The 72,089-nt window shown below is 34.5% G+C and overlaps 3 protein-coding genes across 6 annotated transcripts; 2 read left to right on the top strand and 1 right to left on the bottom strand.

Moving 5' to 3' along the window:
• Positions 1-2,241: 2,241 nt before the first annotated feature.
• Positions 2,242-8,716, top strand: LOC128206582 (uncharacterized). 4 transcript variants are annotated; one of them, XM_052909160.1, is made up of 4 exons: positions 2,242-2,457; positions 4,936-5,037; positions 7,676-7,803; positions 8,347-8,716. In XM_052909160.1, the coding sequence occupies exons 2-4, from the start codon at positions 4,959-4,961 to the stop codon at positions 8,464-8,466; spliced, it is 327 nt and encodes a 108-aa protein (XP_052765120.1). In that variant the 5' UTR covers positions 2,242-2,457; positions 4,936-4,958; the 3' UTR covers positions 8,467-8,716. The 4 variants fall into 4 exon arrangements, with proteins under 4 accessions (XP_052765120.1, XP_052765117.1, XP_052765119.1 ...); XM_052909157.1 differs by having other exon boundaries at positions 2,243-2,457; positions 4,909-5,037; XM_052909159.1 differs by lacking the exon at positions 2,242-2,457 and adding an exon at positions 4,595-4,747 and having other exon boundaries at positions 4,909-5,037.
• A 5,029-nt stretch (positions 8,717-13,745) lies between these two features.
• On the top strand, positions 13,746-30,332 carry LOC128204955 (dentin sialophosphoprotein-like). The gene is made up of 3 exons (XM_052906353.1): positions 13,746-13,866; positions 21,015-21,138; positions 29,945-30,332. The coding sequence occupies exons 1-3, from the start codon at positions 13,746-13,748 to the stop codon at positions 30,330-30,332; spliced, it is 633 nt and encodes a 210-aa protein (XP_052762313.1).
• A 7,622-nt stretch (positions 30,333-37,954) lies between these two features.
• On the bottom strand, positions 37,955-65,515 carry LOC128204954 (cadherin-23-like). Its single transcript, XM_052906352.1, has 17 exons — positions 65,461-65,515; positions 62,457-62,633; positions 52,932-53,007; positions 51,164-51,330; positions 50,085-50,255; positions 49,637-49,761; positions 48,908-49,082; positions 47,915-48,073; positions 47,320-47,454; positions 46,949-47,071; positions 46,136-46,321; positions 45,401-45,588; positions 45,024-45,149; positions 44,655-44,775; positions 43,601-43,921; positions 42,863-43,043; positions 37,955-38,117 (listed from the first exon to the last, which is right to left on the bottom strand). Exons 1-17 carry the CDS (start codon positions 65,513-65,515, stop codon positions 37,955-37,957), a joined length of 2,649 nt encoding a protein of 882 aa, XP_052762312.1.
• Positions 65,516-72,089: the final 6,574 nt, after the last annotated feature.

The raw sequence follows: 72,089 nt of genomic DNA, 5'->3' as shown, positions 1-72,089 counted from the left end.
GCTGTCCGGAACACAGACGATACGTATGTGCATGTCGTTTACCTACATGCACAATAAGTATTTCACAACAGTTCTAGCAGCTTGAAATCACTGACAATATCATTGAAAACTGCAAATTAAATATATCAGCGAAGCAAACAAATTATCCGGACACCCGGAGTTCGTTATTTGACCGCCAGTCGCTCAGTTCGATCACTCTCAACCCCACAAATTCAAAAGATTCCGCATTATTTTCGACAACTGTGACAGTGACAACTATACATACGCATATGTTAATGTTAAATGTTTGTAAATCGTGTTTTAATTGAATTGGATTCTACGTATAACAGTGTATTGTGATTTAGCCCCATTTCATTTCGGAATGTACTTCAAATATTTCAGTAAGTAATTCAATTATGAGGTCATAATACGATGTACTCATCAGCGTGGTTAAGTCAAAGGTATTGGTGCAAAATGCTGAAACCCTCGTTGAAATCATGATTCTTGAAAAGATGACTTTCGGTGCTAGCTTGATGAAATCAATTCGATGTATCACTCAAACAAACAATTATCCTTTTTGTATTAAACTTATAAACAGACGATATGAGAACATTGTCGATTATCGTCGGTATCGGTATGTATTTTCATTGCATTTCTTTATTTTCATGGTGTACACACAATGTTATCCGTTTGGTACGATGCAGACTCGGATTTCACGAGGCGCAAGTCGAGTGAAATCCAAATCTGCAAAATTCCACGAGAGTCGAAAACGACATTCCGGATCAAAACGCAGTACTAATAATCCTTTTAGTATATACATTACCGGTTAGATCACTTAACAGCCACATGTTTTCATAATATATGTCATTTTAACGACGCACGATTTTGTTTGATGACGTCATTTTAACATCTCACAACGATACTTGTTATGACGTGACGTCACAAAAGTGAAATACGGCCGATAGGTATTGCTTGTGGATTTATGATGGGTATATAATAAAAATGCAAACTGTGAGGGTTTATTATGAATATCTTGATTTCAAATCGGAGTACATTCAAGACATCGACTTATTTCAATTACCTGAATTGTATCAAAAGTGCTATTTTTGTCTCAGATGTTATCTTCAAATGGACGTCTTTAATAGCTGTCGTTTACTTTCCCATTTTTATGATATTAACAATTCAGCACGTGCCTTGTGACTCTTTTAGATTTATTTTTCAATTTGCGACTACTGGGCTTGTCTATGTAGTGTTCATTGTATTATTAAGTGATGAAAGACATTTTAATAGTAAGGAAAATAGAAGAAAGATTTAGCAATGATACACTGAAAAATACAAGGACAATCCCAGTAATCATAACATAATCACTAGTAATGCTCACAAAAATATGAACTATGTTTGAACATAGAAATAAGTTTGATTCCTGTCCACATTTATTTGGTTGCAAAGGAGAGGACTGTACGTGTAGTAAAATACCCCAAACAAAAATGATTACAGAGCTATTAGATATAAGGGGGTTATGTTATTTCACGTGCGGCAAACTTCAGATGAAATAAATATCACAAATACTGACTGTATTATATATGTGCTTTCGTTCACGTATTCTATTGTTGAGCAGAGAGTAATATCATTTCAAATGAACCAAAAGTATAGGATCACCGTCCAGCCGGCATCGGCATGAATCATAATGGTGAATGGGATCGTCTGTGCGGCCAATGATATACAACTGGTGAATTATTTGGCAGGCCTATGTAGCCTTTATGCTTATTTTTAGTATTATCCAATGTTAGGTATGAATAATTAATCATTTAAAAAGGTGTACTAGCCTAAAGACAACTCATTGACACATTATCAACGTTGTATCTTATTCGATCCGCTGTTGAGTGCGCGCTGCGTAGAAGGCACGGGATTTCCCGTGTGTATACGTCGATTGTAAATTGTAAGCTGGAGCCTCGATGGATCTTAATGGAGTCATTACATAGTATCAGCGCTTTGGAAATACCTAATTGTCATTTAGCACAGCATTGAAATTTCACAATTGTGTATATCAAATCATCTATTTAAGGTAGAATTTCCATTGTTGGCAACGCAATTTATTTTTCATTCAAACACGAGAATCGATAAAATTACAAGATAATACATCTTTTAGGCACAGCAGACATTTAAACTCACAGTCAAACTTCAATTATAACAAAATCGATACTAATAAATATTTTGAATGAGATTTATATTTATTTCAAAAGCAGAAGCCCTCTACCAATACGTTTTAACAATCACTTGAAACTTGAAACTTTGAGTGAATTGATCTTTAGCGTACCAATTACCGAAATTGTATTGAAACTATTTTCTGAAAATTGTGTGACCCAGCAAAATCACTATATTTTAAATGAGAACGGAATTATCGAAAGTGTAACAATATCATTCGCTGACAACGATTTTGTGATAACACATACAATTTTAAACAAAAAGGAATCGCTGGTAAGTTATAGAATATCAAGCTTATTTAGGCATATTTATGTGTTCAATTGTGGATTAACTGTTTATTCAACATAAAATTTAATGTATTAGTACATATTTGTTTTAATTAATTTAAACATTAGAAAGCGCGTCATGTTGACTTATTTCGTAAAAACATCGTCATCTATCATAGTGTGCCCGATTGTTACATATGCCGGGTAATCGATAGTGACAGTGAATGAATGCCCTGAGAGTAAAATTAATAAAACTGAATAAAACTCACATATTCTAGTTCAACAGTTCAACTGTTTACTTGTTTTTAAATGCCGGACGTTTACTTTCGTTTTAAACAATTCATAATGACGTCACACAAGGTCGCGTGAATGATTTATATTCATATTCCATTAATATTTTGTATTATGCATGTATACTTGGTATTATTTTGTCTAGTTGCTTACGTGTTTCTGGGTTCGATGAAATTAAAATGTTAACATATTTGGCTGTCTTTAATTGCAAATAGTGTTAAGGTATATTATAAAAGCCTTGTTACTTGTGGAAGAATCAGAAGCGCACTCGACCTTCGATCTCGTTCAATACGGATTCTTCCACAAGCAACTCGAAGTGATACAACACCATGGATTAACCGCCTGACATAATATTCCCTATCTATAATAACAAAAGTTTATGTTATTAAAAACGCATACGATACACATGTCTACATTTACTACACCTTATTATTTTGAAAACATATTTGCTTGCGTTTTGATGATATTCGAATTGCGTTCCGATCTATGCGAAAAGTGGGTATATATTTGTACCATTCCATTGTCTGAAAATGAATAAATTTTGAAAATATTCTAGTTGGATTAGATTCAAAATTATAACGCATTTCATACACTTCAAAATCATCGTTTGATATTAGTGGTATGATTTTTTTTCAAAATTGCCCACTGTGTGTCAAACCTGTTGTCGCTTTAACAATGTACGAAAAGCTTACAGAAACAAATGTCGAATTATGCTCTTTTTGAAATGATATTTAGTTTATCATTATTGTAAAACTTGGCTTCCATATTCAGTGCAGTAAAGCAAACAAAGCTTTTTTTTTCAAACACCAACAAGTAATCGTACACAATGTCAGTTATCGATAACAATATTCTGCCAAATGCTTTGAATTTATTATGCAAATCATGTCCGATTATTGTCGAGACGATGGAATGGTATTTTTATGTTGCAAAAATAACTCATAATTAATTATTAATCAGTCGCATATTATAATATTAGCCTCTAATGACACAAGTTATAAATTATGTACGATAGGCTTACGTTTTGCTACAGGCGTTCTAATACGTAACGACTCCTCTCAACAAAATTTAAGCGTATAATTGATTTCGTATGGCCTAGGCCGAGTATGTCATGTATAAAAGGTCAGTCGATTACTTTTCGTAGACAACCGGCTATTGGTATCTTATTGTTAAATCATTGCATCCGTGTTAAAACTACTATGTTATTAAGTACGCAGTATCTACCAGAATAGCAGGTAGGAACTAAATTGATATTTTTTGTTCATTTAAGTACTGTTTAACTTGGTGTTATTTAATTGCATGAATAACGTAACATTTGAGTAAGTATATTAAAGCAGAAGTGTTTTGAACAAGACTTTGTTGCAATGTGGAAAAATGAGATGAACTCGAGACTTATAAATGACTAAATTATTTTTGTGATGTTGGGACACTGGAGTACTTTGTTAATGACTCAAACGTTATGCGCTATGGAACTACCAGGAGTTCTTAAATAGCCGATTTCACAGCAATTTTTCACAAAATTGACGTATATCGTACCATATTTGCGGATATATTTTCCAGTTTTGGCAAAAACGTTTATTTTTTGTCAAATGGTAGATACGATTGGTTTCACGATAATGCAGCATACAAAATTACATTCAGACTTCAAATATCACCAAATCCATACTGATAAATAACCAATATGTGGGTCTGATATTTTAAACGTGATCTATATTTCTTTTATGTACAAGAAGGCACTACCAATACGTTTTAACAATCATCTGAAACATGAAACTTCAGCATGATAATTATCGAAATTATAGAAATTGTATGTATATCACCTTTTGAAAGCTATTTGAACAAATTTGGCAGATTATTTGATAACAAACCTCAGCGCAATAACGATCCGTATCAGCAATCACTTGAAACTTAAGACTTTGTTTGCCAAAAGTTAAAATGATCTAAGCGTGAATAATTTAAAACTAGAACGAAGACATTGGAGTTTAGTGAAATATCTTTATCTTATTCGGGTATATTTATATTTAACATTTATTGTATAATGTCTATTTATACGTTTTTTTTAGTGTTTATAAGTTGAAGCGCTTAATGTTTGCTCATTGATGTAGAAAATCGTCATTTATCACAGTGTGAACGTTGTATACATGTGCACTAAATTTCTGATCAATTTCAGCTAGTAAAAACAACGCTTTCCTTACAGACTGTAAATTGTGTCGTGCCAACATGGATTCGAGGGTTTTATTCCTTGCTGGACTCTTATTAACAGGGTGTGTGCCTTCCTGTTATGCCCGATATTCCGATGGTATGATATTTTTATTTAGCAACGCTCGATACTCAGTTCTAATGTTAAAGGTGAGTTCTTCGCTTTAAGTAACGATCGTTGCACCGAAGGTCAGATTATTGTTTTCAGTAAAGCCATATGCCTATATACTACTTACTAGTTGTCCAAATCAAGCTCGGATCAGCCGGTATAAATTTATATTTAGTACGATCCTTCGAAGCTACTATCTTTCTACTACGTTATGGTATTCTTTTAATATCACTCCCTGTGTAGATGGTTCATACCACTTCTTTTCAGTAACGCTTGCTTTTTTATTTTATGTTAGTTATTTTGTAATGATAATGTTGGATGTTTCGACGATACGAACTATTTTAATCACTTACGCCCGTGTTTTGACACTGCTGTCTACTCTGCAACGTTGGGTTTCATGAATTTGCAAAACTTCTGCTTCGATGCTACTTCTATGCTATGACCTTTTTAAGATTTGATGCTAAAGGGATAGGAGTATGATTGGTTTTTAAAAACAACATGATCCGATAATTTTTACTTTGTTTTTTGAAACGTTTGTCGATTCAAAGTTGTGAAATATTGTTTAAATAACACTGAGTGGTTCGACGGCATGTACGGGTTTCAGTAACGCTGGGTGTTGACGGTATGTACGGGTTTCAGTAACTCTGGTTGTTGAAGGCATGTACGCTTTGCAGTAATGCTGGGTGTTGACGGTATGTACGGGTTTCAGTAACGCTGGGTGTTGACGGTATGTACGGGTTTCAGTAACGCTGGGTGTTTACGGCTTGTACGGGTTTCAGTAACACTGGGTGTTAACGGCATGTACGGGTTTCCGTAACGCTGGGTTTTGACGGTATGTACGGGTTTCAGTAACGCTGGGTGTTGACGGTATGTACGGGTTTCAGTAACGCTGGGTGTTGGCGGCATGAACGGGTTTCAGTAACGCTGGGCGTTGACGGCATGTACGGGTTTCAGTAACGCTGGGTGTTTACGGCTTGTACGGGTTTCAGTAACGCTGGGTGTTGGCGGCATGTCCGGATTTCAGTAACGCTGGGTGTTGACGGTTGGTTTGTACGAGTTTCAGTAACTCTGGGTGTTGACGGTATGTACGGGTTTCAGTAACTCTGGATGTTGAAGGCATGTACGCTTTGCAGTAACGCTGGGTGTTGGCGACATGTACACTTTGCAGTAACGCTGGGTGTTGACGACATGTACACTTTGCAGTAACGCTGGGTGTTGACGACATGTACACTTTGCAGTAACGCTGGATGCTGACGACATGTACACTTTGCAGTAACGCTGGATGCTGACGACATGTACGGGTTTCAGTAATGCTGGGTGTTGACGACATGTACGGGTTTCATTAACGCTGGGTGTTGACGACATGTACACTTTGCAGTAACGCTGGGTGTTGACGACATGTACACTTTGCAGTAACGCTGGATGTTGACGACATGTACACTTTGCAGTAACGCTGGATGCTGACGACATGTACGGGTTTCAGTAATGCTGGGTGTTGACGACATGTACGGGTTTCAGTAACGGTTGGTGTTAACGACATGTACACTTTGCAGTAACGCTGGATGTTGCGCAAAAACGTCCTTTTTCTAATATTTCCCGACGATAGCTAATATATATTTGCAGCGCTCGTTGCCATGACACTATGTCTTTTCTTCTAAACATTCATTTTAGGTTTCGCACTTCGCCTGATATCTGGATAATATGTCAAATGTTTTTAGGAAAACTGGGTTCTCCTCTGGTATGTACTATATTGTCGTTAAGCTATGTGATTCGAAAATGCATATATAATGGTGTCAATTATGCTGGTATCATCGACGGTATATACTGTGATTTCAGGCCATTAGACAGTTTGTACTTAGTTTTAGTAACGCTGGGTGATCTAACAGGACGTACTTAATTGTAAATAAGTCGGCGCTCATACGGTGGGTAAAGTTTGTCTGCAAAGACTAACAGTAATTTAAGTCATGAGACGTATGACACACTAGGTATGGTACGGAATTATAGATACACACGTATTTGTACGCATCATATACTCGTTAATACCTAGGTTAAGACAGACTATGTCAACATTCGTGAAATTTAATATCGTTTTAGCCGGTGCTATGAGGAAAATAAAACGGTGTTCATCGTTTTTGATTTTGCGTTAAAGTTTTCCAGAAACCGCAGAAACTGCTGGCGTTAAAAATACCTCTTATTTAAGGAACAATTACGGATTCCCTTTCTGATTCCGTTTACATTTACGAATAAGAAATAAATATATAAATATTTGTTTTCCATTCCAGTTGAATAATCTTTACCTTTTAAACTATATGTACAATCTCGAGGGATGAATGCGCAAAGGTTCTAAGTGACATCAAATAAAGGAGAAGATAAAACCTTTTCGCTTTCATCCCTCGATGTAATTTAGATGCGAATGGACACTTTTAGAATATTTGTTGAAGCTGATTTTACAATCATCTCTCACCAATTTAAATGATTGAGTGTAGACAAAATTTATGCTAAAAAAACGAAATAGGATCCAAATATTGGCTGTATTTCGCTGCATTTTTTATGTATTTATTGACGTAGATACTACATAATTTCAAAAAAGCAACTCTATCTATGGTCAATACAACCAAATCATTTTTAGATGACTCTTGGTTCAGCTGGAAGAATATTGTCTTTGGCGGCGTGGTTGGGGCATGTGCCGTTGTGGCTGCCCCTATTGCGTTTGGGGCTGGTGGAATTGGAGCCGCTGGTGTTACGGCCGGATCATTGGTAGGTAAAATGATCAATTCAGGTAAAGTCGTTAACCTTGTGTTAAAATAATACTTATAAAATTTATGTTTACATAACGATCTATACATGAAGTCAATACGATGTTTAATGTCAATCATCATATTTTTTTTTTTTTTTGTATCTCATTTAATAAAGTAACAACACAGAGAGCCTATCGCCGAAACCCGAAGTACACAACCCTGTTAACTTAAGAAAACAATCATCGTTGGAAACCACGTTACGCATTGCAATTGTCCTTTCTATTAACTCATTATCATAACAACTGTAGGAACATTTCAGCACAGGCATCAAAAGTATACTAGCTGTGCGTTCGAAGAACTATCTCATCGCCATCATCAACGTTTAAGTTTGGAATATAACTAATCGTCGATAAATTATGAAACTCAATAAGAGTAAAATCGGGTATCGTGTATCCGTCGCTGAATGAACTGTGGTTTATAAAAAAATATCAAATATCTTAAACTTAAAATATAAACTCAATCATCATTAGATATTCTTTAGTATAACATGTTTTGTCTCTAGGGATCAGCAGTTGCTTCCGGGAGCGCAGGTACGACCGGTCTCGGAATCGGGGCTAAAGTGGCACTGTTTGTCGGAGGGTTTGCGGCTGGGTCGGCGTCCAGTAATAAATTTGACGACTAACCATAAAATACTTAATTAAAGCAGTTGGATTCTATTTTACTAACCGAATATACCAGTTGGTTAATTTGAGGGAACCTTAACAAAAAGTTGATTATTTCAATAATTCGAACGTACCAACAAATTGACAAAAGCAAAAACTTGCTTTATAATCACAAACTGTTGATTTAGCAACAATTATAATCACATTAAAAGTGTATTATCGCAATTAACATTTTTCAACATTGAACTAAAATAAATCTTATTATTACAACGAACGTTTGTTTTCACTCGGACATGCAGACGATATACGTGTATGTTTTTGCTTCACCGTATTATCTGAAAACGTATTGACTTGCATTTTGAAAGTATTATAATTGCGAAGCGATTCATGCGAAACGCAGGTATTTGTACCGCTCAATCGACTGAAAATAAATGGATCTATATATTTGAATAAAGAGACCCGAGACCCATTTAATATTGGCAGTGTAATTGATTTAAAATTACCAATGTGTGTCACACCTGTTCTCGCTTTAACACTATACAATGAATAGCATACAGCTCATATTTCTTCATAAGATCTTTCTAGAATCGAATTCAGTTTACCAAGGATGAAAAATTAGCCTTCAATTTCATTACAATGAAACGAACAAAGCTGCCTTTTCTTTCAAACAAACAAACAGATATCGTAAAACTGTTAGTTATCTACAAAAAAATCGGCAAAATGCTTTAAACTTATTATGCTAATCATATCCGATGGAAATCGAACCGTGTTGTTTAATTGCTCATGGTTGCAAAAACTCATAATGATTATAAGTCAGTCACAGATTATTTTTATACCTCTAACGACGCATTTCAGGAGAGTTATAGACAATGATATCTAGGCTTATGTTTCATAATAAGCATTTAATACGTAAACATTTCCCTCAACTGAATTTTAGCATATGCTTGATTTGAAATGGCCTATACAGATTAAGAAAATGTATGAAAGGCCAGTCGCATTCATTTAGTAGACAACTTATTATTTTTGATTGTATAGTGACATAATTAGATCCGTGTTAAAACATACACTTCTGACAGTATCTACCAGAATAACAGGTAGGAAATAGATTGTTTACTTTTGTTGATTTAAATACTGTGCTACTTATTATTATTATGATGATGATGATGATGATGGTGTTGGTGGTGATGATGATGATGATGATGATGATGATGATGGTGGTGATGATGATGATGATGATAATGATGATGGTGTTGGTGGTGATGATGATGATGATGATGATGATGATGATGGTGGTGATGATGATGATGATGATGATGATGATGGTGTTGGTGGTGGTGATGATGATGATAATGATGATGGTGGCAATAATAATAAAAATAATAATAATAATAATAATAATAATAATAATAATAATAATAATAATAATAATAATAACTATAATATTATTAATAATAATTATAATAATGATGAAGATGATGATGATTTTTCTCATGAACGTAAATTACTTACTTCTGCAAATACATTTCTTGCAATATTACACCACTCTTTAAAACATTGTCCAAACATTCATATACATCACTATACTTTATGACGGAAAGTATTCTATCATAGTATAATTATGATAATGATATGATTGAGTTAACTAGAGTTGAGTAATTACATTTGTTTTAGAAGAGCAATTTCATAAATATCTTTCTATTATCATAACTATGAAAAAGTAAGAAATAGACTTCAGTAAGGACTAAAGAAATTTGATGAATAACGTCACAGACGACAATTTCTCTAAAAAGTCTCGTATAACATGACAAGCTAAGCTCGCTTTTTTGTATTGGTATCATGAGAGTAATGCTTGCTTCTTTAACATTATTCAAAACAAAATACATGTAAGTCAGGAATTATCTTCACGAAATTCACAATAAATTATTGTTCATTATTCAAAACCAAACTTAAGTTTAAAAAAAGCCGTTTAAGCATTAAAAGCTTAAGAAAAAAAATATTGGGGCTTGGTCATTGAGTGGAGGCCAACGTGTCGAAAACATGAATGGAGAGCAACGGGGAGCTAGCTATCAATATATCTAAACACGAGAACCCAACATGATACCAAAGTTTGAGGCATAAACCAATATTAAGTTGTTTGTTTAAACATAATGAATGTTGTAAGTTGGTTGGAACTATAATGCAAATTTAGTACTTTAAAGTAATTAATGCATTAACCAAACACCTAATGCATTGCATAGCTTTCTCTAAGAGAACTTTCGAGGGTAGCAGTTGGTGTCACACAGGTGTTGCAGACATTTTGTTCTTTTGCTAAACGCAGCCTCTGGTTCGGATCTGCTGGCATCAATGCTGAGTCGATCGAGGCTGGGACTTAGGTTTGTACATTTGCATAAATGTTGTACCATGTTTTGTTTCGCTTTGCTGTTTTTCCAATGGGTGAGGTTAAAAATACTTGTTTCATTTTAACAACGATTCAAAAGATAAACGACCTATGAACTAGGTCTGCAGAAAACAATTTTTTTAGCGGTCTTAAGAGGAACCATCATATTAAACGTGTAAATACTTTGAGTGTTGGATCATGAAATAGGTTAAAAGGTCATACACGAGTGAAATAGTATTTAAAATAAGAGACAAAAACTTCAACCTATTGTTTCTAAATAAGTCCAAATATTTGTTTGTGAACTTACATTGAATGATTTCAGGGACAAGCCGTGGTCTCTAGAAGCATTGCGCTTGAGCAGAGCGCAGTACAAGCGGGGTTGGCTGTCGGGACAAAGACTGTCTTTTTATGGGTGGATCTGCTGCTTAAGGTTATGAGGGCAATTCATTGAACTATTATACATGTGAATGAATACAGGACGGTCATTTCCAAGTGCAAGCTGTTACGCAGTATTGTTTGTCTTGATTAAGGTTTATACAATGCATCTTAAATGCAGATAGTATTTGTTATCTATATGTTAAAATACAAACAACGCATAATGTTTGTATATCTTTAAATGCCATTGATGTAATATAAAATTGTGTTGATACCTTGATTGTTGTTTATCTTTAATTGAAAAGTAAAATGAAATGTAAAAACATATAAAGCAAATAGTTGATATATTTCATTGTTATATGTATAAATCTGCTAGCCTATACAATACTTTTAAACATTTCCCCGCACAAAAGAAAACGATAAAATATGGTAAATCTTGACAAATTGTTTGATCGTCATAAATATAGTTCAACTATGTCATCGATCCAAGGTTTATAGCGAAATCATTGTAGCCCGTTGAAATTACAATCTACGGGACACAATTTGTAAGTAGAAAATACAATAGCCTTATCATATTTCTCCCCCTTGCCTTTTTAAAGATGCAGGAAATCTCAAGCTTGATTGATTGTTGTGCATACTTAAGCTGTTTGACTTTGTTTTAGACGACTTGATTGAACTCACATACGTTTTTGTTAGTAACATGCATGGATAACAGAAGTCACAGTAGGAGAACGAAGAGAGAAGGAGGGTTTGGTTACATAAATCAGACTCTCAGATATTATGTAAACATTGGCAATGTTGGTAAATTAAATACCTAGATACATAGATAAATGGTAATCTGGACATATCAACCCACACTCGGTTAGGATTTATTCTATCAATAACCTGGAATAACTCAAAAAGCAACAATGGCGCCCAGCGAGGTGGTTTCAACTTACCGAACATCTACATTTCTTACAAAATAAACAGATGTGAACAAACACTGTTTGTATGAATGAAAACAAATATAAGGTTTCAGATGCACGCTTTAAGGGGGTTGAAATATACACAGTCAAAGTTAGAAAAGAGACGTAATAAAGGTGGTAATAAGACAGCACACAGTAGATATTTATAAAAAAATATCGTCAGTGGCAATCGCCTTAGGACACACTTGTTAGTTTTTGATATTTTTAATCATTCAATAAGAAAGATTAAAATCTCATTCAAATATTATGTTTTATCCTAATTATTAGAAAACAGAGGGCAGAAATACTTGCCCCATTGTCTGCGTTACCGGTGACTTCGGCGTCCGGTTAGAGTTGAAGGGGAAGTTGGTATTTATTACAATCACACAATGTGGTTAGATAATTAAGTATCTTTCTAAATACGGCCCTGGTTTCTCCTCATATTGTGTTCGGTTTAAATTTAAGAGCAAGTTTGGAATTTCACTTATAATTTCTATACCCTTTTTTCAAAGTACTTCATGTTTCAAAGTTATGTTCATGTCCATCTTACAATTAGGATGCAAAACTCCACTTAATCATCAATATCATGACCCATGATCGACTAAAAAGTTTATTTAAAGTTTTAGGGCAACTTGGGCTTGGATTTGAAACCCGTTCATCCAAAGTACTTCATTCTTCACACTGTCGCTAACGGCAATTATCAAAATAGGTTGCATAACTCCATATAATACTAAATTCAAATTATGGGCATTAATTAGATCATTTTGAAATTTGTATTTTGTATTGTTTTAACGAGAATATATATCATCAAAACTGCATACGACTATGAGACAAAGCGGCGTATAGTCAAGCGGGCTGACCTAATCAAGCTCTCCATATTATCCTAAACTTAAAGTATGGGCCTTAATTGGATATATTTTTGGATTTGTTTTATTGTTTTTGACAGGCATATCGAACATATTCAATGGATTCGGTCATAAGACAAAGCGGCGTATAGTAAAGCTAGTTGTCCTACTTCAGCTCGTGTTTTAATCGATGTGAGTTATATCAATCATTACACAGCTACTGTTTGTAAATACAACCCAATTTGTAAGGCAAATATAATTGTGGACGTTGTGCTTGAAAGAAACACACATACTGCGGACCTTATGCCTGAAAGGCACATACTTTTAAAGACATTATGCCATGTCAATGCTTGAATCAGTCAATGAGAGACGAAAATAACTTTGGATGTTTTGAAAGAAAATAATCCATTTTTTTATGTTATGAAACACATAATTGTATAGACCTCTGTTAAATTTCATTACCTTGGCAAAAGCCGGTCTGGTGTCCGAAATGATGAAGCGAGTGTAATGGATCGTCAACACAAGAATGTATCTTAATATATTGAGTGAGGGGGGTAGGGTAGACCTCCTCGATCTCCAGCACCAGAACATATATAATTGAATAAGGTGGCAGAGCAGACCTCATCGAACGCCAGGAGCAGGATGCATAAACTGGGTCAGGGGGAGCAGAGCAGACCTCATCGAACGCCAGGAGCAGGATGCATAAACTGGGTCAGGGGGGGGGGGCGGAGCAGACTTCATCGAACGCCAGGAGCAGGATGCATAAACTGGGTCAGGGGGCAGGGCAGACCTCATCGAACGCCAGCAACAGGAAGCATAAACTGGGTCAGGGGGCAGAGCAGACCTCATCGAACGCCAGCAACAGGATGCATATATTTGGTGAGTAGGGAAGGTTAGAACTCACAGATCTCAAGCACCAAATTCATAAGTTGGTTTAGAGGTGTAGGGTAGAACTCACAGATCGCCAGCACCAGAATAAATATACAAATGGGTTAGAGGAATGGGCAAACCTCACCGAATACCAGCACCATAATACATAAATTGGTGAGGGGGTCAAGGCAAACCTGACCGAATACCAGCACCTGAAAATATAAATTTGTAAAGGGTCAGGGTATAAATCACCAAAAGTCATCACCAAAATACATAAATTAAATGAGGGGGAGGGCATACCTCAAATCAATGCCAGCACCATATTACATAGAGTTGGCGAGAGGGGCAGGGCAAACCTTGCCATTTGCCAGCAACAATGTACATATATTAAATGAGTATCTGTATCAGACACACCAATAAAAATATGGTAGTGGAGGCAAAGCAGAGCTCATCGATCGCCAGCCCAGAATGTATAAATTTGGTGTGGGGGCAGGGTAGACTTCATCGATCGCCGGCAGCAGAATACTTAAATTCGGGGAGGTGGCAGGGCAGACTTCCCCGATAGCCGGCACAAGAACACATATATATGAAAAAAGAGTCATGTTTGCAAAGCATTTAAGTTAAACCCATTCAGCGTGTAGAAGCAATAATTACCTACTGCCCACTTTATTATTTGGATCATAATACCTCCAGTTAATTCATTTTTCGTAGGGGTGACACAATTATATATATAGTATTTTTAACCAATAACCAAAACTTAGTAGGACATAGTAAAGCCGTAGGTCTTTCAAACTATATTAACTGTCAATTAGTACATGGGATAATGTTATTAAGATATTAAAATTGATTAAACTTAACAATATGTTTTAAAAATAGCGGCGTTTAGGGCTGGAGCTCATTTATACCAATCAACTAATTCACTCCTTTTTTATTAAGAATGAAAAAAATAATATTTATTTCAATCGTCAAGGAACATCTTGATATTTCATCTTGATTTTATGAATATAAAATGTTTCTAAAAATTACCGATATGTAATCTATGACTATTTATTTTCATATATTTTAGACATGAATACTATCTTACAATTTTTAAATCGCACATTGCCAGTGCTCAAAATATAATAACATAATTTCTCTTTCTTTTTTTCCTATGAACAGAAATAATATAAATTCCGCATGTTTTAACAAATATTTAACAAACTTGACATAACATTTTATGAGATATAAATACTCTTTTTTGGTAATCAAACAATGCTTTCGCTATATATAAGTAGTAAAAAATAAAACAACAACTGTTGAACGTACGAGTAACTTTATTAACCTTAAAGGGGTGCACTGTAACTAATATAGGCTGTTTTATTATTCCTTCTGTCATTCAATGACGGTTATAAGACAGTAATAAGATATTCCATTCTCTTAATTTTAGGCGTCCTTCCCCATTAACACATTCCTTTGTTATATTTTCAGTCTCAAGTTGGTGTCTGAGAAACAAAAACAGACCAAAAAGTTCCAACATTGAGCCTTAAAAAATCAGCTTGGTGTAATTTGATAGTATTCTTCAGTGTTTGATAGTGGTTCTATCATGCAACAGTCATAATATGAAGTGTCTCATAGATTCTCTCTTAATTCCAGCAATATTCAAGAACTGTGTAATGCAAAGATGATTATGTTTTGAGTGATTATGGAGTGAAAATGTTTCCATATTAAATGTTGTCTTTTTATGTGTAAAACCTCACATGTTATGAATGGTTACAAATACATGTATGCACATTTTGATTCCAAATATATGCACATTTTGATTCCAAAAATTAACCACTCAAGTATTTTAAATTTGGTCTGAAACAGAAATGTTGTCCTTTTGTTTGTTTCTAAACAATAAGTGGTATTATTCGTGTTTATAGTTATCATGTCAATCCAAAAAACAGTTAATATGGTAACCAGAGTCTAGTGTTTTTAGGAAACTGTCACTGTTGTCTAAAAATCTTAGTATTTTCAATGTGACACTTTTTGAGCTTTTCGGCTTCAGTCAATAAAATGTTTTTGTCATTTTTTATTCATTTGGTCATACTGTGTATAAAATTATATCTATGATTTAACCTTTTTAACATTTGCTGACAATGTCATACTTATATTAAACTATTCAGAATTACTAGATGGATATAAAGTCATCTTTTTAACAAATGTCAGGCAAATAAATGCAAATATACTTACATTTTTCTCCTATTTAACAAAAAGCGATGTTTCTTAGCATATTTTATTTATGTTGAATGGTTACCATGGCAACTTTTGTTTTGTTTGCCTTTAATGACAGACAGACAGACAGACAGTTTATTTACTTGCAAATAGTACATCGTCACAACACATACATTCCCAAATACAATTTGTCAACGTGTATGAGCAATGATAATAAACGGTAATAAATTCAAATTACAACATACAAATATGTAGAAAAACACACACAAAAAGCATGGCTTATAAATATAATTAAGTATTGACATTTAGTAAGTTTGATCTTATTTTAAGAGAGTCTTTAACAAAAATACATAGTTTTATAAGTTCCGTTCTGTTAGTTGAATTTATTAACTGGCTATATTAAAATACTAACGGCTTTACAAAATAGTATTTTTACATATATTTCATTCTGAGAGCATCAAAATAAGAGCAGATGCATATAAAGTGAAATTCATTTTCGATATCCAAAGAATTATAGCATTGACAATATTTTTCAGCTCTATGTATGTTATTTCTGGCATATCTACCAGTTTGAATACGAAGTCGATGAACAGATAGACGTAATCGGCTTAAGTAAAATCTTAAACTTCCTGGTAAAATATCTAAGTAAGCTTCATATGCTAAACATGATTTAACTTTTCTATATATATCCAATACGCTTCTATTTTCAACTGTTCTAAACCAATCTTGTTTAAAAGTGTCGTATAATCTGCACTTGAACGCTTCAATGAATACATTTACATCAATATTTAGAACATTATCAAAGACGTGGCTAAAGCCAAAATCATCTAAGATATTTTTAACATTATAAACCTAATTGCGACAACTTTTAGTGCAAAAATTCACAGCTCGGTTATATACTGTTTTGATAATAATAATATAAGTGGTAACAATCTTGAACCAATATTTTAGTATATGTATGTATCTAAGCAAATACAAAGGATATCAGCTTAATTCCCCATATACACATGCATTGCAAGTATAAGTTCTAACTCTCAATAATCGTTTACAAAGTTGTAAGTGAATTCTCTCTATTTCTTTAGATTAAGTAAATCCCCAGACATCTGCTGAGTTGTTTATGATGGAGCCAACAAAGGCGTCAAAAAGTTGACACATAATCCTGGGTTTACAATCAAAATCATTACACTTGTGATATAAAACATTCACTGCCTTAAGGGCTTTTTCAATCAAATGTTCCTGGTTCAAACTAAAATTACCAGTATAATTAAATACAACAGCTAAATAATTAAAATCGTTAACCACTTGTATATCCTGACCATTAGAAGTCCATCGTCCGTTAGGCAAAAGCCCGCCTCTTTTTCGAAACACCATAATTTGTGTTTTATCAGTATATACCTGTAAATACAACCCTAGATCTTCTACAAATAAAGAAAATAATAAAGGAGACATAAATTCTCCTTGGCACTAGCCAACAGCGTAAGAAAAGAAATCAAAATAAGAAGACACTGATTTTACACAAGATTTGACTTTTTGATACATGTCGCGAACATTCTTAGTGTTTTCCTTTGTATTCCACATTTGTACATCTTTAATCATAGTGCATTTCTATAAATATTATCAAAACACTTTATTATATCGAGAAAAATAATATATATATTTTTTTCTCAAACAGATAATTCTGAATTAATGAATCAAGTACGAAAATAGCATCAGTTGTAGATCGCCCTTTTCGAAACCCGAATTGAGCATCCGAAATAATGTTATGTTCGTCACATAATTTATCTATACGTTTATTAATAACAGAGTTAAATATTTTTGATAAACAACTAACTAATGTTATTCCCCTATAGTTATTTACATCAGATTCAGAACCTTTTTTGTGCAGGGGAATAATAATACCTTCAGTCAATTGCTCTGGGAAAACCCCCGAATCTAATATATTGTTAAACAGGTCACAAATATCCGATGATAATAAATCAACGGTTTCAATGAAGTATTCATTTAATAAAAAGTCATTGTTAATTGCTTCACATCTTTTCAATAATCTAACAGCAACTTTAATTTTTTCAACCGAAATAATTTCATCAGGTTCTGGAAAAACTGTATTTGGTTGATTAAAATCAAATTGTTCATTAAAATCCTCCGCTTCCAAGTTATGATTACCAAAATCATTGTTACTTATATTTTCAAATTATTCGTGGAACTCGTCAAGAGGAATTTTATTGGATTTGTTGTATCGATTTAAGAGCACAAAGTATCCGTCGGTTTTTATCAGATTTGCAATTATTAAAAGTTCGAAGTGCCTCTAAATACAAGCGTCTGGCATTTGAACATTCTTGATCAAACCAATTTTTATCATTAACTGTACAAAAAATACATTATCCTTACAACAACAGTCTTCAGCAAACAAAGGGTGGGCTTTATCTCGTATTGTATCAGTAAACATAGTTAACACAGTATTCACCGAACCCTTGTGCGAGCAATCTGCATATTTAACAATAGTATTAAACACTGGTAATTCTGCTATAATCCCTGAACGGAATTGTTTCCGAAAAGATCATTCCATTTATATTTAATCTCTGAATGAAATTCGGCGTCAGTTTATTATTGTTGCATAACAATGAAATATTTAAAGGGGCATGGTCACTCCATTCACTAAATGATTCAATAATAAACTGATTTATCTTAGTAAAATTACGTTCACTTGTTAATAGATAATCAATCACAGAACAATCGTTATGAGACAAAAAAGTGTACTGATATGTATTACCTATGTATTTTATCTTACTATTTATAAAACTATTAATTGTAAAAAGCAACAGTCCATCAGTGAATGAAGACTGTAAATGTTCTTTGACTTACCGTATTGCTAGCTCATTTTTAAAAATTTAAATATACGGCATTTTTGAAATTTCCTTAAAATAAACATTACATTTTTATCGTGAAAAAATTGCTGAAAACATTGTTTAAGCTCTGATATTAAAAATGTGTATTAAATCTATAGAAAATAAACAAAATATGTTGTTTAATATTATCGACTTCATTCAAATATCCGAGGTTTTGAATTTGACCTATTTTGGCAGAAAAATTAATAAAAATGTAAAATTAAAAGGGCCATAATATTCTGTCAAAAACTGATGGATTTTTAAACGATATGCATATTTGAGTTTGTTATGACGTAACCTTTAAAATGATATAGCACTTGACTATACCCCATGAAATTATTTTTCACGTTGTTCTTTTTACCTTTTATTATATACTTGTACTGGCAATTATACAATACTATTTCGTTATGATTCCTAAAAAACAACAACAGTTGTATAGCATGCTTGGAGTACTATGCTCATATAAGCGTTGAGTTCGAAGTTAATGGTCGCTTACATAAGATAATTATTAAAATCGAGCAAATTTGAAACCTGTAATTTCAATTTTCTCGAATACTGCTTCTAGTCGAAAAATTTGATCACATTTACACACATATGAGTATTGTTGGAAGTTAATGCATTATCTCACTGGAATACAGGCCATAAAGTTCTTTGCTGCGGAGATTTTTCAGCAGACCCTTTTCCCACGCTGGCAACTCCACGAATAGGAAAGGCATCGTTTGTTATTTTTTGATTGAATAAAATGCTTAGTAAATAACACGTAATTCAACGGCGGTTTATTCCCATTGAGAAATTTCACTGAGTAATTTCACTTCGATATACAGATATAGAACTGAGTGTAATATCATATGTATCAGAAATTCATTAATATTCAAAGATATTATAAAAGCATGGCTATCCTCCTTTACAACTGTTACTATAATTGGCATGCTCCTCATATTTGGTTATTTTGAATTGATAGTCAACGCGCTCCTGAGATTTGATTTTGGATTGGCTCCGATATCAATATACATACGCCATGTAAGAGTATATAAAGGGTCTAAATAAATATTTTAAATAATTTTTAAAGTAGTAAAAAGCAACTATACGTACCTGATAAGTATCAGTGTGCTGTAGCGTGGGGTGAAATAGATAAATATATTTTGACTTGAGAAAAAAATACAACTGCTAGGTCGTCCTACAAACCGCTCTCAATAGTACTTCTTTGCGCAGCGTAGCAAAATTGGAATGGTATGTGACATGCTGGAAAACTGTACGATCGCCGACTACGGTGAATATAATGACAGACATTCATTAAACATCAAATGAGTTGTCCCTTTCTGATTAGTGCATTTATAAGTTGCAAAATAACTTGATATTATGGGAAGGGAGAATTAGCATCCTATGCAGACAAACAGCGTGTATAGCCTGTGTTACTACGTGCGCACACTTCTCCCTAATATAGATGCTTATCTTTTGCTCTCTGAATGTCAAGTTAAGACAACTTGCAAACTTTATGCAAATTCGATAGCTCCTTATCTGTAGTTGTTTAAAAATGGACCTAATGATCTTAGAAACAATGACATACGTATATGACCATTTCTGTACATATGTACATAGCTTGATGCAGATGGAACATACGTCAATACCAATGACACCACTTGCTGTTTATCTTGATACTAATATACCTTGGTTTTTATTTGGTAAATTATTTACATTTACATTTAGAACACACCACATTGAAGAACCAATTACGGATTTCGTTTACGATTCTGTTAGCATTAATGTTTAAATTAAAAAAAAAGTTGAATTGTCACATTCTTCCATTCCAAATGAATTATGATTGGCATAACTATGTGTACAATTTGATCAAGATGGATATAGCGATTTTCGTGAAAACTTACTAAGCATATTACACTGGTTTCACTTTGAAAATTAAATTACTACGTTATTTAATTAGGGCCAAGACAGTTTCTGTTAAATAAATCATACATTTGTTCAATATTTTGCTACATGTCACTGCAATTTTAAAATCCATTTAGTGAACACATTATATTACTAACCATCTCGTCTATAGTCATCAAAAGCTTTTTTGTATAGGTGACTCTTGGTTCAGCCTGACTAATCTTGTCGTTGGCGCTGCGACTGGGGTAGGAGCCGTCTTTGCTGCGCCAGTTGTGCTTTCGGCTGCTGGGTTTACTGGTGCTGGGGTTGCGCTTGGATCGTTTGCAGCTGCAGTTCAGGTAAAGGAGTTTACCCCTGTGGTATCGGATACTTATAAGATCTTTAAATGTGGTCATCATAATGTTTGAGGTCATCCATTATACATAACAATTGTATCACATCTAATAAAATTATTACACACGAAACATATCATCAACACCTGCATTTCACACAATTTAAACACTACGAACCACCTCATCATTGGCAATCACGATTGACGTATAAATAACATTAGGATTTTAACTCATCGTAACGGTACTAATCCTACGAAAACCAGAAAATGACACTTCGTCTGCAACTACGGTCCACATCCTATGACACATAGATGAAGCTCATAGTCGGCACGAACAGTCCACAAGTTTTTTTATCAAAACGAACTAACGCATCGTTAATATTCTTTGTTGACTTCCTATGAACACTTGGAATTAACTCATTGTTGCCACTATTGTTTCAATCATACTAGGAAAAATAGTTGAATTACATTGAACACATACTACCTGTATTAAAAACCCAATCTAAGTTTACAGTTTTATTCTGCATGGTAATTTAGTCAAAATAAAGTTCAATATAATATAAGCAAAATATTGCAGTATATTCCCGAAATAATTCTCCAGTTTTAATGGATTTATATATTTTGTTTCTTTTGGTGTGTCATCTTTGGTCAAAAACTAGGTTTCTGTGACTTATCGTTTACGAACAGCCGATGTATTTATAAAATGTTCATTTTTTCCTGACACAAATGGATCAGTTTCTAAAGCAAACGAGCAATTTCGTCTTTATTTCGTGAAAAACATTCTAATAAACGGTCCTTACTTAATGTATTAAAGCATAGATTGCGTCTTGAACATATCACAAATAATAATGTCGTCATACGGGATATGACGTCACAATAATAAAAGAAACAAATGTCGTTAAAAATAGTTATATGTTGTCATGATATCATTTTAGTATAACGTCTTCCAATGAATAAAATAAAAACGATCGGAGGTAAATGTTGTTTTAAAAAAATCAGGGTACTTTATTTCTGAAATGCAGGTGGCACAGAAGTGTTATTGCTTTGTGGTACTCAGCTCATCGCTGATTGGGATTGCCAATCTATGCAAATACATGTAAACATGTACATGCATAATAGAAAAATGAAATTTGTAATCTGAATAACATTAATTGTAAACGTAAATGCATATTTTTCCACAATGTCATCGATTTATTATTCAATACATCAGCATATCTGGTTTGTATCAGGCCTAGAGTATCAGGTTGCTGATGAAAACTTTCAAAAGAAGGTAAAATATTAAATTGGATAGATTTGATGTCCTCCATCCAATGCCAGGGTTAATTTAAGCTACGCGACATTTTAACGCGCATTCCGTATAAATATTTACTTTTTAGCAGGCGATCGTAACATTGTAAGTGCTGCAATATAAGGGTGAAATCTTAAGTCTAGAAGAGCGAAATAGCTAGGTCTCAAAAACGATAAATTGCTAAACTGAGTCCTGAGGCCATTTTCAATAAGCATCTTAGTAGCAATTTTGTGAAGTGGAGAATTGTCTTCGGAATTTTAAGAAAACGACAATGTTTGGATAGCAAAAATATAAATATAAGCAAGAAAATGGTCTAAACCATATATGCATATTAATAAATCTGATGAAATGGAGAGGGTATTAAAAATAACCGATGCCAAAAATACGAAATTCTCATTAAATTGAAAATATTCGCTAAGATGCTTTTTAAATACGGCCCCAGAAAACGATTAAACACAAACTAGTTTATAGTTAAACCTGTGTTACCGGGCGTATGAGGTTGCTTATTTTGGTCATTGCATCCCATATTTGTTATGCCCCATTTCAAAGAGTGGTATATTGCTTTGCACAATTCCTGGACCTATGGTTATCAAAATTGACTTGAAGTTTGGGCCTGACCAGTAGATGACCCCTCTTGATTTTGGGTTTCATCGGGTTAAAGGTCAAGGTCACAGTGACCTTTAACACAAAAAAGTTAACAAAGCTTTCTCCCAGAGATTTCTCAATGTCTGGGCCTATGATCATCAAACTTGACATGGGGGTTGGGCCTGACCAGTAGATGACCCCTTTAAATTTTAGGGGTCATCGGGTCAAAGTTCAAGGGTACAGTGACCTTGAATGCAAAAGGTTGTCTGTGTGATAACTTGACACTGCCTGCACCCATGGCCCAAAAACTTTGAGGTCCATGCATATTTCATTCAATTGTCCAAATTATTCTGACAACATGGCGCTCGGGGGAGCATAATGTTTGACAAACATCTCTTGTTTTATTAGTCATTTCATGTAAGTATATAAAAAACATATTAAATGTTTGTTTGTTCTTATATATTGAGAATCAAATTATTACTGCGATTTACGACACAAGTTATAATGGTACCTCATGTTAAAAAAAGTAAATTGATGATTTATCTTTACTTCAAGGAGGAAAACCATTTTCGATATTTTACATGATACAATGAACGAACGAATTTGGGCTGGTTAAAGTGTGTGGAGCCCGGAAATTGAATGGATATACTTGTGGTATATTTTGTTCTTATGTCTGAAGCGTCAGGACTGGAACGGTATCCGAAAGGAATAGCTCCCAAGCATAAAAAACAGTGGTGTTGGGAATTTCGTCCAATGGGCAATAGGAAAATTGTCAAAAGAAGCTGATGTTACGCAGATTAGAGAGTTGTGTTATTAGTATAGTGTCTTTTTCAAATACTCGTTGGACAGATATAAATTAAACAGATCGCATAAATTGATCGAACAGATCGTCTTAATTTTGTTACCATTTACCATATATATATATATATATATATATATATATATATATATATATATATATATATATATATATATAAACGTGTTTGAAGAAAATTCAACAATGTAATGGACATTCTTTGCACATCATTCTTATCTGAAGACAGATATTTTCGGTTCCAAGTGACACTATATTCCTTAGAAGCCGTACCATAATCGTTTATTTGATTCGCACAAGGGCCAGCATTTTATAAAGTAGATGCATAGTGCACACATTTGAACATGTTTGAGATTGTTTGTAATGTGTTACAAACAGCTACTGCTGTAAAGGTACGAATATTTTGTGTACCTGTTCATGTACAATCAAAGACGAACTTTAAATAAACAGCTTATTATTCAAACGCAACATCAAAACGATAATATATCACCATAAAACAAAACGATCGTTGAACGTTGTTGCATCGAAGACACTTGTAACCACCGTCGATAGACCTTTAAACGCAATTACAATTAAAACAACCGGTAAAACATTCTCTATCCTTCTCAAATACATGTTTAAGATAAAATGACCAGAACACGTGTCTTAAATGAGTTTTGTTGAGCATAAATGAAAAGTAATTGTGAGAAAACGGATTTTAAAAAATATATTTTACTTATTATAAGCTAAACCCTATACGTGTTCACGTAATAGAATTAACTTTGTTTTAGCAATTATTGATCACTTTGGGATAATGTTTGGTTAATGTTTATTAAAAAATGCTTACCCCGAGTAAAACCCTATGGTAACGGAACATTTAAAGGTAGTTAAATCAACACGTATTGCGAACAGTACCGTGTCAGTGATATATTTTAGCATATACTATACTTTGCTTTCGTCTCCGTTGCCTAATGGTTAAGGCGTCCGCCTTCAAGTCGGGAGGTTGTGGGTTTATGGAGTACGCAGTTCTGGTTTAACCCTCGAAAGTCGTACAACGTGTATCGGTTCTTTACATCAAGCACGTAAAAACACCAAGGGGTTTCTCCGAAGAAAGCTAAGGTCTCGAAACCGGACTTTCTCTATCCCACCACTGTCCCTTCTGTGTGCTGTCCCTTCAGCATAAACAAAGGACCCTGTTGGAAATAAGTGCCGTCATTTGTCATTAGTTAACTGTTTTACAAAGATTTAATACTACAATATCATTCCGCATGTCTGTAACATAACATAATATCTTAATTGGTATTAATCCAGCAGGTCATGCGTTTACTTCTCTTTTTTATAAAACAGATTATATGAATAAAGTTATCATTTCCCATTTGAATCATAAAAGGAAAACTAGATAGTTGTTATAGAACTGTAACAAATCATTCTCACAAAGTTTGTCACAAACAGGAACTGTCGTCATGGACATTTTACAATAGTCTAACGTCATCTTTAATCTCAAATAGTGTTGTAACGTCAACATTTAAAAAAAAGAACCGCTAAATTATGTAAAAGTGTTTATGTTTTTAATCTTACTAGATATAATCTCATTTTAAACGCAATTAAATCGAACTGATATAGGTTTGGCCGTTTAGTTATCCCGGATACTCTGCAATGAATGTAACGCGGAAAATGGAGTTGTTTTGTTCAGCTTAAGGTTATCGGGTCAGCAGCTGCGCAGGTGAATCAGAAAGGTCGTCTATATTTATTTTATGTTCTGTTGACGATGCAAGCTTATTGTGTTTATTTCAATATCTTACGCGATTGGAAAATCATCGTTATAATATTTTATAACAAAACAGAACAGAACAGAATGTTTATTATCTTATGCATAAACAGCATATCTATATATTTAGGCATAACGTCAAGAAATGAACAAATAAATAAACACGATAATGAATGCATGTGCAAAGGTAACGAAAACATTCAAGTCAGTGCATGATAGTTAACATACATCAAATAAGCTTAGAGGAATATGTTAAAAAATACAATTTACAGGACTGTGTGTTATTAAGTTATACTATTTATCAAATTAAGACGTTTAATAACACATTTACACAAGAAATAAGATATACTGTTTAGAATCGTCTTATTTCTAGTTGACAGTAAAACAAGATACAGACATACTATCTTCATTAGCCTTTTACAATCATTATACATATAGCCAATAGCCACCAAATGGTACGTGTACAAGTTGGTCATTGGTCAAGGAAAGAGCAAATATAGTTAAAGTGACATTCAAAATCAATGCATTCACATGTATAACAAACATAAATTTTGACTGATCAATCTTAATCGTTTTACTAAATAATGAATTTATGGAAATACTTACTACTGATAACAAGAGTGTAACCGTGAATTGGAAAGCTGAAAGCGCAAAATTAAATGTATGGTGAATTCTAAAAGATTTACTGTGGTCTTTTATAGTCTCATTAGTTAGAAATTCTGTGTTTAACGCTCATGCCTTTCAAATAAAACTCGATATCCTTCATTTGAAACATTGTATTTAACATTTACTCATCCTTTTTGAAATATTAAAACCATATTATTAATTGTGGTAAATCTTATTTGGGAGTAAGAGTGCATCGTTAAGAACTTATTACTGAAAATTCTAGGAAATTCACACGTATTGAGCATAAGTGAGTTGAACCAACTAATGATTCGGGCTCTGTTTTTGAAGGCAATAACATAACAAAGCACATGTTATCATTAAACATCTCAGTTAAACGATTTTTGCAGGGATCGCTGCCGCCTCTTTGTAAAACAAGCAAGGAATGACTATTCTGCCTTTAATAGAAGCTCTTGAGTGAGAGCGGCGTACAAAGCACGAGTTCCACCGAACAACTATGTTTCGCAAACTGAAGTAACCACATAAAGCAACACTTTTCACAAAGTTGTGTGACAGGTGAATTGTTTTCAAATGTAAGTTGAAAATATATAATTTTCGATATGGAACAAACGTTAAATTTCATATTATTCTCTTCGCGGAAGTATTTCAAGTGTTTGCGTGTGTCATGTTTTGTTCTTAAATGTAGTTATAAAGACGTATTATTCACAGGTTTAATTAGTATTAATTATTGAATGTCGCTTATGTTTTATGACATCCTGCGTGCGTATAATGCTTATGTTTTATGACATCCTGCGTGCGTATAATGCTTAGGTTTTATCATTTCTTATGATTGACGTTACGCACAACATGAACAGAGACAAAATTAGGTTTCCACCCTTGATTTATATCATGTACTCGTTTGTATTACTCCAATTAGCTGTATGTTGTAGTTTTAAATTAGGTTGGTAGCTTATTTATACCACATTTATAAAGAAGTTCATCCACTTACTTTTAAATATTTTTTCAATGATAAATTTGAGTGCCGTCGGTCGATGTGACATTTATGGGATTTGTAAAACAATACAGATATAGTAGCTGAAACATCTGTCCCCGGTTTGTACTTGCACGTTTCAACCGACAATCATACCACAATGCTGTCAGCTTAATGCAAGTGTTTAAATTTATTAGCCTACACAAAACATATTTGCCACTGATAATTAATTTTCAAGTCAATGCGTTTCCACAATTAATGAGGGTTTCTACTTCAAAACAAGTATTAGTTTTGTAAAAGTGTACATAACTTTTATATCAGCGATGGTTTGCCAGCTTGTGCAGCTTCCCGTCTCGTATTCAAAGCACGTTGAGTCTAGTTCAGTTAAACAGCCACCAGCCTAGTCACATTGATTGTTGTGAGAGGAATACACATCATGCACAATTATAGTTACTGTTAAAATTAACAGAAGCCTGTTTCGGACAGACGCAACATAATTATTAATTTAGTTGTTTAGTAGCTAGTCGTTTCTCATTATATATGAATAAAAAAGCTGATTGACTAATACATAATAAAACAAAATGTGCTGAAAATAACATTTTCCTGATATTTTGTTTCAAATCCTTCTGAAATATTGGGTACAAAACCACTCCCACTCATTTTCATGTTCGGGAAAAAATAAGAATGATCAATTCCAGATGAAGCACGCCGGATCGCCAGCTGTGTGATTCACATGAATATTGGATTGTAACGAGGCTCAACGTGTTAATAGCACAGGTCGTGCGTTACTGCTCTGTTTATAATCATCTTGACAGCTTAATGGCTCATAGTCTTTAAAATAATTTAAAATTTAGTACGTTACCACCAACAACAAAAAAAAAACATTGATACAAAGAAAATATACGTAGTTAGGCTTGCATAATTGGAGATCCACAATTTAGCATGCCATTTAGTTAAAATAATATCTTTACCATTAGCTATTGCAAAGGGAATTATTAGTTGGTAACACAATAAAAACTCTTTGAAGCTGTAGCTTTCAATTTAACGTTTAAGTGAACAACGTGTTTCACTTATATATGTTCATAAAATATGAGATGCCAATTCAGCACTTCAATGAAAGAATAGCTTTTCACTATACTATTTCATCATCCAGTAGTTTTAAAAGTCGTTTAAAATAAAGTGATCTTCTTTACAAATGGTGTCGACCCCATTGGGATGTATGTTAATTGAGCGTTACTTTCACTTTACCTTTCACAGCGTATATCCGTTAAGATCAAGCAATGATCCATTCCCTTTTCATGTTTCCAATTGCTGGAGTTCATGTACCTTTTAGTTAGATGCAGACAAGTCCTGGCCTGCATATTTGCAAAAGAATGTTTAACTAATATAAGAATGAGGCGTTGTTTATTTGCGAAAGGGTTTTTAAAAGTTATTCATATTGACGCATGAATTTTGGTCACCGTTGTTTTTCAGAAAATCATAGGTGTTGTTACTCCCTCGTGTATTTCCCCCTTTTTTAAAAACCAAACCCCATAAGATAAGTTATATTAGCTCAACACATCAGTTTATATCAATGTAGATCCAAAACCAAATGTTTTTGTTCTTAACCACTATCACAGCAATAGTTTCACTTATTATTTTTTAAGATTATACTAAATTACCACTAAACAATCAGTAGCTAGAGAAGTCCAGCGAACACCATATCTGTTACAGTTTCGGATGTTTATAATGTGTAGTAGAAATGATAGAATTAATATCTACATTGTATGGCAAATAAAATGTATGGCATATAAGGTGTGTTAAAATTTGTTTTCTTTTTGTGTACATAATACAAAATACAAATTCGAAACAACCTATTGCGCTACTACACAATTGCATACTCAAATACTACACCAGACACCCTGCCTGGTTCGAAATTGACATGGATATTATACCATCTTTGTATGGATAACTCGTGCACGAAAGAGACTCAGATTGTAAAATAAGGCCACTGGATCCATCTGAAAGCCAGCCACAGCTGCACATCTGCATTCCTTGTATTCACGCCTCCAAAAGCTGGGCAGGGGTGCAATCGTGAGGCCATAGTCAGTGCATCTTCTAGACGCCTCGGCAAACGTTAACGTGTAAAATCCGTTGACGCCTTCTTTCAATGTTACTGAAAGCAGAGAAAAAGGACGATGTGCTTTATGTTTTGATATGTTTTTGTTTTATTTTATATAAACGGACTACGATATTTATAAGAAACTCATACTGTAGAACTTCATTTAAAAAAGCAACACGAAATGCCTGATCACATGTACAAAGGAAAGTGTCTGTAAGTGTATGTATTAATTATCGTGATTGTTTAACTATTATGTGTGTGCCGTGTAAACAAATCTCCTTTTTGTTTCAATACAGACACACACTTTCAACAAACAGTGGCATTACTTATTACAATTGTACTTTGCGGTGGACAACACCACTTTATAATAAGTAGCTTATATAAAAAGTGTTAAAAAACACGAGCACACGCTCAAAGGGACATATTTAAAGATTTAAAATAACATCAATCATTATTTTTAACGGTAATGTTTATATTTAGTGAATTTGAATCGAGTGGAACATCTAATTTCAGTCGACTTTACTCATCAAGGAAAAAACGGCCTCAGAGTTTTTGCGACTTGATTTCTCGTCAATCATACAATACAATCCTAGCTTTAAATTACGTTTAGAAGATACGCGCGGTTAGAAATGCAATTCTCTCAAGAGTGATTGATCAACTACCAGTGATTGGCAAACAAGCAGTGATAGGTTAACCACCAGGGATAGGTCAACAATTAGTGATAGGTCAACAAGCAGTGATAGGTCAACAATTAGCGATAGGTCAACAAGCAGTGATAGTTCAACATTTAGCGATAGGTCAACAAGCAGTGATAGTTCAACAATTAGCGATAGGTCAACAAGCAGTGATAGTTCAACATTTAGCAATAGGTCAACAAGCAGTTATAGTTCAACATTTAGCGATAGGTCAACAAGCAGTGATAGTTCAACAATTAGCGATAGGTCAACAAGCAGTGATAGTTCAACACCTAGCGATAGGTCAACAAGCAGTTATAGTTCAACATTTAGCGATAGGTCAACAAGCAGTGATAGGTCAACACTTAGCGATGGGTAAACAAGCGTGCATGGGTAAACAAGCAACGAATTATTTACAAGCAGTGATAGGCTTACAAGCACGGATAGGTCAACAAAGAATGATAGGTCTTATGGAACATATCTGTATGACGTAAGCGGGAAATTTGACGTGGTACTTTCCCCGAATTTCATAAAGTTTATTGCAAAACCAAATGCATCTACTGGTTTTGATTTAAATCAAATTCTGAAAATCGGACATGCTGCAATAAATGTTGAATCGTAAAATTAAATATGATTAAATACCTGGGAAGCAAATTATCGGTCCTTGACTCCAGACTCCGTCCGTTCCACAGGTTAAAGTGATGGTTGCAGGTCTTTTTGCAGTGAATCCTTCCTTACATCGCATCTTTAATTTGCCTCCAATTGCATTTACATTACCGAGAATGACGGTGCTGTTCGAAATTGATAAAGGGGAACATTCTCAAAAATGAATGTATCTTTATTGGTTGTTTGGAGAAGAGAAACAATGTAGGAGCACACACTTTCCAATCAAGTCAGCTAAATGTGAAGCATGTTTAAGCGTAAGAATATTGATTCAAGTTGAATTAAATTCTTATTTGTGCACTGGATAACATGCCTTGTACATGTATTATATGCATTTATAGTTAATGTATCAACTCGAAACAAATCAAGCACACGTTTAAATGCGGTAAACTTGAACTCCTAATTTACAAACAAAGTTAATGCATTGCATTTCCACTTGATGTAAGGCGGATTTATTGCTTTGGAGGACCTATGGTATGTGCGCATTACGAACATTATAAATTCTATATTGACGTTCAGTAAACGACTGCTATTTTCACGAAATATCAACATTCTATTATCTGAACAAGCTATATTGCTTATCTTAAATATTATTTCATGCCCTTTTTGACTTTTGTCTTACCTTTAATTTTACATTTGTTCTTCTGAATAATGCATATATGTCCTGGGTTACACGAGTGTGTGCCGCAATCTACATGGTCCTGCAAAATAGATAAATAAGTTCTATGTTATCTCGATATGTTTGTTAAATGTTGCTTAACTTTACTTCCAGAAAATGGACTATTGTTTATTATTAAGGCAAGATATCGTTTCGTCCCATGATGCGGCTGTATCATATTCAAATAAGTATTTATATCTTCTTCATTATTTATTTCCTTCATACCAAATTTTACATAATTTCGAGCGTATCATACCACGTGTATTACCCACGATACGTAATTATAAATTTGTTATTTGTTTTTGATGCCGACCAAGAGAGAATACCTTAGGACGTATGCTCTAAAGTTATTACAAAGGCTGATTTATTTACAAAATTCAAAGCGTTTCATTGTATGCATCCTCATGAGTATATAAGTTCCACATGTTGTTACATTTATCGAGAATTAATGATTTTAAAATTGTACATGTTTGCCAGGGGCCTGACTTCCGTAAACCAATTAAAATTAAAACCATTTGCTTACGTTAATACCCGAAGTGAGAATTGTACATTACTAGTTCATTATTTTGTTTAAACACTTATGTGTTATGTTGAAAATGTTATATTTGAGCGATTTTCAATTTAAAACGAAGACAAAGGAGTATCTAAACAATTGAAATCATAACTGACCTTCATGTCATAAGTTATGACTCATCACTGACAATGTGTCATCGTATTGTAAATAGCGTGTTTTTGATTTTTTCTGAAGGATGAAATAAATTTACGCAATTATAACATTCGGTTTTCATTGACATTAATTTGGCATTACTACAGCTGACTATTGACATGCATGTTAAAGAACAAAGGCATAAACTATGGATCAAGACAGTTGCAGGAAATTACTTTGTTTGGAGGGTCGGGGACGTGGCTCACCCATCAAACATTAGACTGACTTTCAAGAAAACAAAGCCCAAGTATCAATTCTGTCTCAAAACAGTGGCAAAAAACTTTAGTACAACATTAGAAACTGTTTATTTAATTTTAAGCATTATTAAGTTAGTTTAATTATTTTTAATATTAAATGTTTGTTTCTTCCTGAATGATTTTGTTGCAAGCAATTTTTCGATCATTTCTGGCCTAGTTTTGGAAGTAATATATTTTTCTAATTCGAACATTGCAGAATACCGCTTAGTGTTGGTGATTGGTCTGTGTTGTAATTATATGATTCATCTCAGCGTTATATGATAAATATCTAGGGCATGTGTGCCTTGATTACAGACAATTACATGATTTGAACAGAATATCAAATATATATATTTATATACAAACATACCTAATGCAATCTCCTATTTCTTAAGTTATATAGGTTGTAGTTAAACGCTCAACGTTTCATATATGTGTGTGCAATAATATAGATCCAATGCCTTACGACATGGCATACCCCGAGCCAACAAGTATGATCTTAACAATGTTTTGAAATGGCAGTTCACGCTATAACTACAAATAAAAAGCACACTTTAAATTGATAATGAACATTTAGTTGATAGCCATGTTTTTCACTAACTCTAATTTAGTTTAATATAAACCTTAGACAACAACTTTATAAGCAATTATGGTATAGAAAACAATTGTAAAACATCGCTGTGGTTGTCAACCATATTCCACGAGAAACTTTGCTGTATCCGTGTAAGGCCTGACTGCGATAGGAATAAATTTTCTTTTGTACCAAATACAAATATATAGATATATATATCTCTATATATATATATATACTGCGAACCGACCCTGAGTACACGAGTACAAAATAGAATTACCCTGTATCAAAAGAGCATACCAACTGGACATCTTGTCGCTGTGATATCAATATTGATATATTTAAGATAATTGAAAAACCTCAATCTTCGCTTTTCGCCTTTACATAATTTGTATGTATTGTATTTGTTCTATATAAAACACTTATGTACATGTTTGTATTCTGTATTATATATAATAGTTTATACATTTGACCTTTCAGTGGACGCAAGCCAAATGTAGAAGAGAACAAACATTTATTTCATAAAACATAGCAACTTTCTCAAAGGGTAGTCTGCAGTGAATATTTATTTTAAATAAAGCTTATTACCTTTTGCGTTGGTTTTATCTAGTATAATAGACCTCTTGCTTTAGTCGAAACAACGTCAGTACAAGACTCTAGGTCCAATTCGCATAGCTTGAACATTTTGTGGTAGTTCACGGCCGTGCAAGAGGAGCGAAATTTACATTCATCCAAGCATTCGTCGAAGCTTACATCTCCTACCCAAACTGTCGGACTCTTGATATTAATTTTGCCGTTCATTCCTATTCCATTACCTTTATTTATTTCGAATATTTGTCCTTTAATTAAACCAAAATATTGTAAGAGTATTATATGCACAGTTAAAAAAGATATATAAATGCTCATTTCCAAAGAAATACTTGATCGAATCTCAATGTATTTTAAACACATTCCAAGGCTTCCCGTTCCATGAAGCTCTTTAAGGTTTGAACCAAACTGTTCCGTGTATCCTGTGTAGCATACTTTACAAACCTTTTTAATTATATATTAAACATGTATAGTTATGAGTAAACTCGCATCGTGGTTTTGTCAGATATCGCATGCAGCAGAAATATAGGTTTATACTTGCACGCTTTTACAGACACTCATTCAACAGTGTTGTTAGCTTTACGCAAAAGTTCAAACAAATTAGCCCACTCACAAAATATTAACCTTTGATCATTAATTTTAAATTGCATACGTTTCCACTGTTAATGATGTTTTCTACTACAAAACAGGTAATTGTTTTGTCACAACGAAGATAGCATTTCTATCAGCGATGGTTTGCCAGCTTGTTCTATGTCATAAATACAGACACTAGTCTGTACAAAGTGATTGATTTGTAAGGAATACTAACCAGCCAAACAAAAAACAGTAACTTTAAAATTAACAGATGTCCATTTGATACAGACGCTGCACTAGTATTTTAATTTCAAGGGTATTGACGTTTCTGTGAAACCCTATGTATACAGAAGCTAATTGACTCATAAATAATACAGCACAATGTGCCGATAAGAATTCCTTATATTGATAATTAGTTTGAGGTTATTCTGCAATATTGGTTACAAAACTACTAGCACTCAATTTCTTTAATCCCAAAATTCCCATTTCAGCTTTATGCAAATGCCGTTTTGTCATAAATGCTTTCCTCTTCTCTCGTGTAAGTCAAGTAAACAATAGTATATTGACGCATTTATGTTCAGGACAAAAAAGTAATGATCTATTCTTCTTTTCGTGTTTCCAATGCCGGAGGTCGCCAACTCAAGTACCATTTTCTTACGATGCAGACAAACACCGGCCTAAATTTTTGCGAAAGAAGGCTAAATTGATAAATGATTTAGGCGTTGTTTTTTTACGAAATGTGTTTGGAAGTGATCTATATTGACTTTTCTTTATTGAATCTCATTCGTGACGCGAATTCCCCGTTTTTTGCAGAAAATCACGTGTATTTTTCCCGCTTTTCAATATCTTGAATAAAGTATTGAGCGGTTGATTTTATTTTTATTTTTTTGTGTTGTTTATAATCAGACTGAATATAACGTATACTCTGTTTTGTGCATTATTGCAAATAAATGATATCAAGTTTCACATGAATACTGTTACTTTTAAAAGAAAAATGCGAGACTTTATTGTTTCTATAAATTTATTTTCATGTATAAATATGTATCCGTGCAGTTTAGCTGAACGAATGTCATACGTTGGTATCGATAACTGAAAATCGTTCAGGCGATTTCCTTACAAAATATGTTATTTAACATAATAGATTCCCAAAAGACATACATTTAACAACTAACAGCTCGAGAGCTGAGGGGACATTATGTTGGAAAGAAGTTGATATCCGTTGCATAATTCCAACGTTAATTTCAGCTAGGTACACTACATTTCAACAAGCATTCAATAAAAATATTTACTATCAAGCAGGCGATCCAAACAATCGGAAGAGCTAAAACATGTGGTTGAACTCTTGATGATAATAATGGTATCTCATGTTAAAAAAGCCATTTGACAATTTTACTTAAATACTTCAAAGAGGATATTTTCAAATAATTTGCAAGATATCATGTATGATTGGGTTGTTTAAAGTGTGTGGAGACCAGGAATGGAATACGAGTACTTGTGGTTTGTTGTTTTTCAAACAATGTCGGATAGTTTTATTCATTTCGGTTATAGTTAATCTTTGACTCGTTTGCTAGTGTAAATCGTTTAGTAACATTCATCAATTGAATGAAGTTTTATAAACGCATTTATGTTTCCAACAAATACAGTTAATGCACGAAACTACTTTTAATTGAACAGGGCATCAATACATGACCAAGTTACTAGGCCGCCATTTATTGAATGAACATCTAAAAGGTCGAACGTGTTAGCAAAACAATTGCGGATAATCATTGGATGAAAACATTTTTCCTAGTTGTATATATGTTTTCATGATGCACGGATATTCTGTCATCCCTCACTGTCAGTGACCAGTCTGATTCGCTTGAGGACATATTTGTTTTCCAGGTAAAGAGTGAAAATCACGCTAGGTGTTAGTAGGATACTAATCCTAATTCTGTAATTTAACTATTGTGTCAAATTTCCGGGAGGTTCGTATTACGTATAACAACGAAAAACAGTTCAAACAGATAGTTGAACGATGATTAAACATCGAATTTATGTTCGACGAGTTATTTTCGTCTGCTATTTGTTTGGTATGAAAGCAATTGTTCGAACATTCAGCTTCAAAGTTCAAGAAACGTTTAAAAACACGGAAATGCCATTTTTTACATAAACGGGAAGTTGTTTCCAAATATATTTTTATTCAAACTTATGCAATCTTTTTTGAATATTTAATTAATTTTTACAACACAGTCACTTTCTGGTAAGTGTTAAGTTTTGATCAAGGAAAATTAACTTGAATGTGTTTTACAAATAGTTATGAAAGTTGATATTGCCATTCTTTAGTTTGCATTGAAATTATCAATCGACATTTTCACTGTTGTTTTGTCACCGATAAACTTGCGTATCTCATCGAAAAACATAAAAGAAATAGAACATAACAATAAACATCACAACACATATTTTCAAATTAACATTCTCATCAACTGCGAAGTGTCAAATTTATTGATCTTCCAATTTTCATTCCAAAAGTTAAGAATAACACAAAGAATGTTTGCATTTCATTAATACAATAAATAGAGAAAAGAAGCAACAAAACACTTAAAATAGTATATGAAAAGTAAAACAAAAACAATTTCGCAGAAATAACTCCATTAAGACTCAACATACGTCATCCGGATTATCACAAGTGTAGTGTCTTATTTTACGAAGTAAAATATTATAGTCAATATTCAAATGGTTATATTGACTGCCATTTGTGATGCAGTATTAGTCATTTTGAAGCCCCAAAATACTTTAATACAATTCCCTACAGACTGCAATAACGTTTTAATAGAAATTGTTGTACTATTTTCAACACTATACAAACTGCAACTATCGTTTTTTAGGGAATTGTTGTATGTTCTACAATACTATACAGACTATTATTATCGTTTTGTAGGGAATTGTTGTATGTTCTACAACACTATACAGACAATAAGTATCGTTAAATAGGGAATTGTTGTATGCTCTACAATACTATACAGACTATTATTATCGTTTTAAAGGCAATTGTTGTATGATCTCCAATACTATACAGACTACAATTATCGATTTAAAGGGAATTGTTGTATTCTCTATACTTCTATACAAACTACAATTATCGTTTTATAGGGAATTGTTGCATGATCACCAATCTATTCAGACATCAATAATGTTTAAATGGGACTTGTTTTATGATCACCAATCTATTCAGACCTCAATGATGTTTTAAAGGGAATTGTTGTATGATCTCCAGCCTTGTTGAACTGAAAGTGAAATAGAAAAAAACAGTTATACATATTTATTTACAAGTGTGAGGTTTAGGCGATACACGCTAATTTAAGCCCCCCCCCCCCCAAAAAAAGACTCGTGTTCCAGTGAACTCGTGATTCACTGACCGCTTCAAGGTGGTAATTCAAGCATTGATCAGTAAAGCCCTTTTGGAGTGTGGTGTCTGTATTCCTTTATTTGTTTTTTATACGTTTGTGTATCTCGTTCATTATTCGGTCCCTTGCCTTGTGCCTTTAAACAGGGCTAACTTTAAATTTTGCGACTATTAGACTTGCTCCTGTAGTCCTCTTTGTATTAATCAAACAGTCATAAACTAATTTTAAAATTATTGTTCGTAATAGCATAAAAAGAACAACGATTACATTCTTTTAGTACATAATCAAAACAAAATTCAATACTCACATTTCGGCGGTGGAGGCTTTCTTATAGAAACTGAAACAGAATGGTAACTGTTTTTGAAGAAATATTTTTTGACTATACATTTTCATTAATTATAAATCGTGTTTTTGCTTTCAATCTTAAATTTATCAGCCAAGTTGAAGCACAGTAACGTTTTTCTTTTATACACATGAATCATTATTAGATCGTACAATCAACAATCCCGATGATGGAAATGTAAAAATGCCAGTTGTATCTGAAGTCTATAAAATCATTTCAAACAGGGCCTTTAACCACTTTTCTTAATACTCGAAATATAAATTAGAAAACATTTTTTCTGTTAATGCTCTTCTTTGGTTGAGTACTTACAAGATTGCTTCACATTGACTGCTCTTGGGGACACAATACTGTTAGACGTCTGCCGGACTTCACGCCTTTCACGTTGAAAATCGTAATTGCGAGGCATGTAGGTGTTGCGCTTCAGACGTTTCGAAGTATTGCAGCTACATTTGTAATGGAACCATGATCAAAATAAAAAGGTTATGAAACATTTACACTCGTCCTGTTTACATCATGAAACAAAGATCAAACAGAGAAGAGCTTAAATAAACTATTTACACAGGTACTGTTACAGCTACAAATATCATGGAAACACGATCAATAAGAGAAGAGCAAAGTGAACTATTTACAGACGTCTTGTTGTAGATACGTACGTCATGGATCCGCGATCAAGAGGAGAATATCTTGAGATATATTTACACTCATCATGTTACAGCTACTGACGTCATGGTACCATGGCCAATAGGAGAAGAACAAGATGAACTATTTACAGATCTTCTGTTCCAGCTACGTACGTCATGCTACCACGATCGAGAGAAGAAGAACTTTTAAACTATTTTACTCGTCCTGTTGCAGCTATATACATCATGGAACAACCACGATCAAGAAGGGAAGACCATACTGAACTGTTTCACTCGTCCTGTTGCAGCCACAGTGGCTTGATGACAAAGGCTCATTAAAGTCACAATAAATAATTTCAACTAGCCAAAATTATATTTTATACATACTTGAACATGTATATCATCAATATAATACATTGCCATAAACTTAAAATGAGATTTGACAAAATTCAAAAATACCCTATACTGTAATATGAAACAAGTGAAGAATGTTCGCCCGGCGAAAATGTAAACAAAGACCAATTCTTGTTGAAAATTATAACTTCTTCGTAAGCTACAAACAAAATATCTATGTCATAGATGCTGTGGCCCATTTTATACACGTTAAAACCGGTATTCTTGTCGAGAGAAACAGTATACGATGAAAATGCTTCAAAATGCGAATTATCACAAGTGCTATCCAGACATTGTTCTGTCAAAATGACGTAATACCCGGTTCGCCTTAATCGATTAGCGAAAGCGGCCGAAGGACGGGAACCATCGGAAAAGGATTGGGTGTTCCGGTAGTTCCCGCCCTTCGACCGCTTTCGCTAATCGATGAAGGGGAGCCGGATACCACGTCATTTGGCCAAACAATGTCTGGCTAGCGCTTGTGATAATTCGTTTTTTGAAGCATTTTCGTTATATACTGTTTCTCTCGACAAGAATACCGGTTTTAATGTGTATATAACAAGCCACTGCATCTATGAGCCAGGTATTTTGTTTGTAGCTTACGAAGAAGTTATAATTTTCAACGAGAATTGGTCTTTGTTTACATTTTCGCCGGGCGAACATTCCTCACTTGTTTCATATTACAGTATAGGGTATTTTTTGTCACATTTTATTTTATGTTTATGGCAATGTATTGTTTTAATGCTATACATGTTCAAGTATGTATAAAATATAATTTTGGCTAGTTGAAATTATTTATTGTGATCTTAATGAGCCTTTGTCATCAAGCCACTGTGGTTGCAGCTACATACATCATACAGCCACGATCAAGCGAATAGGAGCCAAATGAACTATTTACACGCATCCTGTTACATATGTTTTCATTACGGAACCACGATCAAGAAGAAAAGAGCGAAATTAACTATTTATACTTGTCCTGTTGCAGTTACTGACATCATGGATCCACGCTCAAGAAGGGAAGACCCCAAAAAACTATTTACACTTGTCCTGTTGCAGCTACGTACACCATTGGATCCACGATCAATAATTTTTTTTTTATCTTTTTACACTCGTCCTGTTGTAGCTACGTTCATAATACAACCGCGATCAATCAAAGAGGAGCGAATCGAACTATTTACTCTCATCCTGTTACAGATATTTTCATCATGGAACCACGAACAAGAAGAAAAGAGCGAAATGAACTATTTACTCCTCGTCCTGTTGAAATGATCCATTTACTCTTATTCTGTTGTAGATAAGTACGTCATAGAACCAAGATCAAGAAGGAAAGACCAAAATGAACTATTTACACTCGTCCTGTTGCAGCTACGTACATCATACAGCCACGATCAAGCGAAGAGGAGCAAAATCAACTATTTTCACTCATCTTGTTAAAGATATTTTCATCATGGAACCACGATCAAGAAGAAAAGAGCGAAATGAACTATTTCACTCGTCCTGTTGCAGCTTAAAACATCATTGAACAACCACGATCAAGAAGGAAAGACAAAAATGAAATATTTCACTCGTCCTGTTGCAGCTACGTACACCATGAAACCACGATCAAGAAGGGAAGACAGAAATAAACAAGAGATGTTTTTCAAGCATTATGCTCCCCCCCCCCCCCTGAACGCCATGTTGTCAGGATTATATGGACAATTGAATGATATATGCATGGACGGAAATGACAGCTGATTTGTCACTGACATTGGATGCCGTTGAGGCAGTTTTAAGATTATGACTATTCAAAATTTGAGGTTAGAGTGTGTTATGACCATGACCTTTGGCCTCAAAATCCAAATGGGTCATCAGCGAGGTCACCAAAAATCTAAACGTCAAGTTTGCGGGCCATGGGTGCAGGCATTGACAAATTATCACACAGACAAGCATTTTATCGTTCAAGGTCACTGTAACCTTAACCTTTGACCCGATGACCCCTAAAATCATTTGGGTCATCTACAGTTAAGACACAACTCCAAGTCAAATTTGAGGGCCATGGGTGCAGGCATTGTTGAATTATCACTTGTAACTTTTCGCATTCAAGGTCACTGTGAACCTGACCAAATTACTCCTAAATCAATTAAAGTCATCTCCTGGTCTGGCCCAACTTCCATGTCAAGTTTGATGATCATAGGTTCAGGCATTGTTGAGATATAACTGCAAGAAGATTTGTTAACCTTTTTGCATTCAAGGTTACTGTGACCTTGACCTTGATCCGATGACCCCCAAAGTCAAAAGGGGTCATCTAAGGGTCAGGCCCAACATTTATATCAAGTTTGATGACCATAGGTCCAGGAATTGTTAAGTTTGCCTTCAAGGTCACTATGACCTTGACCTTTGGCCCAATGACCCGCCAAAACAAAAGGGGTCATCTACTGGTCAGGCCCAACCTCCAAGTCAAGTTTGAGGGCCATGGAGGAAGGCATTGTTGAGTTATCACTCTGACAACCTTTTATCGTTCAAAGTCACTGTGACCTTGACCTTTGGCCAAGGACCCCTAAAATCAATAGGGGCCATCTACTGGTCAGGCCCAACCTCCAAGTCAAGTTAATGGGCATGGGTGCAGGCATTGTCGAGTTATCACACAAACAATCTTTATTCATTCAAGGTCACGGTGGCCTTGACCTTTGACCCGATAAGCCCCAAAAGCAATAGGGGTCATATACTGGTTAGGTCCAATCTCCAAGTCAAGTCTGAGGGCCATAGGTGCAGGCATTTTCGAGTTATCACACAGACAACCTTATACCATTCAAGATCACTGTGACCTTGACCTTTGGTCAATGACCCCTTAAATCAATAGGGGTCATCAACTGGTCAGTGCCAACCTCCAAGTCAAGTTTGAGGGCTATGGGTGCAGGCATTGTCGAGTTATCACATGGACAACATTTTACCATTTAAGATCACTGTGACCTTGACCTTTGACCCGATGAGCCCCAAAAACAATATAGGTCATCTACTGGTCAGGCCCAACCTCCAAGCCAAGTACAGAGGCCATGGGTGCAGGCATTGTCGAGATATAACTCGGACAACCATTCACCATTTAAGGTCAGTGTGACCTTGACCTTTGACCCGATGAGCCCCAAAAACAATATGGGTCAGCTACTGGTCTAGCCCAACCTCCAATCCAATTACGAGGGCCATGGGTGCAGGCATTGTAGAGTTATAACTCGGACAACCTTTCACCATTTAAGGTCAGTGTGACCTTGACCTTTGACCCGATGAGCCCCAAAAACAATATGGGTCAGCTACTGATCTGGCTCAACCTCCAATCCAATTACGAGGGCCATGGGTGCAGGCATTGTAGAGTTATAACTCGGACAACCTTATACCATCCAAGGTCATCTACTGCTTAGGCCAAACTTCCATATCAAGTTTGATGACTATAGGTTTAGGCATTGTTGAGTTAGCACTTGGACAAGCTTTAAAATTATTTTACCATTAAAGGTCTCTGTGATCTTTACCTTTGACCCGATGAGCCCTAAAATCAATAGGGGTCATCTACTGGTCAGGCCTAACCTTTTTGTCAAGTTTGATGAGCATACGTCCAGGAATTGTTGAGTTATCACTCGGACATGCTTTGGTCTACCGACGGACGACCGACCGACCGACATACCGACCGACATACCGACCGACCTACCGACCGACATGTGCAAAGTAATATACCCCTCTTCTTCGAAGGGGGGCATAACTATTTACACTCGTCCTGTTGCAGCTACGTACGTCATGGATCCAAAATCAAGAAGAGAAAAGCAAAATTGACTTTTTACATACGACCTTTTAAAGCTACGTACGTCATGTTACAACGATCAAGAAGAGAATAACATAAGAACAATTTGCACACGTTTTGTAGCAGCTACGTATGTATTTGAGACAAGCTCCTAAAAAGGGCTTCTGAATTATATTGACACTCGTCCTATTTCAGATTAAAACCTGATAAAACCAAGATATAGACAATAAGTTTAAAGAGTGATTCAGTCGCCCGTGTTATGAACATGTTACAATTAGTGACATTTTAAAGTTATATTGATATTTAAATTGAAAAATACCTTTTATCTGCGTTTGACATGAATGCTCAGAAACCAACTTTCAAACAGCCTTTCTATATGATTGAAAGCATTAAAATGTACGCAATTTCATACCATGTTCGCATGAATTGCGAACATCCGTTCTCTCCCCTACAAGTAGCCAGCACATACACCATCGCCACTAGACAACCTAATGCAAGCACTCCAGCGACAACCACCCATGCCACGTTCTTACTGTCTTCCATAAACGTTCTGTATCGGTCTGTGGTCGTTGTCGTGCTGGTTGTTGTAGTGTCTTACATGAAAGGAGAAATCGTGTTATTTATTGGAATGCGGATTAGTTTCAAGTCCAAAACGTCTTTGACTGTTGTAGTTCTTAAGAAAACATATAATAATTTGTTTGAAAAAGGATGTGTTTTTGGCTTGGTATTTTTATAATAATAGTTCGGGCGTCATTAATATAGGACGAAAATTGTAATGATATTATTCTTGTATGATCATTAATTAATTTAATATTTATCACTCTTCTTTAATTTGCCACATGTTTAATGCATTTAGAGAGTGGAAGATACTTTCAGTTGATGTAAAAAAATATTTCCACATTAAACTTAGTTCTAGAAGACGATTGTTTGAAACTTTGACCTTCCTAAACAACTCTTAATCATGTGCAAAGTTGTTGATTACTTTTTACGAAAGAATATTATTATTTTTGACTTCATCAAGTTTGTGCAAACACTCAATCAGCAGCGAAAACGGTTTTTGGAAGAACTACCACACTATAATAAGTGATCAAATGTACACAACATACTTAGATAAAAGACGACATGTTAAGTCGTGTCAACGTCCACGTACCGGATATGATAATAACCACAGTGGCTGAATCTTCATTTCCACCAACATCTGATGCCTTTGCAGAAATTGTTACAGATGTACCGTAGCCTAACGAACCAGTAGATGGCTGAACCTTAGTGGTTATCAGCCCTGTGGAATCTATCGCAAAATACTCTTCTCTTAGACCAGTCTGGTCAAGGGTGTAAGTCAACACACCGTAAGCTCCCGCGTCATTGTCCGTTGCCGTTACCGCTCCGACGCTTGCACCGGCGATAGTGTAATAACTAATATAGAACGTGTAAGACAGCGGAGAAAAAGTTGGAACGTTGTCGTTTATATCGTCTGTAAAAAGTAAAATGTGCATGGTTCAGTTACAATGTTTTGATATATTATTACAACATTTCTTTGAAGGTTATAACGTAAATTTTACATCGAGAAAATAAGTGCTCGGCACATTGTTTTTTGTGCTTTTTGCCGCAAATTTAATTTTTAATATGCCAAATATTTTGGTTCAAACGTTTGAACACTATTCATCTAGTGCAATATGCAATACATTCAAATGCAATTTATGTAACATATAATTCATTGAATCGTGAGGAATCTAATAAAAAATATTTATCGACTGCAGCTGCATTGAGATCATACCGTTTATGCATTTACATTATGTAGATTGTTCATAATATTATTTTGATAAGACTCTGACCACGAAAAACCAGAATACACGAACGTTATATGTTTTTCTTACATTGAAAATAACAGAATACCAAGTAAAAACTATATGAAATATTACAATGATAAGTCACGTGACGTAAAATAGTTTGGGTTTATCACGTGCGACATATACAAATTAGATATGTATAGAACCAGCCTGCATCAATTTTGTTCATTTCTATGACAGGTATACTGTAACCAACATGGCTCACAACATCACTTCAAGAGCAGAACAATACAATCAAAACTATGTTAACACATGAGAAAAGGTTGTAATAATTACTAATTCTTAACATTTGATGTAGGTGTAATAATAAATTTGGATACATTTTTTGTCCCGACAAACAAGAAGTTAAATGCTTACTGATCGTAATGGTCAGGGTGGCAGTGTCTGTTAATTCCCCGTTATCTGTTACAGTCACTGTGCAGGGAACGGATGTAGGGAGGGCATTGACATCAAGGTCGTAGTTGGACTGGAAGTTTACCTATGAGTAAATAAAACTTGTAAATACATCTTTGGTTACCTGTTCTTGTTTTCTATTTTATTTCAGCTATGTTTCGAAGAATTTCAGAACTATATGATTATATGAGGAAGTAAGAAATCAAATCAGTACGCAAACTTACTCGTATGTGTAATAATATTAATGAATTGAGTATGTCAAGATTATTGAAAATTTTGATCGGTTTGTATCAAATGTATACGTCGCAATAACATACGATTACCGAATTATACCTGCCCGCTTGTTGGGTGCATATAGAAATAGCCTGTCTGCTCCCCACAATCCAATACTAATTTCATCGAATCGCCAGTGTCAGGGTCTGTTAATCCAAACGAGGGTGTACCAATAACAGTGCCAGCCTTGATAGAGAAAAATGAAAAGAAATAAGAAATTGTCTGTTATCGCATCAGCTCTTTTCTTTGTTAATCTTGACTATAACTAAAGTATATGCAAATGTATTGAGTTTCCAGGATAATCCACGAACTTTATTTTGCTCCTGAACCATATGAAGATTGTCAATATCATTATGTAAAGTATTTGCAATGTTGCTCAGACATATATCTTTTAAAAGTTTGTTAAGACTTATATCGCTTAATACAGTAATACGCACGTTGCCTTCTTCAGCAGAGAGACTGTAACTAGCCTGACCAAACGACGGTGCCTCGTTTTCGTTTGCTATATTAACGGTCAAATCCCCTGTGTCTGATGTCACAGGGTCTGCCACGGTTACAGTTAACGTAAACGATGATGCAGCAATGGTCTCATAGTCAATAAGTGCTGATGTTGTTATGCTCCCAGCTGAAAGAAACTCGTTTTCAATTCGATGACAACAAGCGTCAATATATGCCTTCAACTGTAATATGCTAAACATCATTGCAATTTATAAACTTCTGGGGGACTGTAGACCTTAGCGTCAATTTTCCATTTTTATCAATATTTGGCAGTTTAAACGTTCAGTGTAATGCTGTACAAAACCTTTCAAAGCTGAGCAGGTATATTTCCATTTGTTTAATGAATGTAAAAATTCAAAGCTTATTTACATTTTTGAAAAGCATTTGCCTCCTCCGGGACAAACCAAGTAGTTAGACAGATAACTGGAAACAGTGAGATATTGGAATAACACACACACACACACACACACGCACAGGCACACTCACCCGCACGGACGCACACACGCACGCACGCACGCACACACACACACACACACACACACATACGCATGTTAACGTAAAAATGAATAGCTGAAATCAAGCAATTTATCGTACGTGGTGGTAATGCTCTTATTTGTTTTTAGAAAAATGATGGTAAAAGTACAAAATATCAATCGAAACATATAAATACTTACTATCACTGTCAATCGTGAAGTATCCAGTGCCGCTTATAGGCGATGAGCTGGTGATAGCAAACGTGTGTGCTTGTAAAACATCGACGTCAGAATAGGAGACATCGAACACTGACGTTCCTACAGCAACGTTTTCGGTGATCGTTACAGCGGATGGAAGATTGGTCAAAACAACGGGGTCGTTTATATCTGTTAACAAAAGAAATATAAAATATAAGAAATAATCCAAATAGATAGCACCCTGTGTTCATAAACGCATGCATTCAAGCATAATACGGATCTTTGAAACAGTAACAAAGCATTTGGAGAGAAACTATCAACACCCGTCTTGCACATGCCTCAACTTTACGGTATTCAATGATCAAGACACTCATTTATGACACACAGGTTCGACATTACGAGGCGACAAATATGATGACGTCAAATAACGGCGTCGTTATATGATATGACGTTTTCCCGGGGAAATTGACGCAAATGTCTTCTCAGAACACTTTTATCAGAACTAATGAATTTTCTAACGTTTGTTTATCAGACTGCGCTAGTAAGGTATACGTGTACATTAAAAACACTGTATGAAATCTATACTAAACAATGACGATTCATATTTTCTTGATTTTATTTTTTATTTGTTATATAAAAAATAAATTAGATGCAAAGCATTTTTCATATGTGACGTTGTATAATTTTTTTATCAACAAAGTCTACGATTTAGTGGGACAGCCCTCGTATCTTTCTTTAACACGATTACTTACTCGATCTGAATGTATACTTCGTATATACAGCGCAGCAGTCATTAAATAAACATGTTACTCTTACCCGCTAACGTAATAGTAAGGAGACTAGGCCCAACCGTGTTCTTTGAATCGGCAACAGTGATTTCTAGGTCATATCCCACCGTCGTGTGTCCAGTTAAGTCAGTGTTGATTTGAATCTCGCCCGCTATGAACATAAATAAATAGTGAATAGTTAATGGTTTTGCATTTACATTTAAAACATCATTATTTTACAGGATATATTTCTATCAAGCAATGACACAACAATCCATTGTTTTTTAATCTGCATGTAGTTTTTTGTACTCTTTTGTTTCGAACTGATCTACATTAATGTACCATAGTATTTTTAATGTAATCATAATACGTTATAATTCATTATTTAGCTACAATTATCAGTGAAATACACAGCCGTACAGTTGAAGATTGTGAAAGGGCATGAGACTGGGATACATGTCATAGTGAAAGTCAAATCGTCCCCTTCAGCATCGGTCACCAGGACGGTAAACGCGGTTGTTCCTACCAGAACGGTCGTGGATATGGTCGTAGAGTCTAAAATGTGTATGCATGCTTGGAGTAAATTAACAATTCAGAATACTTAGATTAAATAAAAAGTAAGATTTATCATGTACTTTCTGAACATAAACCTCTGTTTACTTTAAAGCAATTTTAAAATTGACAAGTATTATATATGTTGACACAAAAGTGACAGCTATAAACATTTTAAGTACTTCAGTCAACATTTGGATTGACGTTGAAAACATTTCTCTGCATATTATGTCAATTGAATGTTCACTTCAAATAATAATAATTAAAACTGCTCATTTATATGTTTCAAATACACCTTGTATGTGAGATGAGTTGCAATTCATGAGTTTGTACAGTGGTATCGCTTAAATACTTACTCGATGTGAATTGATCGCTTAGTTATCAATTCCCTCCAGATTCAATTGTTGTAATTTTGGAAATTTCGGGCAACATAAAAGTTCTGAATCGATAAATAAATACTAACTTTGCAGATTGACAAAAACTGGAGCAGCGTTTTTTACAAGATAGACGGTGAACTCTTCTTTATCCGAGGCAAATCCATCCGAACAGTCGATGTCGAAAGCATAAGAGCTTGTAGCTGCATAATCAAAGCCCGGATTAGACTTGCTGTAAATTCCATAATCTGAAATATCATGAAATAAACATCTTGAGTAATTTGAATATTATGTAGATGTATATGTATTTTAAATGCAACATTTATTGTTTAATAATATAGTTTCATTGTTAGGTGACCTAGATTCATCAAGTTTGACCTATGATATTTTTAAAATGTATTTATTTGAATTATTTCACAATATTCTAGAAATTCCTATTATTCCATATTAAAATGTTGTAAAATAAATAATAAATTTTAGAATTTCAGAGAAAGTAATTGAGAGGTGTAAGAATTTTTTGGAGCATTTTTATTTGTATATAGTTGTGCACACTTATCTGATCATTGGTCATTGGTCAGACTAATATTTCTGAGAAAAGTAAATTCTTTAAAGGTGTTTGAGCAGTGCTAAACACTTCTTTAGTCTCGAATTTATTCAAAATATAATGCAAAGGTTCGATTTCAACCTTACTTTGGAATTATTCTGAAAATGATGTTTTCAAAAGTACTTGTAGAATTGACTCTGCGGACAAAATATTAAGTAAAGTTGTTTAGTGAATATTTGGGTATTATTGTTTCTAACTATCTAAAACTACGCATTAATGATTTCAAATATCTTATGTAGAACTGTAACTTTAAAAATATTGTTCTTGTTTAAAATGAATTGCTCGTTTCCCAACCTCCATTGCGTTTGATGTTAGTAGCAATGACTAATTGAGTTTGACTATAGACCAGATGTCCTTCTTATTTGTATTATCAAATACATAAAACGCACCAGCTTGATCACAATTTGAAACTGAAACAACCTAAAGTGCTTCACCCTTGACGTTTTTTTAAAAACCATTAAAATGCATTTTCACATACCCGTTGATGACGGTATCTGCTTGACCAGGAAGGGTAACGTGGCTGAGACCCCAGTTGCAAGGGAACATGTAACGTCGTTAGCTGAATCAGTGGCGGTTATGGTGAATATAAGCGTCTCGGCAGTAACGTCTTCACTGAGTGATTCGGCTGCGGGGAGGTTCTGTATTTCTGGCGGCTGAGGAGTTAAACATAGCTTAAAAGTATCCGATGTACCGCAGTTAAGTGAACATAATTGGGCCTTTTATTGAACAGCATGATTTTGAAATTTGGTTTAAGGATGTATTTTTAATTAATAAAACCATCACAATTTGTTTTATCATTGTTGCCTGTTGCAATACTGTTCATTGTATGTAGTATAAAACAGCAAGCAATCCCCTTTCAAAATCATATTCAATTGCTTGGATATGAAGGTTTTATCATCACCAATGTCTCATAATAGATAATAATGATAAGTTGAAATGTCAATTGATCAATCAATCAAATCAGGTCAAAGGAAAGAGGACCAATTATCAATCATCTACACAAAGATCTGACTTTTAAACTTGTACATTGTATTTCATCACCATAACTAACAGTTTCAATACGTATGCATTAACTGTATTAACACTCATGTACCACATTGATTGAGTCCAATTTACTAGTACTGAGAGAATATATCTTTGTCAATGTTTTAGTTCCAAAACTTAAAGCCGCAACTGAAAGACTGAGTGAAAAACCAGTTTCACTTACATCGTTGGTAATTGTGACAGTAAATGTAGCTGATGCTGTGTTATCACACTGGTCAACAACTCGAAACACAAGCTTGTCCTGTGTTGATCCAACGTTAGTAAAACTGCTTGCTGTTGTTAAAATCTCTGAGAGAAAGATTTGATTACATTTGATACATGTGTCGATTGGAAAATGTAATTGCTAAGACACTAAGTCATTTGATACACAATAAATATCTGAACTTTTATATGGACCATTAAAAGCTGTTTGATTTTGATTATAATTTTGTATTGCCTTTGTTATAGAACTTACACATTGTTGAATGAAATATTCAGTTTTATTAAGTCCTTTTCTATAAAATTTGTGGTGTAATAATATAATTCCGAGAGAAAATGATTGTGTTATGGTATCAGCTTCAACTACTATGTTTGTAGACGAAACACTATCAAACTCCTAAACAATAACCTACTTGTGGTTGTATCAAAAGAATATCTGACGTTTGTCGTCATAGTGACATCAAGTGTGTCCACGTCATAGGAGTCCGTGTCTGTGACGGTAATTGTTACTAGATTCGTACTTGCGGCGGCGGCATTGGTAATGGACGTTGATCCAGGAAGGTTGGTAAAAGAGGGATCATTGTCTGAAAATGATACATATGGCCTTTTAAACACTCGGAAAATTGCATTTAAACGAATGCACTTTTCAGCTTAATGCATTTGCCATCCTTTAACCTTTCAATAGCAAATAACAAATGCATGGTTGTAACTTATTACAATTTGACAGTCCATATAAATGTATATATGGTATCCCATTTTTCCGTAAAGTAAGAAACTGGTTAATCCAACCCACATAACCGAATGGTAACAATTTTTATAATGTACCTCGAGCTTCAAGCTTTCCTTTTCATTTAAAGAGTAAATGCAGAATTTACTGGAAAAGTATTAAGGCTTAAATTGCAAAACACTAATTAAGGTTTTGAAATGTTTATTTATTAAATGAACACTTTTATTTTGCAGTCTGGTAACGTCAGTATGCCTTCATTAAGTAAAAGGTCAACCAACAGTATGTATTTAATTTGCATATTTTTTTTGATTGCTTTGTTTGGTCAAAGTTAGCAAAATTGTTTATTATTTTGTCAAAATTTATCAAATATTTCCAATTTCAGTTTAAACAACTCAAAAATGAATATAATTGACTACTTACTTTATCACATCCTTAAAATTGTAACATTACATTCTATAGCACACATCACGAACAATTACAGTGCATTTCATCAGTGCTTTATGAATCTCTTTGGGCATGTGATTTAAGTCCAAGTGATTTCTAAGCTGATAGCAAAAAAACAATATACCAATCTTTACTGTGGATGATCAGTTATCCTCCACTGTTACTCAGATTTACATCCGCTCTTGTCCCGTATGATGTAGTGACTTCGTACTCATTCGGGTTGAGATAATTTGTCATTTTATAATAGTATGTACAATGCATTTTTTCAGTACATATTACTACCGCGAATAGCCTACATTAAGTACTATCTAATCGACTTACTCGGGTTAAGATCCGCTCTAATCCCATATGTGCGTTCATCCTCAAAAATTGCACCACTCCAGTCCACTATGTTCCCAACAGTTGTCGAAGTTAAGGCCATAAAATGATTCTGATCATCCTCACCGCCGCCGGTCTTGTAAGTTATAATGTCCGCTCCGTCAGTCCACCTGAGGGTTAATTTTCAGAGGCGAGAGAGTGGTTAAGTGGTATAAAGGGCAAGCTTTTTTCCCCCAGGATATCGTGAGTTCGAACCCCTACGTTGTTGATTAAGAGAAGGTCAAAGCGACCTTCACAGGATGCAAAACTTTTTAAAAGCTGTTATGGTAATTATGAGCATACGAATGCAATACTTTTCATAGCATACATGTTGCTTAAACTTTTACACAATTCTTAATATAAAAGTCAAAATATACTCTGTTTACCCTAATAGAGATTACGAAACATTTGTAATCACTAGGACCCGCAAAAATGGATACTTGTTTGCTTTATCATTAGGGAGTTCGTGCAGCTTTCACGTTTAAAACGCTCATTGGAGATAACCAATGGTATTACCGAGCAGCTACACACGTGATAAATTATTTAAAAACCTATTAAACAAAAATTAAATGAAAAACTACAGAAACAAGGCCAGTAGTCGAAAGCTTAAACGTGGCACGAGGTCGAAGCCAAAAATATAGAACAACAGCACAAACATCAACAAACAACACAGAACATAAATATACAAAGTCAGAGCGGAAATAATTCATATATAACCATACAATGGATTCTACAGGAAAAATACTTATATCTGTTTAAGATTTATTAAAAACCTGTGTTTAGACACAGAGCTAAGGCTTTACAGACACTTAATTAGAGATACACCGTACATACAACACAGACAGATCACACACTCATCATTATAACAATGACTATCTTGATTACCTCCATGGATCAGTCTATGGAGCAGGGTTCCACCGGGATTTTTAATTAGTAAACTGATAATAACCACCGAAAATGTTCGTTGTATATTTGGTAGTGGGTGGGTCAAAAGAATGACGCACAAACAAAGAAATACCGTAGCTGGTAGTCTGGTAAGTGCCGTGGCTAGCGCGTCGCGTCTCACTATAAGCGACCCGGGTTCCATTCCTAAGCTGGGCGCATTTCAGTTTGGTTAGTGGTCACAAAGTCAGAAAAGTGGATTTTCTCCGGGCACTTGGGTTTTCAAAACAACACATGACCACACACTCGCGCAACGTCTTGCCCACGAGTGTGACTTAGTAAAAGTTGCCATAACTTTCTTCAAAATGGTTGTAAAATATATAATGTTAAAACTAAATGACGTACATAGTTACGTTTCACGAAATATTTTTAACTCAACTGCTCATTTTACTAATATATGCAAATCCTCAGCCTACTGCAGTTCCTCAATAAATGTATCTTTAAATACGTATGTGAAAAAATACAGAAACAAGCTCAGTAGCCAAAAGTTAAAACATTAACCCCGTTTAATGGTACAGGGTGAACGCCAAAGACATAGAACAACAAAAAATATAAAAAAATCACATGGAAACAAGAAACATGGAACAACAGCACAAAACACCACACACAACACAACGCATCTATACTATATAAACGAACTAGGTATGTTTATCAAGGAAACATACATATGTGTATAAACATAATTAGTTATTCAGGTTTTGCATTAAGGTAACGGTACACATGTACAATCAATATAAGATAGCATACTAGTAAACGCTAAATAATTTTCTATAATTATTAATTAACATACCATCCAATACGATCGTCTGCTTTCACCGTTATCCTACTTCCCGTTGCTATCGAAAATGTAACCTCATCGTCCGCAGCTGAGAGGGGAAACGAACACAGATCTTATAGCAAAAGTATTTAACCCAATATGATTATATTACAAGTTATTTTAAATGGTATGTTAATTTGAACAGAAACCTTGTTAGAAATAGTACCTAGGGCATACAGACTGTTTTCAACAATGCCAAACATATATACAACCACGCTTTTCTGGAAAAGTTCTAGTTTCTAACAGAATGCTTTTCCCGCCCGCGTTATGCTGATTCAAGAAGCGCACCGGTGAAGTTTAATATAAACCTTGCGATATGTGATGATTATAACTAGACGAAACTGGGCCGTAAAGTTCAGACATAAGCTGAACATGCACACTTGAACGTGTTTTCTGTATGATTAGTAATTGTATATGTAGTACACACTAAGTGACATAAAATAGTACACTATATAATTACATCGCTAAATCCGTAATATAAATCCCTGATCGATACACACGTATACTTAATTTATGTCTGAGATATTTCGGAAAGGATAACATACTACCATATAGGGAGTACTGCAAGACACGTCGGTAATTTGACAACTATTAAATGAGATAAAGAACTTTAAACAATCGAAATCTATATGGATTTCTAAACGACGCGTCTGTAATTTGACCACTTATGTATGAAATAAAGGTCATTTAACAATAATATAGGGAGTTCTGCGCGACACGTCTGTAATTCGACCACGTATGTTTGAGATAATGGATATTATACAACTATAATATAGGGAGTTCTGCGCGACACGTCGGTAATTCGACCACGTATGTTTAAGATAATGGATATTATACAACCATAATATAGGGAATTCTGCGCGACACGTCTGTAATTCGACCACGTATGCTTGAGATAATGGATATTATACAACCATAATATTGGGAGTTCTGCTCGACATGTCGGTAATTCGACCACGTATGTTTAAGATAATGGATATTATACAACCATAATATAGGGAGTTCTACTCGACACGTCTGTAATTCGACCACGTATGTTTGAGATAATGGATATTATACAACTATAATATAGGGAGTTCTGCTCGACACGTCGGTAATTCGACCACGTATGTTTGAGATAATGGATATTATACAACCATAATATAGGGAGTTCTACTCGACATGTCGGTAATTCGACCACGTATGTTTAAGATAATGTATATTATACAACCATAATATAGGGAGTTCTACTCGACACGACTGTAATTCGACCACGTATGTTTGAGATAATGGATATAATACAACTATAATATAGAGAGTTCTGCTCGACACGTCGGTATTTCGACCACGTATGTTTGAGATAATGGAAATTATACAACTATAATATGGGGAGTTCTGCGCGACACGTCTGTAATTCGACCACGTATGTTTGAGATAATGGATATTATACAACCATAATATAGGGAGTTCTGCGCGACACGTCTGTAATTCGACCACGTATGTTTGAGATAATGGATATTATACAACTATAATATAGGGAGTTCTGCGCGACACGTCGGTAATTCGACCACGTATGTTTAAGATAATGGATATTATACAACCATAATATAGGGAATTCTGCGCGACACGTCTGTAATTCGACCACGTATGCTTGAGATAATGGATATTATACAACCATAATATTGGGAGTTCTGCTCGACATGTCGGTAATTCGACCACGTATGTTTAAGATAATGGATATTATACAACCATAATATAGGGAGTTCTACTCGACACGTCTGTAATTCGACCACGTATGTTTGAGATAATGGATATTATACAACTATAATATAGGGAGTTCTGCTCGACACGTCGGTAATTCGACCACGTATGTTTGAGATAATGGATATTATACAACCATAATATAGGGAGTTCTACTCGACATGTCGGTAATTCGACCACGTATGTTTAAGATAATGTATATTATACAACCATAATATAGGGAGTTCTACTCGACACGACTGTAATTCGACCACGTATGTTTGAGATAATGGATATAATACAACTATAATATAGAGAGTTCTGCTCGACACGTCGGTATTTCGACCACGTATATTTGAGATAATGGATATTATACAACTATAATATAGGGAGTTCTGCGCGACACGTCTGTAATTCGACCACGTATGTTTGAGATAATGGATATTATACAACCATAATATAGGGAGTTCTGCGCGACACGTCTGTAATTCGACCACGTATGTTTGAGATAATGGATATTATACAACTATAATATAGGGAGTTCTACGCGACACGTCTGTAATTCGACCACGTATGTTTGAGATAATGGAAATTATACAACTATAATATAGGGAGTTCTGCGCGACACGTCTGTAATTCGACCACGTATGTTTGAGATAATGGATATTATACAGCCATAATATAGGGAGTTCTGCGCGACACGTCTGTAATTCGACCACGTATGCTTGAGATAATGGATATTATACAACCATAATATAGGGAGTTCTACTCGACACGTCTGTAATTCGACCACGTATGTTTGAGATAATGGATATTATACAACTATAATATAGGGAGTTCTGCTCGACACGTCGGTAATTCGACCACGTATGTTTAAGATAATGGATATTATACAACCATAATATAGGGAGTTCTGCTCGACACGTCTGTAATTCGACCACGTATGTTTGAGATAATGGATATTATACAACTATAATATAGGGAGTTCTACTCGACACGTCTGTAATTCGACCACGTATGTTTGAGATAATGGATATTATACAACTATAATATAGGGAGTTCTGCTCGACACGTCGGTAATTCGACCACGTATGTTTAAGATAATGGATATTATACAACCATAATATAGGGAATTCTGCGCGACACGTCTGTAATTCGACCACGTATGCTTGAGATAATGGATATTATACAACTATAATATAGGGAGTTCTACTCGACACGTCTGTAATTCGACCACGTATGCTTGAGATAATGGATATTATACAACTATAATATAGGAAGTTCTACTCGACACGTCTGTAATTCGACCACGTATGTTTGAGATAATGGATATTATACAACTATAATATAGGAAGTTCTGCACGACACGTCGGTAATTCGACCACGTATGTTTGAGATAATGGATATTATACAACTATAATATAGGGAGTTCTGCGCGACACGTCGGTAATTCGACCACGTATGTTTGAGATAATGGATATTATACAACTATAATATAGGGAGTTCTGCGCGACACGTCTGTAATTCGACCACGTATGTTTGAGATAATGGATATAATACAACCATAATATAGGGAGTTCTGCGCGACACGTCTGTAAATCGACCACGTATGTTTGAGATAATGGATATTATACAACCATAATATAGGGAGTTCTGCACGACACGTCTGTAATTCGACCACCTCTGTTTGAGATAATGGATATTATATAACTATAATATAGGGAGTTCTGCACGACACGTCGGTAATTCGACCACGTATGTTTGAGATAATGGATATTATACAACTATAATATAGGGAGTTCTGCACGACACGTCGGTAATTCGACAACGTATGTTTGAGATACTTGATATTATACAACCATAATATAGGGAGTTTTGCTCGACACGTCGGTAATTCGACCACGTATGTTTAAGATAATGGATATTATACAACCATAATATAGGGAGTTCTGCTCGACACGTCTGTAATTCGACCACGTATGTTTGAGATAATGGATATTATACAACTATAATATAGGGAGTTCTACTCGACACGTCTGTAATTCGACCACGTATGTTTGAGATAATGGATATTATACAACTATAATATAGGGAGTTCTGCTCGACACGTCTGTAATTCGACCACGTATGTTTAAGATAATGGATATTATACAACCATAATATAGGGAATTCTGCACGACACGTCTGTAATTCGACCACGTATGCTTGAGATAATGGATATTATACAACTATAATATAGGGAGTTCTACTCGACACGTCTGTAATTCGACCACGTATGTTTGAGATAATGGATATTATACAACTATAATATAGGAAGTTCTGCACGACACGTCGGTAATTCGACCACGTATGTTTGAGATAATGGATATTATACAACTATAATATAGGGAGTTCTGCACGACACGTCGGTAATTCGACCACGTATGTTTGAGATAATGGATATAATACAACCATAATATAGGGAGTTCTGCGCGATGTAAATCGACCACGTATGTTTGAGATAATGGATATTATACAACCATAATATAGGGAGTTCTGCACGACACGTCTGTAATTCGACCACCTCTGTTTGAGATAATGGATATTATATAACTATAATATAGGGAGTTCTGCACGACACGTCGGTAATTCGACCACGTATGTTTGAGATAATGGATATTATACAACTATAATATAGGGAGTTCTGCACGACACGTCGGTAATTCGACCACGTATGTTTGAGATACTTGATATTATACAACCATAATATAGGGAGTTTTGCTCGACACGTCGGTAATTCGACCACGTATGTTTGAGATAATGGATATTATACAACTATAATATAGGGAGTTCTGCGCGACACGTCTGTAATTCGACCACGTATGTTTGAGATAATGGATATAATACAACCATAATATAGGGAGTTCTGCGCGACACGTCTGTAATTCGACCACGTATGTTTGAGATAATGGATATTATACAACCATAATATAGGGAGTTCTGCGCGACACGTCTGTAATTCGACCACGTATGTTTGAGATAATGGATATAATACAACCATAATATAGGGAGTTCTGCGCGACACGTCTGTAATTCGACCACGTATGTTTGAGATAATGGATATTATAAACGTCGGTAATTCGACCACGTATGCTTGAGTTAATGGACATTATACAACTATAATATAGGGAGTTCTGCGCGACACGTCTGTAATTCGACCACGTATGTTTGAGATAATGGATATTATACAACCATAATATAGGAAGTTCTGCACGACACGTCTGTAATTCGACCACGTATGCTTGAGATAATGGACATTATACAACTATAATATAGGGAGTTCTGCGCGACACGTCTGTAATTCGACCACGTATGTTTGAGATAATGGACATTATATAACCATAATATAGGAAGTTCTGCACGACACGTCTGTAATTCGACCACGTATGTTTGAGATAATGGACATTATACAACTATAATATAGGGAGTTCTGCACGACACGTCTGTAATTCGACCACGTATGTTTGAGATAATGGATATTATACAACTATAATATAGGGAGTTCTGCACGACACGTCTGTAATTCGACCACGTATGCTTGAGATAATGGATATTATACAACTATAATATAGGGAGTTCTACTCGACACGTCTGTAATTCGACCACGTATGTTTGAGATAATGGATATTATACAACTATAATATAGGGAGTTCTGCTCGACACGTCTGTAATTCGACCACGTATGCTTGAGAAAATGGATATTATACAACTATAATATAGGGAGTTCTGCACGACACGTCTGTAATTCGACCACGTATGCTTGAGATAATGGATATTATACAACTATAATATAGGGAGTTCTACTCGACACGTCTGTAATTCGACCACGTATGCTTGAGATAATGGATATTATACAACTATAATATAGGGAGTTCTGCGCGACACGTCTGTAATTCGACCACGTATGTTTGAGATAATGGATATTATACAACTATAATATAGGGAGTTCTGCACGACACGTCTGTAATTCGACCACGTATGCTTGAGATAATGGATATTATACAACTATAATATAGGGAGTTCTACTCGACACGTCTGTAGTTCGACCACGTATGCTTGAGATAATGGATATTATACAACTATAATATAGGAAGTTCTGCGCGACACGTCTCTAATTCGACCACGTATGCTTGAGATAATGGATATTATACAACCATAATATAGGGAGTTCTGCACGACACGTCTGTAATTCGACCACGTATGCTTGAGATAATGGATATTATACAACTATAATATAGGGAGTTCTACTCGACACGTCTGTAATTCGACCACGTATGTTTGAGATAATGGACATTATACAACTATAATATAGGGAGTTCTGCGCGACACGTCTGTAATTCGACCACGTATGTTTGAGATAATGGACATTATACAGCCATAATATAGGGAGTTCTGCACGACACGTCTGTAATTCGACCACGTATCTTTGAGATAATGGACATTATACAGCCATAATATAGGGAGTTCTGCACGACACGTCTGTAATTCGACAACGTATGTTTGAGATAATGGATATTATACAACCATAATATTGGGAGTTCTACTCGACACGTCTGTAATTCGACCACGTATGTTTGAGATAATGGACATTATACAGCCATAATATAGGGAGTTCTGCACGACACGTCTGTAATTCGACAACGTATGTTTGAGATAATGGATATTATACAACCATAATATAGGGAGTTCTGCACGACACGTCTGTAATTCGACCACGTATGTTTGAGATAATGGATATTATACAACTATAATATAGGGAGTTCTGCTCGACACGTCTGTAATTCGACCACGTATGTTTGAGATAATGGATATTATACAACTATAATATAGGGAGTTCTGCGCGACACGTCTGTAATTCGACCACGTATGTTTGAGATAATGGATATTATACAACTATAATAAAGGGAGTTCTGCTCGACACGTCTGTAATTCGACAACGTATGTTTGAGATAATGGACATTATACAACCATATATAGATTTCTGCGTGACACGTCTGTAATTCGACCACGTATATTTGAGATAATGGATATTATACAACTATAATATAGGGAGTTCTGCACGACAAGTCGGTAATTCGACCATGTATGTTTGAGATAATGGATATTATACAACTATAATATAGGGAGTTCTGCGCGACACGTCTGTAATTCGACCACGTATGTTTGAGATAATGGACATTATATAACCATAATATAGGAAGTTCTGCACGACACGTCTGTAATTCGACCACGTATGTTTGAGATAATGGACATTATACAACTATAATATAGGGAGTTCTGCACGACACGTCTGTAATTCGACCACGTATGTTTGAGATAATGGATATTATACAACTATAATATAGGGAGTTCTGCACGACACGTCTGTAATTCGACCACGTATGCTTGAGATAATGGATATTATACAACTATAATATAGGGAGTTCTACTCGACACGTCTGTAATTCGACCACGTATGTTTGAGATAATGGATATTATACAACTATAATATAGGGAGTTCTGCTCGACACGTCTGTAATTCGACCACGTATGCTTGAGAAAATGGATATTATACAACTATAATATAGGGAGTTCTGCACGACACGTCTGTAATTCGACCACGTATGCTTGAGATAATGGATATTATACAACTATAATATAGGGAGTTCTACTCGACACGTCTGTAATTCGACCACGTATGCTTGAGATAATGGATATTATACAACTATAATATAGGGAGTTCTGCGCGACACGTCTGTAATTCGACCACGTATGTTTGAGATAATGGATATTATACAACTATAATATAGGGAGTTCTGCACGACACGTCTGTAATTCGACCACGTATGCTTGAGATAATGGATATTATACAACTATAATATAGGGAGTTCTACTCGACACGTCTGTAGTTCGACCACGTATGCTTGAGATAATGGATATTATACAACTATAATATAGGGAGTTCTACTCGACACGTCTGTAGTTCGACCACGTATGCTTGAGATAATGGATATTATACAACTATAATATAGGAAGTTCTGCGCGACACGTCTCTAATTCGACCACGTATGCTTGAGATAATGGATATTATACAACCATAATATAGGGAGTTCTGCACGACACGTCTGTAATTCGACCACGTATGCTTGAGATAATGGATATTATACAACTATAATATAGGGAGTTCTACTCGACACGTCTGTAATTCGACCACGTATGTTTGAGATAATGGACATTATACAACTATAATATAGGGAGTTCTGCGCGACACGTCTGTAATTCGACCACGTATGTTTGAGATAATGGACATTATACAGCCATAATATAGGGAGTTCTGCACGACACGTCTGTAATTCGACCACGTATCTTTGAGATAATGGACATTATACAGCCATAATATAGGGAGTTCTGCACGACACGTCTGTAATTCGACAACGTATGTTTGAGATAATGGATATTATACAACCATAATATTGGGAGTTCTACTCGACACGTCTGTAATTCGACCACGTATGTTTGAGATAATGGACATTATACAGCCATAATATAGGGAGTTCTGCACGACACGTCTGTAATTCGACAACGTATGTTTGAGATAATGGATATTATACAACCATAATATAGGGAGTTCTGCACGACACGTCTGTAATTCGACCACGTATGTTTGAGATAATGGATATTATACAACTATAATATAGGGAGTTCTGCTCGACACGTCTGTAATTCGACCACGTATGTTTGAGATAATGGATATTATACAACTATAATATAGGGAGTTCTGCGCGACACGTCTGTAATTCGACCACGTATGTTTGAGATAATGGATATTATACAACTATAATAAAGGGAGTTCTGCTCGACACGTCTGTAATTCGACAACGTATGTTTGAGATAATGGACATTATACAACCATATATAGATTTCTGCGTGACACGTCTGTAATTCGACCACGTATATTTGAGATAATGGATATTATACAACTATAATATAGGGAGTTCTGCACGACAAGTCGGTAATTCGACCATGTATGTTTGAGATAATGGATATATTACAACCATATATGGATTTCTGCGTGACACGTCTGTAATTCGACCACGTATGTTTGAGATAATGGATATTATACAACTATAATATAGGGAGTTCTGCACGACACGTCGGTAATTCGACCACGTATGTTTGAGATAATGGATATTATACAACTATAATATAGGGAGTTCTGCACGACACGTCGGTAATTCGACCACGTATGTTTGAGATAATGGATATTATACAACCATAATATAGGGAGTTCTGCGCGACACGTCGGTAATTCGACCATGTATGTTTGAGATAATGGATATTATACAACCATATTTGGATTTCTGCGTGACACGTCGGTAATTCGACCACGTATGTTTGAGATAATAGATATTATACAACCATAATATAGGAAGTTTTGCACGACACGTCGGTAATTCGACCATGTATGTTTGTGATAATGGATATTATACAACCATAATATAAGGAGTTCTGCTCGACACGTCGGTAATTCGACCACGTATGCTTGAGATAATGGATATTATACAACCATAATATAGGGAGTTCTGCTCGACACGTCTGTAATTCGACCACGTATGTTTGAGATAATGGATATTATACAACCATAATATAAGGAGTTCTGCACGACACGTTGGTAATTCGACCACTTATTTTAGAACTTGAAATGGGTTTTATTAAGACTGGTCGATAGTTTTGCCACTTGTATCAAAGAGTTCTACATACAAACAGAGACGGAATTCTGCCCGACGAGTCGAAAGTCTGATCCTGTAGTCGGGCGCCACACTTGGAAGTACAGAGTCCTAGTATTTGGCTGAACGTTATCGAAATTGGCTTGCCAACTCTCGATCACACCGCAGCAGTCGAAAGTAAAATCAGGGTCTGCCATCATATACCCGAACGCTGCAAACAGATTAATAAGTGGCAAATTCGTGTTTTAATGTGACAATGTACGTTAATTTGGATTGCACAGTTCCTTTTTTTTGTTTAGCCGTTTATTGGAGGTTATTGATTTCAAACCCTATACATATAGTTGTTAACCATACGAGTTAATTTACTGTTTTTTTAACAAGTAATGCAAAACTGTATAGAAGGAAATGTTTTCTTTTATTATCAATTTCGGAGCTGCAGGGTATTGGTATGCCAGATTAGCATTGCTGTTACCACTAGTACTTCAGTTTTAGCAAATAAAGATTCCGGCCGAAGACTTCCTTTCCTTTCTTCTGTTTGGTAGGATCTTTAAGCTATCTGGTATGGGGCATTATTAGTGAACTGTCATTTAATTATATACATATATATTATTTATCTAAAAACAAATTATCTCGAATATATAGTGATATTGCTTAAGATTATGCTTTTACAGTGGTTATTGAATAATAAAGGCGCATAATAATCTGATCAGTGTATTTATCCTGAAGCGTTAACACAAATGAAACTTACAGTCGAACCCCGTTGGCTCGAATTCGCTTGTGTCGAATTGTTCGTTGGCTCGAAATAGATGTTAAGGACCGATTTTATATACTGAATGTAAACAGTCCCGCTTGGCTCGAATATTCTGAGGGTCGAGGTATTTTGGCCGATGCCTGGGCTATCGAGCCAACGTGTTCGACTGTATATGTATCTATAAACATATATATCGGATTTCTTTTGTATTATGACACTTCATAATGAATGATGAATAATGTTTTTTTATTGTTTATTTTTATGGAAATCAATATCTGTGTTGGGTTTATAATTGTGATTAACAAAATTTCTTGACATATTTGGGAAAATCCTGAAGTGCTTAAACGTTCCATCAAGAGAACGAGCCAACGTTGGGAGACGTTTAATGATTAGTCTCTAATTGAAACTAATGTACTTTTTTCCAACATAACGTAAGATAGACTTAATCATGGTTTAATCTACTATGGCTTAATATTCAAATACTCTGAAGAATTACTGACTCTGCTTGTTTAAAGTTTAAAGTGTGCGTATTTATATTTGGCATAATTGCCTTACATGCGTCTGAATATAACCTGACAAAAATAAATGCCATATCACTATAATTAAAATACCATAAAGTGATGGGGACTTCTTTCGGGTTTGTTAGTAGAATAATGACTAAGCAGATTATGATATAACTGCGTGGGACATCACATTTGTCGGTTGACTTGATGTACGTTATACATGGATTTGTATTCGACACCATTTGCAAGCAGTCGACTAGTAATGCCATAAATTTAATTTATAAACAATAGCCAGGGGCGGATATAAGGAATGAGCATTGAACAATCGTGACATTTCATTATATGAATATTGCAAAATTCGTTTCTTTCTCGGGTTAAAAACTAGTATATAATTTGCCTTTTTACAGTGCAATTCAGTACATCTAAACTGGAATTAGCTTTCAGATGCCGCTCTGACAAAGGATTTAAGATTCATTAGATTAAACTTTTATAAAGTGCTTGATGTTTTATAAACCGAGTAATTAGCTCATACAAAAGAATACAAAGACGTGGTTTGTTTGAGCTTCATTCAGTCTTTCCAAAAGAAAACCCACTGCAAAAATGGCATTAAATAAAATGTTCATGATAATTGATATTGACTTACGATGTAATTAAACGCTTTGAACGACACCTTTATTAAAGCATACAGATGGGTACATGTTTGAATGCAATATTAATGTACTTTACGAATCATTTCAACGTTCGAAACCGACACCCTATTCTAGATGGTTAAATTAAATTGAAGTGAGCGTTTAATCTTCAAACGAAAAAAAAAAGATTAATGATTTCATCGTTTGACAATGCGAGATATAGGGGTGTTTAATCTCAAAAGTACAAGCCGACTTTCCAATGACGCACGCCAAAAAAGGCCGATGTCATTGCTTGATTTAAATCATAAGACTTGAATTTTGTAATATTTGATAAAAGTTGGTACAATTTGAGCTTTTGACAATACTAGTAAAACTAGCATAACTAGTAGAAGCCCAAACTAGAGGCGGTAAACCCATCATTTATCGGTAGAGCTATTTGATGCGTATGTGGTCTGTATAAAGTGTATGAATTTATTTAGGTACTGTTCTCACATATGTGTCTTTATTTAAAGTTAACTGTCATTTGGGGCCTCACATGCCTCTGATCAACGTTTAATTTTTAGTTGGGCTTCGACCTGTAGTTTTCATTATGGTAATGAAATGTTTTGAAAAATAAATTGGTCTGTTGAAAATTCACCATGAACCGCCTGTCTCTTCATTTTGACTATGTAAAATCATAATTATGGAATATTGAACACAATTATGGAATGATTGAATAAGGCAGCTCCCATTGTGAGTTCCTGGGCATGAATTCAACAGTCGTTTGTCCTATCTGTATGGCTGGTATTCAAACAAAATAACTATCATGCTGAGACACACCTTATTATGTTAATTATCATACAAAATAACTGTATTGGTCAGATAAACTGTCCGACTTGAAAGGGGAACATGTTCATAGCATATTGTATTATACGCGTTATAATTAAAAAGCAAAATAATATTAACAATCAAACATTAAATCCAAATATTTTGTGAAGTGTATGATATGTTAATATATATGGGCTACCGTTTGACAATATGTCAACGTAATTCGAGAATTAATAATTTATTTTGACCAAGGAAGGGTAGTTTTATATCAGTTGGTGAAGGGTAGTATTGACATAAATGTTAACATTTCACCTTTTCATTAAAATACATACGTTTTAACAAATGTACCTGTATTTGAACCGATGTTCTGGTTTTTTCCTTTAGGGTTATTTTCTCCAACCATATCATTGCTACCACACAAACCAGCCGCTGAAAAAAGCAAATTCACTGATAGTTGATAACAAAGAGTTGCTTTGACACACAGTTCTTATATCACAAACGATTATTTAAGTACTCGTGAATAGGTAAAATACTGTATGAATAACGTAACATATTGTATTCAAGAACACAAATAAATACAAAAATTGATAGTCTAGCAATTATTCGAGCATTATCATAAACCTAGTTTTTTATATAGTATATGTGTACTGTGTTCTTTGTAGAGTTTTGTGCTGTTGTTCCATGTTTCTTTTTCAGTTTCAGTTTATATTGTTTAAATTGTGACATACCAATCATAAAACTCAAAAAACACAATGAGAACATTATATATGACATAACGTGTACCCGAACATAATTCATGTAATTTGCTTTATCAATAAAGGAGAAATATTAATACATCACGAGAAATTATTTCCAGTTGGATATGACAATTGTTTTCGCATAATCAATTTGCTCTCTTTTTAAGGTTTCATTGACCTCAGTGATATCTATCACATACCATGCGTGCCATCGGTTGCATGAATTCGAAGAAAAATAATAACGGCCGTCAAGAAACCCCTCATTTCCAAAACCAACTTGAGGCCTCGTTCTGAAAAGTACATGTTTTTGTTAAATTGTATCAATTACTACTACTTAGAGCACAAGAACAACCTTTTTTGGTTACTATACTTATCATCATTTCGGTTGAAGTCGTTTTGCGAAAGGTCTGGCCGTTCAAATTATTGGAAACCCTGATTGTTGTAGGACATTCGAACGTGTTTCAGGTGTGTGGACAGGTACAGAGTAGACGTGGACCTAACGTTCGCATACGTCATTGCAATCCAGAGTAAAGCTATTTTTGGCCAGAAGTACATCAATAGTGAAACTATATACATCCCCCAATTAAAGCACGAAACATCAAACGTTTACAGTCGAACCCCGTTGGCTCGAACTCCAAGAAACCGGCGAAAATACGTCGAGCCTCGGAAAATTCAAGCCAAGCAGTTATGCTTACATTCAGTTTAAATTGAGTGTTCCTTTACATCAAGTTCGCGGTATCGAGGAGTTCGAGCCAAGCGATTTCGAGCAAACGGGGTTTGACTGTATATGACATGAAATTCGAGTATTATCTTGAGAATATATGAGTCTTTTGTTCATATCAGAGATAAGGCCTCGATGTGTATACGCAAAGTGTATTATCTTTAAATAAATGTATTTGTTAAGCAATAAAACTGTTGCGAATATAATCACGCCGACAACCTCAACCGACCTTTTCCAAACAAAAGGATGACTTTTCCAATTAATTTAAAGGTAAATTAAATTACGATTCAGTCCGAAAATAATTTGAGTTACCCTATTGCGATTTGTGACTTTGATTATATTTCTGAAGCAAATTAACATTTGAAACATGCCTTTATGATGGAACGGAGCTTAATAATTCATAAAAAAATACTGGAACTTTTTCCAGGAGTGAATTATGCGTAATCCCTGGGTGATGCATAATTCAGATCCATTTCTTTCGATTTGTATCCAGTCGTCCGTTAGAGAAGCTCTATCCTTTAATCGTTTTTTTTTAAGCTGTCCAGTTTTAGTGTTTTGTTTTATGTGACATAGCCATGTGTCTTTAGGTTTATAAATAGATATTTAACTACAGGGCTTATCGCTGTATTTTTTATGAACGTTTACATTTAAGCATTCATTACGTGTTTTATTGTATTTATTATAAACGCGTTATATGCATCCTTGTCATTTTTCACCTATGAAAACCAAACACGTACTGAATGAATTGTTCAAATGTCAACGTTTCAATACAACGATGAAACAAATATAAAAACGTAATATTTACACCTCAACTTCAATTCCTTAAATGAACTGCCTTTCAGCAATTGCGTTCATCAATCGATGAACGCAACATCTTCGGATATGTTCGGATCGCGATTCATCGCATAACAATATACATGAAAACTATTGATCTTGTTATTGTTTGTATTGTGTCAGCAGGTCCCGTAAATAAAAAATATAAATCAACATTTTAGAAAGTGCTAAGTTATTATATTTTAAAAGTGTTGTTGCCAAAAGTGTTTCAATTTAACGTTTAAAAGTTGAAAATATATTGCTTTCAAGTGGTTGATCTTTTTCCGCGTTATTCTGACGTCATTTGAAAAAAATGTTTCCGGTAACAGTCGGGTTGTCCTATTTACAGAATGGGTAAGAAAGGATTACTGAAAGGTAATCCGAAATGAAATGAAGTTTATTTTTAACGTTTCTTGAATAAAATAATGAACTATTGGTGTAAAAATAAGGAATGAATTGCGGGGTTGATGTCATTAGCGGGGATATGAACGCAAATGGGAATTGGCAATCTAAGTGTGTGGAGTCCGAAGGACTCCACTCGCACTTTGACCAGTCCAATTGCGTTCATACCCCGATAATAACATCAATCCCGCAATTCATTCCGTAAATAAATTACGCATGTTATTACGCATTTGGCAATGATTGAAAATACCCCTAGTGTAATTAATGTTATGAACATTTTCCCTTTCATCATTGCGTCCGTTAGAATGTTAAACAAAGTGCAAAATATCCAAAACTTACCTCACCCCAGTGGATTTTGTTTTAAGTTAATCCGTCAATTATTTAAACAGTTCGGAGGAAAATGTTGTCCTGACGTTGTTAGCTATCTTTTTGCTTTGCTAATGTTGCTTATTTCAAAATGCAGATTTTATATTTGATTATCAATCTATCAACAATCAGGCGTTGTTCGTGGTGCACCTTTACAAAGAAGTTTTCAAAAGATAATACAAATATGAAACCAAGTACGAACATTTAAGGCCCTAAAGTAATTGTTGGGTTATGGTTAACATCAGAAAATGACACTAACAGATATTATTTTAGAAGGGGTTCTTATTTTTAATCTTTATTACTATTGCGAATTAATTAATGAATATTACGCCATGATTTATATGCTAAAATGTTCTTGCCGTCATCTTTATAAGTGCAGTTTCACAAATATTTCATAAACCTTATAATCATGTGAATCATACTACTAATACAGAACAGAACAGAACAGAACATAATTTGATTAGACTTATACCATCACAGTACATAGTCAAATAACATCAAACACATCTACAAATATGAATTCAACAAGTCATATACTACAGTGAGAATAACCATATAATACTAATTATCGTAAGTAATGGAAATTCCATATTTTACAGATTCTTTAATATATTTTGACAGTTTAGATATTGTAACTAATACATTTAGCGGATACGACTGGACACTCCAAAGAACGGCGGAGTTCTTACGAGGAGTCAGATTACGTGCAACAAACAAATTATTCTATTACGCCTAAATTTTAGGACATATCTCTTTTAAAAATAATTATCTACAACACAAAATTGAAAAGCGACGAACGCATAGAATATATATTTTCGACCTCAATGAATGGTAATTAAATATTTGGCTAACAATTCTTATTTAGTGCAGAATTAAGCGAGGTAGTGACAGGCAGCATTAACAAATACCTTTTGTCATTATAAGAGTACGGATAAAAGTACGGATCACGAAGAAAATTCAAATATGAAACCCCTTTGTTAATCTTTCTAATGAAACGATTTATTTTATTGCTTAATTGTAAATTAACTCATAATACCATACATAATTTGACAGAATAATACATATAGATAGTTTACCTTCTTGAGGTTGGTATCATCTGCAGACCTCCAAGGAATGGTTAAATATTATTAGTATATACTTACAAAAATAATTGGCTCGATACACATTCATTTTTGTAAGTACATTCTAACACCCTTTACTATTTAAGAGGTCTACACTATACTGTATAAACTACTCACTAACTGTGCCAGCCACTTTTCATATCTACCACTTCACCTAATTAAACTCACTTATCTAATCTATTCGGTTATACTAAAATAATTGATTATCTTAAACAATAACTGGCAATGTGCCATTCTACCAGTTAAGATTAAGACATAATGTTTAGCACTTGAAAGCCCATAAGGCTACAATATTTTCATTTGGTTCCTGAAAACACACTAGCAGAACTGAATAATGTCTTGTTTGATACGTGCTACCAATTTAAGATCTAAACAACTTACATAGTTGTAAACAAAATACTTGACATTGGGAAGTCTAACGCGGATCAGCATCAAACATAATTTCATAGAACCTGGATACAAAACGGTTTTTCTATATGTAATTTTATGTACGTGATTTTATAGTTCCTCCTCATTTACTTATACTTCTTTATCTCATCAAGATACTGATGGTGACCTTTTGGCATCCTTCTTAAGAATAATAATAAAAAAAAAAACGTCCATTCGCATTTGCTCCACTTGGGTCTTAAAGCTGCACTCTCACAAATTGAACGTTTTGACAACTTTTATTTTTTGTCTTGGAACTAGCCAATGTATGCGAAGATCCATGGAAACCAGTTATATAAGACTGCTGACAAAAACATAGATGGCAGATTTTTATATTTAAGTTAAAAAAATGATGTTTTATGCATTTTTCTTAAACCGTTAGTAACGGTTTTAGCCATAAAAAACATTAATTTTAAAACGGAAATATGAAAAACTACGATCTGACTTTTTGTCAGCAATCTTATATCATTGGTTTGAATATGTTTACGCAAAAATTTGCTCTTTTTAAGACAACGGTAAATCTGTGAAAGTGCAGCTTTAATACTTGGTAAACAATTGAGGCAATTTTCAGAACCTCCATTCGAAATTCGTTAACTTCTAAGGTCCCCCCGTAACATACTATAGTCTTTCTCTGTCTTAATTATAAAATTTCTCAAAACCATGACGAAGATTGATGCAGTGGGGGTGATTAAAAATGCGAACAGTTAGCCTGTGCTCATTCGAAATAAATGTCTTCACCCTTGTGTTCAACTGTGATCGTTTGATTTCTTTCTAAATATGAACACTTTTTTTAAGTTAAACAAAATATGACACTTAAACGTTAGTGCTGAAAGAAAAGTAGCTTTGTGTTTATGGATTTAAATCACAAGTTTGCAGGTATATGCCAACCGTCTAGGCATCCAAACATTTTTAAAATAACCAATAACGAAAATATTGCACTCCACAACACATGAACTGCTTGCATAGTCTAGGCGTGTGAAATTGTAATCAGAACATCGGCCAACGGTATCGTTAAATTGTCAGTAACGGAACAATTGGGTGGACTTCATTTTAAAAGTGTCATTTTAGAACCAAAATATCATTTATTTTTTTTTGTGGTCAATGTGTCAGTCTCTCTCTCTCAAAGTACTGTAGATGGAGCCTCATTCGAAATACATTTTTTTTTGTCTTCTGTTTAATATATGTATATGTACAATTGATATTCACCACCTTATAGGTTACTTGTCTAGTTTCATTGTTCATATGATATTTTTAGAATATTTTTTATCAGGATCTGTTTTGGGAGCGTGTTTAGTCATTTATAAAAAAAATGTTTTAATTAGGTTATTGAGTGGCCCATGGGTGAGAAGCTGGATAACATTTTTGAAAAAAAAATATATATATTTAGTTTTAAGTATTTCTACTGAAAGTATTGCAGCTATAAAGAACTGTTTAATCATTCAACATAATCCCAAATATTAACGACCAATTTACTAGTTTGACTTAAAAAAATAACGTTGTTTAAAGACATTTACGTAAAAATGTAAATGATTTTTGATTGAAAATCTGATACAATCTGAAATCGTAAAAGTTGCTCAATTCCTAAGTACACCTTCACATGTTGCAACGAATGTTTGTATTTTGCTTGCTACATATTGAAACTCAAAACATCTTATAAAATGAATTTTTGAAAACATTTATGTTTGGGTCTTTTAAACTAACTTTCGCACTGTGAAACACCCTTAAAGAAATAACGACCTATGTTTCATGAAGCGAACGTTAGTCAATTAAGTCACTGATAGATGTAATCTAGCATGTTAACATTGACTAATTGTTAGACATATTTTTGAAATACACATTCTCCGAAATGTATGTGCTAAATGATGAAGGAGGTACTATATAACTGGTAATCAGTCTTGTTGGTTAAATAATTGTTTTACCGTAATTGTCATTAAGATGTACATTTTTTAATATATTATCAACGGTTTTTGGATGTGGCCACTATGTTATCGATGAGGTATCAAGGTTCGTATTAAAAGTTTACCTATCGGACTTAACCGTGAGGTTCACATTGCATTTGTCTTTATATAGTGACCTCCCTTTGTAAATATGATTTTTATTTGTATTTTACTCATTTGTATTTACAATACGCTGTTGACGTTTTGCTGTATTTTCCTAATGAGTTAAAAACTTTATTACTAATAATTTATGTTTTCTGGTAGCGAACATTATTTACTCGTTTTGTTTTCCACCTCATCCTAATGTTTCTGCAAAAAACAAAATTACTTACTTTGATGGTTTTGAGGTAATATCAACATTGGTCGGCAAGAGAATTAAAAAGTATGTGCAAAGTCTCCGCGAAAAGGATTCTGATAATATCTTTTTGCGCACCCGAATCTCAATAAACAAGAG

Source organism: Mya arenaria, chromosome 10, assembly GCF_026914265.1.
Source record: "Mya arenaria isolate MELC-2E11 chromosome 10, ASM2691426v1".
NCBI classification, from domain to species: Eukaryota; Metazoa; Mollusca; class Bivalvia; order Myida; family Myidae; genus Mya; species Mya arenaria.
Note: the sequence above shows the minus strand (reverse complement) of the source record. Positions and strands in the feature narration are given on the sequence as shown.

Excerpts from the sequence above, each read along its gene's own strand:
- LOC128204955 (XM_052906353.1), top strand. The coding sequence starts at position 13,746 with ATGCATAAACTGGGTCAGGGGGCAGGGCAGACCTCATCGAACGCCAGC. Across the intron at positions 13,867-21,014 it reads CAACAGGATGCATATATTTG|GTGACTCTTGGTTCAGCCTG; the intron begins GTGAGTAGGGAA and ends TTTTTTGTATAG. Across the intron at positions 21,139-29,944 it reads GCTGGGGTTGCGCTTGGATC|TGATTGGCAAACAAGCAGTG; the intron begins GTTTGCAGCTGC and ends ATCAACTACCAG.
- LOC128204954 (XM_052906352.1), bottom strand. The coding sequence starts at position 65,515 with ATGGTTGGAGAAAATAACCCTAAAGGAAAAAACCAGAACATCGGTTCA. Across the intron at positions 62,634-65,460 it reads GAACATCGGTTCAAATACAG|CGTTCGGGTATATGATGGCA; the intron begins GTACATTTGTTA and ends ATCTGTTTGCAG. Across the intron at positions 47,072-47,319 it reads CCCTTTCACAATCTTCAACT|CGGGCGAGATTCAAATCAAC; the intron begins GTACGGCTGTGT and ends TTATGTTCATAG.
- LOC128206582 (XM_052909160.1), top strand. The coding sequence starts at position 4,959 with ATGGATTCGAGGGTTTTATTCCTTGCTGGACTCTTATTAACAGGGTGT. Across the intron at positions 5,038-7,675 it reads TTATGCCCGATATTCCGATG|ATGACTCTTGGTTCAGCTGG; the intron begins GTATGATATTTT and ends AATCATTTTTAG. Across the intron at positions 7,804-8,346 it reads GTGTTACGGCCGGATCATTG|GGATCAGCAGTTGCTTCCGG; the intron begins GTAGGTAAAATG and ends TTTTGTCTCTAG.